Here is a 71,747-nt window from a genome sequence, read left to right on the forward strand (position 1 = left end):
CCCGCCCACCCCGCTTTTGTACTTACCTTGGAAGGCTTCAAAATGCTTCTTTTTTCAGTGCCCAGAAGGCCAAACATGGGGCATGGGGAGTTTGCTGAAAAAGAAAAAAGACCTTTGACCCCCGAATCATATGTCCACATAGCTACGCCCACCTTTGGTTTGGCTCTGCAACCCAACAAGACAGACACGGACTTCAGAGAGTAATTAGGACTGCAGAAAAAATAATGGCTACCAGCCTACCTTCCATGGAGGACCTGTATTCTTCACGAGTCAAAAAGAAGGCTGTGAAAATATCTACAGACCCCACACATCCCAGACATAAACTGTTCCAACTCCCACCCTCAAAACGACGCTATAGAGCACTGCACACCAGAACAACTAGACACAAGGACAATTGTTCCCGAAGGCCATCCCTCTGCTAAACAAATAATTCCCTCAACATTGTCCAACTATTGACAAAGTCTGCACTACTATTACTATTAATCTTCTCATCACTCCTTATCACCCATCCCCTCCCACTTGGGACTGTATGACTGTAACTTTGTGGCTTCTATCCTTACGATTTATATTGACTGTTTCCTAGTATTATTTGATTGCTTATTGTACCCAATGACTATTATTAAGTGTTGTACCTGATGATTCTGGACTCTTGATGAATGTATCTTTTCTTTTATGTACTTTATTTATTTATTTTCTTTGGCTCAGTATTTGTAAACAGCAATGGATCATGCCCAGTATTTCCTAGCCGAACCACAGAAAACTACAATGATCTAATACAGGGTCCAACGCCGGTCCGTGGACATATGAACAAGCCTTACCAGGTCGCTGGTTGCGGCCGCCGCCATCTTTAGTAAAGCGCTTCCGGTGAGCTTTTCCGGTAAGCTCACGAAGCGCTGTCATAAAAGCTGTGCACGGTGAAAGCCATTTCCCAAGCTCACGAGCGCCATCATTTTTGATGAAAACCGTGACGCTAGCGTTCGTATAAAAGATGGCGGCGACCGGGCGCCCAGCTGATGCCGGAACCGGGCGGCGCCGAAAAGGTTGGGGATCCCTGATCTATACGTATCGATCTTACAGAAGACAATGTTGTAAAAGCACTACGCAATCTAAAACCATCTCTATCTATTGACTGGACGGAATATGTGCCTACTTCTTAAAAAGCTATCCACTGCCATAGCCAAACCTCTAAGCATAATCTTTGAAAAATTTTCAGGACCAGCTCCTTGTCTAACCTATGGTCACAAGCCACGGTCATCCCCATCTTCAAAAAGGAGACCCCAGCCTAGTTGAAAATTACAAACCAATCTCCTTATGCTGCGTCACCTGCAAAGTCATGGAATCAATTATTACCCAATCCATCACCCTCCACTTAGAAACAAACAACCTACTCTCCAATAAACAATTTGGTTTCAGAAAAAAACTATCCTGTAATCTGCAACTCTTACACTGCAAAAACATATGGACTACACAACTCGATCAGGGCAAAACAATAGACGCAATCTACATAGACGCAATCTACATTCTGTAAAGCCTTTGATTCAGTGGTACACGACAAACTACTCCTAAAACTAAAATCTTATGGTATCTCTGGACCACTGTATAACTGGATAGAAGTATTCCTGTCAAACAGACAACAAATGGTAAAAATTGGGAGCATCCTATCAAATTCTGTACCTGTCATTAGTGGTGTCCTCCAAGACAGTGTTCTAGGACCAACTCTCTTCATACTCTACATAAATGACCTCTGTGATCATATTAAGAGCAACTGCATTCTCTTCGCTGATGATGTAAAGTTGTTCAATACCACAGACAATACTGCTACCCTTCAAAAAGATCTTGACTATGTACCAGAATGGTCAAACAAATGGCAACTTCAAATCTCAACAAATAAATGGTCTGTCTTACATATTGGCAAAAAAAATCAGAAAATAAAATACAAGCTGAATAGTCAAGATCTTGTTGATGATCCAAGCTCTGTGAAGGACCTTGGAGTACTCATCTCTAATGATCTAAGTGCTAGAGTCCACTGTAACTACCTAGCCAAAAAGGCATTAAGTTTTGTTAACCTAATCCTACGTAGCTTTTTCTCTGGTAATATCACACTACTAACGAGAGCATACAAAACATTTGCTAGACCAATACTCGAATACAGCTCATCAGTCTGGAACCCACATTACGTATCTGATATTAGCACAGTTGAGAAAGTCCAGAAATATTTCACAAGAAGAGTTCTCCACTCCTCTACTCGTTGTAGAATACCTTATGCCACCAGACTTGAAATTCTAGACCTAGAAAACCTTGAATTACGCTGTCTTCAGTCTGATCTAAGCATGGTATATAAAATCATAATTGCAATGACTTACATATCAATGAATACTTCAGCTTCAACCATAACAACACAAGAGCACACAATAGATACAAACTTAAGGTTAACTGCACTAAACTTGACTGCAGGAAATACGACTTCAGCAACAGAGTGGTCAATGTCTGGAATCCTCTACCTGACTCTGTGGTTTCTTCCCCAAACCCCAAAAACTTTAACCTTAGACTGTCTACTATTGACCTCACCCCTTTCCTAAGAGGTCTGTAGGGGGCGTGCATAAGTGCACCAACATGCCTACCGTCCCTGTCCTATTGTTTCTTTTATTTTTGTTATATGTACCCATTTCATTTATTCATAACTGTATATATACTTATACCTATTATCTTGTAAGCGATTGACAAATAAAAATAAATAAATAAAAATAAATAAAAACTGAGAGCATTTGCACCAAGACAAATTCCTTGTGTGTCCAATCACACTTGGCCAATAAAGAATTCTATTCTATTCTATTCTATTCTATTCTATTCTATTCTATTCTATTCTATTCTATTCTATTCTAGCCATGCCCATAGAACCGATAATTAAAAAAATTTCAATCCCACCACTGGTGAAGAGGAGGGTGGGAAGGGACAGGAGACGCCTCCTCCCCTTTCAGAACAAAGATGATACCTGAGCTGACCACCAGAATGGTTGAAAATGGGCATCCTCAGGTGCCAAACCTGGATTCTGCCAGTCGGATATTTTGAGAGTAGTTCGTTTGAGTGTGAACTGGGAAGAAGTCGAGGAGAAATCACTCCCTAGAAATCCGCAGCCCCTTCCCACGGCATTTCCAGGGACTCTCAGTTCCTTTCTGAATGTGTTGAGAAAGAAGGAACTTTGCCCCTACTTAATTGTCTTTTGCTATAGTGTCTTGATTCAATTCCAGCATCCCACATTCAAGTACAACTTAGCATCAAAGGGGAAGAGAATTTTAAAAGAAAGAAAAGAACAGTGACCAAAAGATTACACATTAAACCGATTTGTAAGAAAAACAATCTCTGTCTTTCTTTTCAGACAGAGCTGATAATAATCAAGGCCCTTCTTTCGGCACTGATATTGTTCCCTAGTTGGGTCATGAAATGTCTGCAAGGAAACTACCATGCTCAGAGAGCACCGAGTCCTCCTCCTCCTCCTCAAACCTCCACTTCCTCTAGCACTGATATTGTTCCCTAGTTGGGTAATGAAACATCTGCAAGAAAACAATCAAGCTCCAAGAGCACTAAGGATCCCACAGTCCTCTTCCTCCTCTTCCTCCATTTTCAACCACCCCTCCCATCTAGCACTGATGATGTTCCCTAGTTGGGTCATGAAACATCTGCAAGAAAACAACCCAGCTCAGAGAGCACCAACTATCTTCCTCTTCTTCCTTCCTTCCTTCCTTCCTTCCTTCCTTCCTTCCTTCCTTCCTTCCTTCCTTCCTTCCTTCCTTTTAGCACTGATGATGTTCCCTAGTTGGGTCATGAAACATCTGCAAGAAACCCATCAAGCTCTGACAGCACCAAGGACCTCCACAGCTCAACACTGAGCTACAAACATTATCTTCTATTAAGACAGAGCATCTTTGGTGTCCCATCTTCCTCTTGAAACTATTCCTTCTTCTCTGGCTAGGGAAGGGTTGTCCCAAAGGTGCTTTCTTCTTCTTCTTTTTCTTTTCTTCTCTTCCTTTTTTCTTTCTTTCAAGAGGCAACTGGACTTTCTGGTTTTTCTTTGAAGAGGTTTCGCTTCTCACCCAAGGAGCTTCTTCAGCTCTGACTGGATGGTAGGGAAGGGAAGGATTTATATTTCTTGCTGACAGCTGGTCATTTGCATCCTTTAAGAAGGTCGTTGAGGCCACTGGGAGGTTTATCCGTGTCCTTGGGGTCACCTGAGTGGTGCAAATGGGTGTAGGCTGTAGAGGGGATTGTGAACTGCTGAAAGGATTGTGTTGTAGAAGGCTCCACACCCATTTGCACTACTCAGGTGACCCTGAAGATACGGACAAACCTCCAAGTGGCCTCAACGATCCTCTAAAAAGGATGCAAATGGCCAGTTGTCTGCCAGGAATATAAACCCTTCCATCTTCCACCATTCAGTCAAAGCTGAAGAAGCTTCTGGGATGAGAAGCGAAACATCTGGAAAGAAAAACCAGAACGTCCAGTTGCCTCTTGAGAGAAAAGCGGGGGAAACGGCACCTTTAGGACAACCATGACCTGGATAGCTGAGAATCTCCATAAACATCTAGGGAGCGGTTATTCCTGCCTTGGTGAAGGGATTGGAGTAGACCTCCGAGGTCCCTTCCAATTCTAGGGTTCCTGAATTTTGCAGGTAGCCATTGAAAGACTAATTTGAGCTTTCTGGGTGCAGAGCCAGTTTTTTTTTTAAATGTGTGACTGTTTGCAGGAAGAAGAATAGAATAGAATAGAATAGAATAGAATAGAATAGAATAGAATAGAATAGAATAGAATAGAATAGAATAGAATAGAAAATAATAGAATAGAATATATGGAATAGAATAGAATACAATAGAATATTGGAATAGAAAAATAGACTGAATATATGAAATGTAGAAGTGGAATGGAATGGAATGGAATGGAATGGAAGAACAGAACAGAACAGAACAGAAAGAATAGAATAGAATAGAATAGAATAGAATAGAATAGAATAGAATAGAATATTGGAATAAAAATAGAGTAGAACAGAATACAAAAGAATAGAGTAGAGTAGAGTAGAGTTAGAGTAGAATAGAATAGAACAGAACAGAACAGAACATTGGAATAAAAAGAATAGAATAGAATAGAATAGAATAGAATAGAATAGAATAGAATAGAATAGAATAGAATAGAATATTGGAATAAATAGAATAATAGACTAGAATAGAGAACAGAATAGAATGGAATAGAATAGAATAGAATAGAATAGAATAGAATAGAATAGAATAGAATAGAATAGAATAGAATAGAATAGAATAGAATGGAATAGAATAGAACAGAATAGAATAGAATAGAACAGAATAGAATAGAATAGAATAGAATAGAATAGAATAGAATAGCAGAGTTGGAAGAGACCTTGGAGGTCTTCTAGTCCAAACCCCTGCCTAGGCAGGAAACCCTGCACCACTTCAGACAAATGGCTGTCCAACATCTTTTTAAAAAAACTCCAACTTCTGGGGGCAAGTTGTTCCACTGGTTAATTGTTTTAACTGTCAGGAAATTTCTCCTTAGTTCTAAGTTGCTTCTGTCCTTGATTAGTTTCCATCTGTTTCTTCTTGTCCTGCCCTCAGGGCTTTGGAGAATAGCTTGACTCCCTCTTCTTTGGGGCATCCCCTGAGATACTGGAACACTGCTATCCTGTCTCCCCTAGTCCTTCTTTTCGCTAGTTTAGACATACCCAATTCCCACAAATGTCCTTCATATATTTTAGCCTCCAGGCCCCTAATCATCTTTGTTGTTCTTCTCTGCACTCTTTCTAGAGTCTCAATATATATTTTTATATTGTGGCAAACCAGAACTGGATGCAAATATTCCAAACGTGGCCTTACCAAGGCCTTATAAAATGGTATTAGCACTTCACGTGAGCTTGATTCTATCCCTCTGTTGATGCAGCCTAGAACCGTGTTGGCTTTTTTGGCAGCTGCTGCACACTGCCAAAAAGTAAATGGATGAAATTTCTTCTGGAACTCAGCATGAGAAAAATATAGAGAAGGCAAGGAAGGACGTGCCTGGCTTGGTTTGCCTCATCCGTTTTCCAGTAAATTTGGAGGACGCGAGGCTAATTGCAAAGTCGTTGAACAGTTCTGAGCAATTAGCCGGGTCCTTAAAAGCTGCTCAATTTCTTTCTTGGACTTAATTGTGGGAAATTGAGCAAAAGAAACCATCTTGCTGTTGTTTGTTTATGAAAAAATAAATAAAACCCCAACCCATTCTCCATTGAATTGATTGCCTTTTTGAGACGATGAATTGGAAGCATTTTGCTGGGCCGTTTTCCAAAATGGCGGCCGTGGAGAATCTGAGGGGCTCAAAAAAAAAGACAAAATGGTGGCTGCTATGACAGGATCAAAGCCGTGCCTCTCTTTATCCCTTCCTCCCCTTCCTGGGGAGCTTTTTGGGTCAGAAAGCAGTAGTTCTGTTAAAGATGGCCAGCTCACTTGCACCCATTGCTCAGAAGGCAGAACTGATCAAGTAGCCATCACAATTTTTAAAAGTAAGGAATGGGATATAATAACCTGAAAGAGATTAATCGGAAAGGATTTATACGCAAGAGACCGCCATGTTAGATTCTTTGATGAAATTTTCAGGGCGTTTTTCAAATACAGATAGTCCTTGACTTACAACAGTTGATTTAGTGATTGTTCGAAGTTTCGACGGCACTGAAAAAAGTGACTTAGAATATGGAACATAGAATAACAGAGTTGGAAGGGACCTTGGAGGTCTTCTAGTCCAACCTCCTGGTCAGGCAGGAAACCCTGTTCCATTTCCGACAAATGGCTATCCAATCTCTTCTTAAAAGCCTCCAAAGATGGAGAAGGAAGGAAGGAAGGAAAGAAAGAAAGAAGAAAAGAAGGAAGGATTGATAACAGAATAATAGTTGGAAGGGACCTTAGAGGTCTTCTAGTCCAACCCTGTGCACAAGCAGGAGACCTTATATAATTTCAGACAAATAGTTGTCCAATCTCTTCTTTAAAATATCCAGTGTTCAAGCATTCACAACTTCTGGAGACTTGTGACCATTTATCACATTTACGACCATTGCAGCATCTCAATGCTCCAGATAAAAATTCAGGTGCTTGGCAACTGGCATGTACTTATGACAATTGCAGCATCCCAGGGGTCACATGATCTCTTTTTACGACCACTTGACAAGCCAAGTCAATGGAGGAAGCCGGATTTGCTGAACAACGTGTTACCAACTTCACAGCTACAGCGATTCCCTTAACAACGGTGGCAAAGGAAGGTCGTAAAATGGGGCAAAATTCATTTGAATGATTGTCTTACTTAGCAGCAGAAATTTGGGGCTCCATTGTGGTCATAAATCGAGGACCACCTGTATAAGAAATGAATTTGTAAGGGCTTGTCCGCTTTCTCATTAGCCCTAAACAGAGATTCCAATTTCCAATCAAAATTCAGTGCAGAACAATGCTGCATTTCCACCGCGGGTGTTCTGTTTTCAAAGGAAATCTCTTTGTATTGTTGTGCTCATTGAGTGTGCCTGTGTCTCTGCGTGTGTGTTTAATTCCTTAGTAAGGCCACACCTAGAATACTGCATCCATTTTTGGTCACCACACTATAAAAAATGATGTTGAGATTCTGGAAAATGTGCAGAGAAGAGCAACCAGGGTGATGAGGGGACTGGAGGCTGAAACACACAATGAATGGTTGCAGGAACTGGGCTTGGCTAGTCTAGGGAAGAGAAGGACCAGGGGAAACAGGATAGCAATCTTCCAGTATTTGAGGGGCTGTCACAGAGAGGAGGAGGGGGTCAAGCTATTCTCCAAAGTACCTTTGAAGGCCAGACAAGGAACAATGGATGGAAACTGAACAAAGAGAGATTCAACCTGGAAATAAGGAGAAACTTTCTGACAGTGAGAACCATCAACCAATGGAACAGATGTTGCCTCGGAAGTTGTGGGAGCTTCATCACTGGTAGCTCTCAAGAAGAGATTGGACTCCCATCTGTCAGAAATGGTGTAGGGCAGGGGTCTTCAAACTTGATAGCTTTAAGACTTGTGGACTTCAACTCCCAGAATTCCTCCTCCAGTCATGTCAGCTCAGGAATTCCAGGAGTTGAAGTCCACAAGTCTTAAACTTGCCAAGTTTGAAGACCCTTGGTGTAGGGTCTCCTACTTGGGAAGGAGGTTGGACTAAATGACGTACAAGTTCCCTTCTAGCTCTGATTATCTGTTATCTGTTATTCCTTGGAGAGTTTTCATAGCCATGTTTTTATTTCCCAGCAACGTTTTGCAGTGAAATCTGCAATGAAAGGCTGGTATTTTAGCTTCCTTAATAGCCTGTGTGAAGTGGAAGTGAGATCATATCCAGAGATGGCCTTGTTTTTTCCCCCTATGTTTAAAAAACAAAACACCCAGACCCGAAATCCAGTCAAGCTGAACACAATTTTTTGGACATCTGCAAAGCAGTTGCCAGAAGCCAAATTAGCATTTGTTATTTTTCCTCTTCCTGGAGTTAAAAGTTCCAGACAGCAAAGATTCAAACGTTGAGTTTCTTATTTCACGAGATTGTGCCATGTAACAGAATAACGGAGATGGAAGGGACCTTGGAGGTCTTCTAGTCCAACCCCCTTCAGACAAATGTTTGTCCAGTCTCTCCTTAAAAAACTCCAGTGTTGAGGCAACCACAACCTGGGAAGGGGAAACTGTTCCAGTAATTATTCTAACTATCAGGAAAATTTTCCTTCATTCCAGGTTGCTTCTGTCTTCTATTAGTTTCCATCCATTGCTTCTTGTCCTGCCTTCTGGTGATTTGGAGAATAAGCTGACCCCCTCTTCTTTGGGGTAGCCTCTCTAATAATGGAAGATTGCTGTCATGTCACCCCTAGTCCTTCTTTTCATTAAACCAGACATACCCAATTCCAGTAACCGTTCTTCATATTTCAGCCTCCAGTCCCCTGAGCAAGTTTCTGAGCACTTTGGTGAACTGCTTGTTGGAAGAAATCATTAGGGCAGAGAACTGGTTGTTAAATTATTTGAATCCCATCACTGCCTGTGACTATTATTAAGTGCTGTACCTTATGATTCTTGACTTTTGATGAATGTATCTTTTCTTTTATGTACACTGAGAGCATTTGCACCAAGTCAAATTCCTTGTGTGTCCAATCACATTTGGCCAATAAAAGAATTCTATTCTATTCTATTCTATTCTATTCTATTCTATTCTATTCTATTCTATTCTTCATTCCAGTATCTATTCTATTCTATTCTATTCCATTCTATTCTATTCTATTCTAATTTCTACTCTATTCTATTCTAATTTCTATTCTATTCTACTCTATTCTTCATTCCAGTATCTATTCTATTCTATTCTAATTTCTATTCTATTCTAATTTCTATTCTATTCTAATTTCTATTCTATTCTATTCTATTCTATTCTATTCTATTCTATTCTATTCTATTCTATTCTATTCTAATTTCTATTCTATTCTATTCTATTCTATTCTATTCTAGTTTAGCTTTACTTTACTTTACTTTACTTTACTTTACTTTACTTTACTTTACTTTACTTTACTTTACTTTACTTTACTTTACTTTACTTTACTTTACTTTACTTTACTTTAGTTTAGTTTGAGTCTCCAGTCCCCTGAACAATCAACCAGTGGAAGTACTTGCCCCCAGAAATTGTGGGTACTCCACAGTGGTGGGATTCAAGTAATTTAACAACCGGTTCTCTGCCCTGGGCTGTCTTACCTCACCCGGCCTCTCCTCATCCCTCCCTCACCCGGCCTCTCCTCATCCCTCCCCTCCCAGCCTCTCCTCACCGCGTGGCTCGCCTAGCCCGCCAGCCGCTCACCTGGCCTCCTGGCCTCCTACCCACTTACCTGGCCTCCTGACCACCCACTCACCTGGACTCCCATCCATCCATGGGAGAATGGCTGGGAGGGGAGGGGCAAGGATTCAGTGAATTCACCGACCTGAACAAAAAGTTAGCTACCGGTTCTTTTGAACCAGTGCGAATCGGCTGAATCCCACCACTGGCGCTTCATCAGTGTTGGTTATTCCACTGATTAATTGTCCTCACTGTCAGGAAATCTCTCCTTAATTCCACATTGCTTCTCTCCTTGATAAGTTTCCACCCATTGCTTCTTGTCCTTCTGGTGCCTTGGAGAATAGCTTGACTCCATCTTCTTTGTGGCGGCCCCTCAAATATTGGAAGACTGCTATCATGTCACCCCCTAGTCCTTCTCTTTTTAGACTAGACATACCTAATTCCTGTAACTTCCTTTCTTTATATGTTTAGCCTCCAATCCTTTAATCATCTTTATTGCTCTTCTCTGCACTCTTTCCAGAGTCTCAATATCCTGAACTTTGCAAGAAGTGATTGGACAACCTTTTGCCTGAAACAGTATATAGGGGTTTTCTGCCTGAGAAGGGGGTTGGATCAGAAAACCTCTGAGGTCCCATCCAACTCTGTTATTTCTGTTATTTTGTTAAATGTGTTGGGTTTTTCCCCCCTTTGCAAAAAGCTTTACAAGTCTCCCGGGAACAGCCATAATTTGTGCAGTGTGAATTTGCTTTCTCCATTATCGTATTAGTCAAATCCAGGGTTTTCTTCTGCATTACCGCTTGCCTATCAAATCTTCCTTTGACAGGGGCTACGCCACCAATAAATGATTCCAGAAGAGAAAAAGGCTGGGTTTTTTTCCCCTCCAGCCAACGCCTAAGGTAGGACATCCTTCGCAGAAAATATTAAAGACCATCCAGAATAAGGAGCTGTCAGCAGAAGGCAAACCAAGTTTGTAAGTCCTGGGGATATTTTTTTTTTTAAAAAACAAAACTTTTCTTTGTTGAAAAGGTCAGTCTGGATTTGGCTACGGGATGCTAGTTTTCACCACTCCCTTATTGGAATGATACTGTTGGATTTAATAATTCTGACCTAGGGGCAAAAAAAAATTAATAGATTTTGAAAAAGTCAAAAATGGAAAGGGGAAACGTTTTGTTTGAACCCAACGTGACGGAGGGCTAACATTATTTATTTTTAAAAAATAATTAAATTAGAAGAGGTTTGCAATTTATCATTGCTGGGTAGTAAGTCGGAGAAGAATGGTGGAATTAAGGCTAGCCAAAGTTGTTCAGTTGAAAACGAGGTTTAGTCCAATTTTTAAGAAAAGACTGGACGGCCATTTCTTTGGGATGGAATAAGGACTGCTGCCTTGGGCAGGGGGTTGGGCTAGAAGACCTCCAAGGTCCCTGGGATTCTATCGATTCTATATGTTTGGAGATTGAGATAAAGATGAACCTATCTGGAACATGGTCCAATCGGCTGTAGATGTGTTTATTTAAGCTTTTGTAGGCAAACCTAAGAAAAAAACAAAAAAAATGAGTGCATTGTTTGTTTTTCTATTGAATGCAACAATTTTTTTAAACAAGAGACGTTATTTTCTCTCCTTTCGTGCATGAACATTAAATGAATATTCCGTTTCAGAAGTTCTGATGTTCTGTATTGTACAGAATTCTGCAGAGGGAAGAATTGTCACTGATAAGAAACGGCCAAACGAAAAACAATCTAAAGTAGAAATTGTTTCACTAGTGCCAAAAGCACTGTTCCTTTTTACCTAGTTGGGTCATGAAATGTCTGCAAGAAAACAACCAGTTGGAGAGCACTAAGGACCCAATCCTCCTCTTCCTCCTCCTCCTCCTCCCACCCTTCTTCTCCTCTTTTCTTTCTTCTTCTCCACTCCACAAACCCCACTCTTTCCTAACTCTGATGATGTTACTGTCAGGATTCCGGCAGTTATTCCAATTAAATCATGAGCCTCGAGCCAAACTTCCAAAATGTCAAAAGGATTGATTGGGAGTTAACATGTCCGGCACTGCCTGGGTCTCCTCCTCCTCCTCCTCCTCCTCCTCCTCCTCCTCCAACTCGACTCCCTTCTAGCACTGATGGTGTTATCTAATTTGGTAATGAAATGTCTGCAATAACACAACCAAGCTCAGAGAGCACCAAGGAGTCCACAGTCCTCCTCCTCCTTCCCTCCTTCTCCTCTTCCCTTTCTTCTCCTCCACTCCACAAACCCCACTGTCTACTAACTCCGATTATGTTAGCTAGCTGGGTCATGAAACATCTGCAAGAAAACAACCAGTCAGAGAGCTCTAGGGACCCCATACTCCTCCTCCTCCTCCCTTTGCTCCTTCTCCAGAATCCCCGCTCTTTTCTAGCAATCGATGAGGTTGCCTAGCTGGATCGTGAAACGTCTTCAAGAAAGTAACCGGGGAGCACCAAGGACCCCACATTTGTAAATGAGGATTCCTCCTTTTGCAGCTTCCAGGTGGCATCGATCCTCCCCTGTAGCCAGCCATGACGGGCATCCTGGGAAAGATGAGGAAACTCGGTAGCTCGGATCAGGAAGAATCCGAAACCACGGATGATCACACGGATGGAGAAGACTCTGCAGGAGGTACCCCCAACAGCAGCTGCAGGGGGACCAAGCACGGCATCTTCGCCAGGCGGGCTCGATTCGGGATTGGCGACGGCGACAAGGACACGGCTCCCATGGATTCCTTCTACCACATGGAGCAGCTGGACTCCAACCCCATCATCAAGTTCAGCTTCAGGTTGGAAAGAGGACGCTGTGAGAACCACTGTCCCAAGTAAGCGGCCGGTGTTAAACTTTGCTCAGAGTAGGGCAGTATATGTAACAGACCCGTGCTTTGCTACGAAGCTAGGTGGTGGGGCTTAGTTTTGGGGGGAGGAAAATAAGAGGGGGAAGTTCTGCCTCCGCCTACCAGCATCCGTCGGTATTCATCTGGCTAGCGTCCTGTCAGGGTGTGAGAGAGTGAAGGGCTGTTTGGAAACTGAAGCAGTATTTGCTGTGTGAGCAAGAAGGAGACAGCAAGGAGCCTAGGCGTGGCTTAGCTCAACTGTTCTGTACTAAAGCTGCCTGGTGCTCTGAAATTGAAACTGAAACTGAAACCCCTCTGCTTGTGTTTTATGTTTGGAAGAGATTTCTTTTCAGGTGGGGAGGGGGAGTAGAACTCTTTAGCATCAGAGCCTTTTAATAATAATATAGGAAATACTAATGCTCTGATGGTGATTTCGAAAAATCTTCTCTTTGCGAGCACTTAGAAGCCAAGAGGAACATAACATGCCAAATTTCAAGTTTGTAGGCTTTATGGTTCTGGAGATTTTGTGATGATGCGTGAGTGGTATTTATATATATATATATATATATATATATATATATATATATATATATATATATATATATATATATATGGATCTTTGGTTATTCAGGTTTCTCCACGTAAGATTCAAAGTATCTAGGCAGCGTTTGCGGGTCCCACTCGCCATCTTCAGGCTGGTGCTTTAGTGCCAGTGCAAGCAGAAGGCACTAAGCCGAAGCACCAGCCTGAAGATGGCGAGTGGGACCTCGGCTGAACTTTTCTCCCATGAGCACTCAGAAAACTATATATATATATATATATATATATATATATATATATATATATATATATATATATATATATATATATATATATATATATATATATATAAGGTTTCTGAAGAGTATGTGGAAGTTATCGGGTTTTCTCTAGATTGGAAGTATCTAACGTTTCGATGAAGCACAGAGCTGAAGACACAAGCCTGAAGATGATGAATGAGACTTCATCGAAACGTTGCCTAGATACTTCCAATCTTACGAGGCAATAACCAAAGTATATATATATATATATATATATATATATATGTATGTATATATATATGTATATATATATATATATATATATATATATATAAATAAATAAATAAATTTTTCTTTTTTGATTATTTTTATTTCTTTTATATTGTGATTTTTTGTGTCCTTGTAAGTCGCCATGTGTGAGAAGGCAACAACATAAAATTTCTAAACAAACAAACAAATAAATAAATCAGCAAATCAACAAAAGCCATATGTTCTGTCCCATAATTGGATAGACCAGGTTGCCCTGATAGTCCGATCTCACTGGAAAAAAACCACAATCTCTCTCCCTGGTATAGCCGACAAAGCGAGGAAAGCCCGTAGGTCTTAGAGGTTAATACATCTACTGAATATGCCAGCAGCCTGAGTTCGAATCCCAGAAGGGTATGGCTAGCTGAATGGGGAAACAGGGTCACAGGTAACTGTAAATTACGTATGCCAGAGTTGGCTTCATCCAGCTTAATACTGACATGTTGCTCCTAATAAATCTTTTGGATTCTTTTAAAGCTTGGCTCGAGGCTCATGATTTAATTAGGGCAATCGCCAAAGCCCTGACACAGAGCTTAATAGCTTGAAATAGTATTTTAGTATTTTAATATTTATTTGATTTGTCAATCGCTTACCAGACACAGGTATAAGAATAAATATAGTTTTGAATACATGAGATAGATACTTATAAGAAAAATAAAAAGAAACAATAGGACAGGGACGGTAGGCACGATTGGTGCGCTTATACAGGCCTCTTAGGAAGGGAGTGAGGTTAATAGTAGACAGTCTAAGGTTAAAGTTTTTGGGGTTTGGGGAAGAAACCACAGAGTCAGGTAGAGTATTCCAGACATTGACCACTCTGTTGCTGAAGTCGTATTTTCTGCAGTCAAGTTTGGTGCGGTTAACCTTAAGTTTGTATCTATTGTTTGCTCTTGTGTTGTTATGGTTGAAGTTGAAGTATTCATTTGCAGGTAGGACATTGCAATGTATGATTTTATATACTATATTTAGATCGGAACGGAGGCGGCGTAATTCTAGGTTTTCTAGGTCTATAGTTTCAAGTCTGGTGGCATAAGGTATTCTACAACGAGTAGAGGAGTGGAGAACTCTTCTTGTGAAATATTTCTGGATTTTCTCAACTGTGCTAATATCAGATACGTAATGTGGGTTCCAGACTGATGAGCTGTATTCGAGTATTGGTCTAGCAAATGTTTTGTATGCTCTAGTTAGTAGTGTGATATTTCCAGAGAAGAAGCTACGTAGGATTAGGTTAACAACTCTTAATGCCTTTTTGGCTATGTAGTTACAGTGGGCTCTAGCACTTAGATCATTTGAGATGAGTACTCCAAGGTCCTTGACAGAGTTTGGATCCTCAACAAGGTCTTGACTATTCAGGTTGTATTTTATTTTCTGATTTTTTCTGCCAATAGGTAAGACAGAGTATTTATTTGTTGAGAATAGATCTATACCAGTGGTGGCTAATCCTTTTGGACTCCTGTGCCAAAAATTGTGCACGCGCTTGCACGCTCGCACTCACATGCCAGCACCCAGAAGGCAATGCATGACCCCCCATGCCCCCTATGCATGTGTGCGCAATCCCCACCCACTGACCCCCACTGCCCCCTTACCTGCACCGCGCCTCACATTTGATTTTCGGCCAGTTTGAGGCCTTTTTCGGCTTCCCGAAAAAGCTTGAGGAAGGCTTCTGCAGGCTTTGCAGGCCGAAAAATCGGCCTGTTTTGTCACTTCCAGTATTTTCGGAAAAACAGGAAGTGATGAAACAGGCTTAGTTTTTGGCCTACAAAGCCTGCAGAAGCATGAAGAAGTCTCCCTCAAGCGTCTGGGAGGCCAAAAAAGGCCTCAAACTGGCCGAAAATCAGCTGTAAGGCCCGTGCATGCACAGTGAGGTAAGTTTGCCTGCAGCTCGCGTACTGGCACAAATGGCTCTGCATATGCCACCTGTGGCACATGTGTCATACGTTCACCATCACGGATCTATACTATAGATCTATACCCTTAATTTCTTTGTCGGTAAACATAAATTCAACACAAAAAAGAGTTCGTTGTGGAAGCAGTATGCTGGAAAGCGGAACAAGTATGCTCTCTCCCATAATTGGGTAGACCAGGTTGCCCTGATAGACAGGTCTCACCGGAAAAAAAAAACACTTCAGCAAATCTCACCCCCTTTTCATCCCTTCGGCAGGCTACTGTCTACCGCCTCCATCGGAGTCTGTGCCAGGAAAGCTTTCAAGATATACGATCGGAGGAGTCTCTTTGATGCCGTCGCACAAGGAGATCCCAGCCAGCTGGATGATTTGCTGATCTACCTGCTGGACTCGCTAAAAAACCTGACCGATGTGGAGTTTAAAGGTGAGAGAGAGAACCATATCAGAATAATGAAATAAAAGAGTTGGAAGGGACCTTGGAGGTCATCTAATCCAACCCTCCTGCCCCAGCAGGAGACCCTACACCATTTCTGACAGATGGCAGTCCAGTCTCTTCCTAAAAGCCTCCAGTGTTGAAGCTCTCACAACTTCCGAAGGCAAATTCTGTTCCGTGGGTTGATTGTCCTCCCTGTCAGAAAATTTCTCCTTATTTCCAGGTTGAATCTCTCCTTGTTCAGTGTCCATCTATTATTCCTTGTCTGGCCTTTGGGTGCCTCGGAAAATAGTTTGACCCCCTTCCTCCTCTCTGTGGCAGGTCATCCAGGTCAAAGATGCTTTTATCAGGAGGCAATTGGACTTTCTTGTTTTTTCATCTCAAGACATTTCACTTCTCATCCGAGAAGCTTCCCCAGCTCTGACTGGATGATGGGAAATGGAAGGGTTTATATTCCTTGCAGACAGCTGGTCATTTGCATCCTTTTTTAGAGAGTCCTTGAGGCCACTTGGAGGTTTATCTGTGTCCTCAGGGTCACCTGAGCGGTGCAAATGCTTCCTGTAGTCTGCAATTTTTCCTCTGGAAATCCATTCTCCAGGTGCTTCAACAACCTGGATCCCTGAGAATCTCTCAGACTTTTAGCTATGCAATTTGGGATAAACCCCCTTGGAATGGTGTGGGAGCAGGAATGGATTTCCAGAGGAAAATTGCAGATTACAGGAACCATTTGCACCACTCAGGTGACCCTGAGGATACAAAGAAACCTCCAGGTGGCCTCAACGGCCCTCTAAAAGGATGCAAGTGACCAGCAGCCTGAAAGGAGTGTAAAGAAGTTTCTTGGATGAGAAGCGAAACGTCCTCAAAAAAAAACAAACCAAGAAAGTCCAGTTTAAAAAAAAACATCTTTGGGCCTGGTGGAACTTGTGTTGTCTCGTCGGGTGCCAGCATCTTGACTCAGATAACATAACAGATAATCAGAGTTGGAAGGGACCTTATCGATCATCTAGTCCAACCCCCCCACCCAAGTGGGAGACCCTACACCATTTCTGACAAATGGCAGTCCAGCCTCTTCTTGAAAGTTTCAAGTGATGGCGCTCCCACAACTTCCGAGGGCAACTTCTGTTCCATGGGTTGATTGTTCTCACTGTCAGAAAGTTTCTCCTTATTTCCAGGTTAAATCTCTCCTTGTTCAGTTTCCATCCATTATTCCTTGTCTGGCCTTCAGGTGCCTTGGAAAATAGCTTGACCCCTTCCTCTCTGTGGCAGCCCTTCAAATATTGGAAGACCGCTATCCTGTCTCCCCTGGTCCTTCTCTTCATTAAACTGGACATGCCCATAAGTTCATGCAACCTTTCTTCATATGCCTTAGTCTCCAGTCCCCTAATCATCCTGATTGCTCTTCTCTGCACTTTTTCTAGAGTCTCAACATCTTTTTTATAACGTGGTGACCAAAACTGGATGCAGTACTCTAAGTGGGGCCTTACTAAGGCTTTATAGCACAGATGGGATTCAATTTTTTTTAACAACCGGTTCTGTGGGCGTGGCTTAGGTGGTGGGAGGGGATTGGTGGTCATGTGACTGGCTGGGCATGACCAACTCAATATCACTCACATGAAGGCATGCATCTCCTCGCCTGGCTTCTCGTGACTGTGGGGATGCTGGAAGAGTTGTAAGTGTGAAAAACGGTCATAAGTCACTTTTTTCAATGATCACTCCACACAAGCAAAGTACCAGCAAAGGAGGGGGAAAAAAACTCCAGAGAAGTTCCAGAGACAGGAAGTCTAGTCCTGCCAAGAATGTAATAAGGGTTAATGGAGAGGCAGTTTCTATAAGCAACAACACCAGAATGTTTCCTTCCTGCCTTCCTTACAGGATTAGCCCTGTAAAGTTGAAAAAAACAAAAGGAGATTTCTTCTAACATCCGGTTCTCCGAACTGCTTAGAATGTTAACAACTGGTTCTAGCGAATAGGTGCAAACTGGTAGAATCCCACTCCTGCTTTATAGAGTGGTATTAGTACTTCCCTTGATCTTGATTCTATCCCTCTGTTAATACAATTTAGGATTGCATTGGCTTTTTTGGCTGCTGCTGCACACGGCTGGCTCATATTTAGCTGATTGTCCACTAAGACTCCAAGATCCCTCTCCCAGTTCCTGCTATTGAGCCTGGTTTCACCCAGTCTATATGTGTACTTTCGTCCCTGTCACTCCAATTCTGTGTCCATGTGCAGAGCCCGACACCGGCAAGACCTGCCTGCTGAAGGCCATGCTCAACCTTCACAACGGCCGCAACGACACCATCCCTTTCCTGCTGGAGATTGCGGCGAAGACGGGGAACCTGCCGGAGTTTGTGAACGCCGGATACACAGACAGCTATTACAAGGGTAAAGGCGGAACCGAGGAGAGCCATCCCTCCTTAGGGTCTTGGGGAGATGTGGAAGGGTAGACAGGGACCTCAGAGGTCATCAAGTCCAACCCCTAGATCAGTGCAGCAGAGACAGCCTTCCAATCGTCTTCATTTAATAACCCCATAATCCCTTGTGGGGTGGAGTCTAGGCAGCTTAAAAGAGCTAGCAGAGTGTTTTAATGGCCGGATGCCCTTCCCTGTCACCAGTGTGGAGTTTTGTGCAACAGATAGATTTTCAATGTGCCCAGAGGGAGAAATATCTGCCTCTACCTAGGATCGATCTCACAGCCTCCTGATTGTGAGGTGAGAGCTCCACCTCTAGGCCATCGCACTACTCAGAGATAGCCTTCAAACGATACCCGTAATTATGGTCATAACTCATCGTAGTTGTCATAACTCGGGTCATCACCTGGCTGATTTTTGTTGCTGTTGTTAAGCCAAACCGTTGGTTTGGGTCCGATTTAAACCAGAAGTAAGTGCTCATTTTGGACAAAACTAATCAACTGTAGTCACATGACCATGGGCTGCTGCAAATCAAGGGCCGGCCATTGAAACTTTGAATCCGGGTCATAAATACCCCCAGCTAGACCTGTCACAAACTCTGTTAAGTGATTGGTCGTAAGTTAAGGACTACCTGGAATCTAGCCCTGCAGCAGCCTTGACCAACTGACCCAGCCTCTCTACCTGACACATTTCAGCCATGTTTTGAAACCAGGAAGCACGTTTTCCGAGGCCACAGATCAAACCCGAATCACCATATGGTCTCCTTTCCATGATGTCTCTTCATGTTGAAACCCTCTTTCCTTCCGGGCCCCCAAAATGCGTGTTAACAATGTGCCTTTCTGGACACCTTTCCCTTCAAACCTCAGGTAGGGTGGAAACCTAGGCTTGGAGGTGACAGACTGAATGAGTTAGTAGGGACCTCAGAGGCCATCTAGACCAGGAGTCTCCAACCTTGGCCACTTTAAGACTTGTGGACTTCAACTCCCAGAATTCCTCAGCCAGCTTTCTCTCTCTGGGCACACTGAGAATATATCTGCTGAACAAAACTCCACACTGGTGACAGGGAAGGGCATCCGGCCATTAAAACATTCTGCTAGCCCCGTTCAGTCCACAAGTCTTAAAGTGGCCAAGCTTGGAGACCCCTGACCTAGACCACTGGTTTTCAATCTTGGCGGTTTTAAGACGTGTGGACTTCAATTCCCAGAATTCCCCAGGCAGCCATTCTGGCTGGGGAATTCTGGGAGTTGAAGTCTACACAATCTTAAAGCCACCAAGATTAAAAACTACTGAACTAGATCTCCAAATGTTGAGAGAGGAGAGCCCCAGCCAGCAGAATTATGGGACTTGAAGTCCAGCCATACTGGCTGAGGAATTCTGGGAGTTGAAGTCCACCCATTTTGGCTGAGGAACTCTGGGAGTTGAAGTCCACCCATTTTGGCTGAGGAACTCCGGGACTTGAAGTCCACCCATTTTGGCTGAGGAACTCTGGGACTTGAAGTCCACCCATTTTCAAGCTAGCAATGTTTTTATTTTTATTTTTATTTTATTCTTTTTCTTAGGGGTTTTTTTTTGAAAACTTTTTTTCAAAAAGCTAGCAATGTTGACAAATCCTGATCTAACGGGATGTGTCTTTGCAGGTCAGACTGCTCTCCACATCGCCATCGAGAGGCGCAACATGTACCTGGTCAACCTCTTGGTCAAGAACGGCGCGGACATCCACGCGAGAGCCCATGGGGAATTTTTCCAGAAGATCAAGGGGAAGCCGGGATTTTATTTCGGTAAAATCGGAAGCCAACTTTCGGATGCTTGTCCAAAAAAATAATAATCTTAATTTGCCTTTTAAGAGGCTAGGATTGATGCCACTATTCTCAATCAGCCTGAACCAGTAGTGGGATTCAATTTTTTTTACTACTGGTTCTGTGGGCGTGGCTTGGTGGGCGTGGCATGGCTTGGTGGGCGTGGCTTGGTGGGCGTGGCTTGGTGGGCGTGGCAGGGGAAGGTTACTACAAAATCTCAATTCCTTCCTCGCCTCACTAACCTGATTTCCAGCTCCATTCTCCTGGGCAGGGTAACCAAAGAAGACCCAGCCGATCAGCTGGGACTTGATGGGAGGCAGAGAAGAGATGGGGTTGGCGGGGCCAGTCAGAGGTGGGATTTGCCGGTTCTACGAACTACTCAAAATTTCCGCTACCAGTTCTCCAGAACTGGTCAGAACCTGCTGAATACCACCTCTGGCCTGAACTGATGCAGTTGGGAGCAGTTGGGCTGGACTAGAAGACCTCTGAGGTCCCTTTCGGCCCTATATTCTATGGTTACCCCCTCCCAATTATCATTTTAACCCATCCAAATGGTTGTAACTAGCAGCTGTTGCCTGTTTAACCTCCTTGTACAGGTAGTCCTGAACTTGCAACCACAACTGAGCCAAAAGTTTTCCGTTGTTCAGCGAGAAACCTTTGTGAAGTTAATTTTGCCCCATTTTACAACCTGTCTTTCCACTGTCATTAAGTGAACCACTGCTGTTGTGAAGTCAGTCACATGGTTGTTAAGCAAATCTGGCTTCCCCCACGGACTTTTCTGGTCAGGAGGTCTCAAAAAGGGATCACGTGACCCTGTCATAAGTGGTTGAATTTTGGTCATGTGAGATGCTTCAGCAGTCATAAGCATGAAAAACAGTCATAAGCGTGAAAAACGATCATAAGTCACTTTTTTCAGCGCCGTTTTAACTTTGAATGAATGAATGAATGCACAAACAAAGAAACAGAAAACAAACAAACAAATAAATAAAATCCAAGCTCTAGCATGGATTTTAAACTTTGAACCTGTGGATTTTTTCAGCCCTGTTATAACCTAGAATGAATGAATGAATGAATGAATGAATGAATGAATGAATGAATGAATGAATGAAATCCAGATTCCAGCATGGATTTCAAACTTTGAACCTGTGGATTTTTTCAGCCCTGTTATAACCTAGAATGAATGAATGAATGAATGAATGAATGAATGAATGAATGAATGAAATCCAGGTTTCCAGCATGGATTTCAAACTTTGAACTTTGAAACTGTGGATTTTTTTCAGTGCTGTTGTAACTTCAAATGGTCTGAAAAAAGTGACTTATGGCCACTTTTCACATTTACGACCATTTCAGCATTTCCCATGACCCCATGATCAAAATGCAGAGGCTTGGCAACTGGTATGTACTTATGCCAGTTGCAGTGTCCTGGGGTCACACAATCCCCTTTTGCAACCTTCCAACAAGCCAAGTCCGTGAGGGAAGCTGGATTCACTTAACGTCCGGGTTACTAAGTTATCCACTGCACCGATTCACTTAACAACCGAGGTGAGAAAGGTCATAAAATCGGGGGGGGAAACCTCGCTTAACCAGCGTCTGACTTAACAACGTCAAATTTGGGGCTCCGTCGTGGTCGTACATCGAGGAACTGCCTGTAGACGTTCATTCTGTTTAAATCGAGCCGGAGGGCATCCATAGCTTCACATGCCTCCCTCCCGGTTGGATTTCGGCCTGCAGGAGAACTGCCCCTCTCTCTCGCCGCCTGCACCAACCAGCTAAACATCGTCAAGTTCCTGCTGGAGAATCGTTACCAGCCGGCCAACATCGCCACGCAGGACTCGATCGGCAACACCGTCCTCCACGCCCTGGTGGAAATCGCCGACGACACCGACGACAACACCAAGTTTGTCACCAAGATGTACAACGATGTGCTCATCCTGGGGGCGAGCATCAACCCCACCCTCCGGCTGGAGGAAATCGCCAACCGCAGAGGGCTGACCCCACTTACCCTGGCCGCCAAGACGGGGAAAATACAGGTAGTCCTCGACTTATGACCTATTCTGTAGGTCAGAGGTTCTCAGACTGGTCTTGTGGTGCAAGAGTCATAACCACACCCTGAACATCAAAAAGACCAAAGAATTGATTATAGACTTCAGAAGATGCAAAGCAGAGCCTCTCCCACTATATATCAATGGAGACTGTGTGGAAAGAGTTCATAGTTTTACATTTCTAGGAACTCATATTTCCGACAACCTTACTTGGTTGATCCACACTATGGCCACTGCAAAGAAGGCCCAACAGCGCCTGCACTTTCTGAGGCTGATGAAAAAGAGTGGCCCTGGGTGAGAAGTGGCTGGTTACTTTTTACCATTCTACCATTGAGAGCATTTTGGCATACTGTGTAACGGTGTGGTATGCTGGATGCTCTGTAGTGGATAAGAAGATGCTCCAGAGAGTTATAAACACAGCACAAAAAAATCATTGGTTGCTCTCTTACTTCTTTGGAAGAAATTGCGAAGACCAGACTCCTCTCTAGAGCACTAAAAACCTCCACAGACCGCTCTCATCCTGGTCGTTTATATTTTGAACTGTTACCATCAGGGAGACGTTACAGGTGTCTTAAAATGAGGATTAATAGACTGAGAAACAGTTTCTTTTCCAAGGCAATAATTGTCTTGAATCAAACAGTGCATTTGTGATCTAGTCCGATGTATATAGTGGCATTTTTAAACGATTTAACTTACTAAATGTTTTAGGTAGGTTTTAGACTAGGTTTTTATTATTATTGTTGTTGCTGTTGTCATCATCATCATCATCATTATTATTATTATTGTAATTGTAATTTTTAAATACTCTGTAGTGTGATTGTGATGTGGTGTTTGGGGCACTGTGCTGGAGTAGCTTCCAGATTTCATTGTATTTGTAGAATGCAATGACAATAAACGTATTCTATTCAATTCGATTCGATTTTCCATTCCATATATTCTATTCTATTCTATTCTATTCTATTCTATTCTATTCTATTCTATTCTATTCTATTCGATTTGATTTTCCATTCCATATATTCTATTCTATTCTATTCTATTCTATTCTGTTCTGTTCTGTTCTGTTCTGTTCTGTTCTATTCTATTCTATTCTATTCTATTCTATTCTATTCTATTCTATTCTATTCTATTCCATTCCATTCCACTCCACTCCGTTCCATTCCGTTCCATTCTACATTCTATTCTATTCTATTCTATTCTATTCGATTCGATTCGATTCGATTTGATTTTCCATTCCATATATTCTATTCTATTCTATTCTATTCTATTCTGTTCTGTTCTGTTCTGTTCTGTTTTGTTCTATTCTATTCTATTCTATTCTATTCTATTCTATTCTATTCTATTCTATTCTATTCTATTCTATTCCATTCCATTCCATTCCACTCCACTCCGTTCCATTCTACATTCTATTCTATTCTATTCTATTCTATTCTATTCTATTCGATTCGATTCGATTCGATTCGATTTTCCATTCCATATATTCTATTCTATTCTATTCTATTCTATTCTATTCTATTCTATTCTATTCTATTCTATTCTATTCTATTCTATTCTATTCGATTCTATTCTATTCGATTCTATTCGATTCGATTCGATTTTCCATTCCATATATTCTATTCTATTCTATTCTATTCTATTCTATTCGATTCGATTCGATTCGATTCGATTTTCCATTCCATATATTCTATTCTATTCTATTCTATTCTATTCTATTCTATTCCATTTGATTTTCCATTCCATATATTCTATTCTATTCTATTCTATTCTATTCTATTCTATTCTATTCCATTCCACTCCGTTCTGTTCCATTCCATTCCATTCTACATTCTACATTCTACATTCTATTCTATTCTATTCTATTCTATTCTATTCTATTCTATTCTATTCTATTCTATTCTATTCTATTTTGCATTCCATATATTCTATTCTATTCTATTCTATTCTATTCTATTCTATTCTATTCTATTCTATTCTATTCTATTCTATTCTACTCTACTCTACTCTACTCTACTCTATTCACTTAGCGACCATATTGAAATTGCCACGGCACTAAAAAAAAGGGAACGATGGTTGTTTTTCACACTTAAGACCCTTGGGCGTTCCCCGTGGTCACGGGATCAAAATTCAGTCGCTTCAAACTCATGTTTACCACGGTCTCAGCATCGCTGGGGGTCACGTGATCCCCTTTTGTGACTGAAGTCAGCGGGGAGGTATGATTGGCCATTTGAACCTGCAGATTTAATAAAAAAATAAAATCCGGCATCCCGCCTCTCTTCCTCTCGGCCTCAGGTCTTCGCCTACATCCTTCGGCGGGAGATGAAGGAGCCGGAATGCCGTCACCTCTCTCGCAAATTCACCGAGTGGGCCTACGGACCCGTCCACTCCTCGCTTTACGACCTCTCCAGCATCGACACCTGCGAGAAGAACTCTGTCTTGGAGATCATCGCTTACAGCAGTGAGACCCCGGTGGGTTGGAGCGGAGGCAGCTTTCTCCACTGGGCATGCTCCAAAGGCGTTAGGACTGTGACTCCCAGAATTCTCCAGGCATGGAATTCTGGGAATTTGGAGGTCCAGCATCTGGGGGAATGTCCAGTTTGAAAAGCTTGGTTGCGGGTTTCATGGTTAACAGATAGATAACAAACAGATAATAGATAACAGATAATCAGAGTTGGAAGGGACCTTATAGGTCATCTAGTCCAATCCCCCGCCCAAGCGGGAGACCCTACACCATTTCTGACAAATGGCAGTCCAATCTCTTCTTGAAAGTCTCAAGTGATGGCGCTCCCACAACTTCCGAGGGCAACTTCTGTTCCATCAGTTGATTGTCCTCACTGTCAGAAAGTTTCTCCTTATTTCCAGGTTGAATCTCTCCTTGTTCAGTTTCCGTCCATTATTCTTTGTCTGGCCTACAGGCGCTTTAGAAAATAGCTTGACCCCTTCCTCCTGGGCAGATTCAGGATGTTCACCTAGTTTCCTTTTCCTTTTATGCTGTCATAATTTGATTAGATTGAGATTGAGATAGAGACTGATTAAGATTTAGATTTATTTAGATTTAGATTGATTTACATTGAGTGAGATTTAAATTGAGATTGAGATTGCTTGAGATTGATTTACGAGGGCTATCCACAAAATAGATTACGTTTTCGTCTGTAGCAAGAAGGGGCGGAGCTAGCATGTCCATCTTTGGTCTGTGCGTCCGCCGCTCAGTCTGCATCTAGTCATGCTAGTGGGAGGTTCGTATCGTTGCCCGTTATTTCACAGCAAACGTTTGAAACCTGTGCTGCAATTGAAAATCCCGCGAGTTGTGAGGTGCGATCAGTGATAAGGTTTCTGTCGGCAAAAAACCATAAACCGATTGAAATTTTTCGGCAACTGTGTGAAGTGTACGGGGACAACATCATCACTGAAGGTGGAGTGCGCCAATGGTGCATTAAGTTTAAAAATGGCCTAACTACGGCAATCGAGAAGTCCTGAATGCTTTCAAGTGGGGGATTTTTCCTCATCCACCCTACAGCCCTGATCTTGCACCAAGCGAAAGCACGACTAGATGCAGACTGAGCGGCGGACGCACAGACCAAAGATGGCCGCGCTAGCTCCGCCCCTTCTTGCTACAGACGAAAACGTAATCTATTTTGTGGATAGCCCTCGTAGATTGAGATTGAGATTGATTTAGGTTTAGATTAGATTTAGATGGATTTACATTGAGATTTAGATAGAGATCCCAGCAAGCCACGCTCACCGGACTGATGGCAACAATATTTGAATCCCACCATTGTCCCAGATGGTCCTGGCCCCATCTCTGTATCGGACACAGGACCCTCGTCCGAGTCCTCCCCAGGCTCCCGGACTGGTCCCTGTTCCTCCTCACTGTCTGGCTCTGCTGCCGTCTCTGCAGGCTGCCGACAGACCACAACAGCTGTTTATTTTTAAAAGGAATAAAAGTGGGATACAAACAAACAGGCAAATAAATATAAAATAAATCCTCAGGGGGTTGGGGTGTCTTCTCTTCCTAGAATCGCCACGAAATGCTCCTGGTTGAACCCCTCAACCAGCTCCTGCAGGATAAGTGGGACCGGTTTGTGAAGCACCTCTTCTACTTCAACTTCTTCATCTACACCGCGCATATCCTCATCCTCACCGTCGCGGCCTATTACCGACCTACCAAGAGGGAAGGAACGGTGAGTCCACGCCTCCTTAAACCTCGGGGTTGTTGTTTTTTCCCCCTTCCCCCTCCCGTACAGGTAGTCCTCGACCTACGACCACAATGGCGCGCCCAACATTTCCATCGCTAAGCGAGACGGCTGTTAACTGAGTCTCACCCCATTTTACCGCCTTTCTTGCTGCTGTTTGTTAAGAGAATCCCTGCTGTTGTGAAGTGAGTCACCCGGTTGTTAAGTGAAGCAGGCTTCCCCGTTGACTATGCTTGTCAGAAGGTTGCAATTTGGATCAACGTGACCCAGGGATGCTGCAACGGTCATAAGTCTGAAGTGGTACAGGGTCTCCTGCCTGAGCAGGGGCTGGACTAGAAGACCTCCAAGGTCCCTTCCAGCTCTATTATTCTATGTTCTATGTTCAAGCTCAGTGATCAGGTATTGTTGTGGTTAGCTGGCAGCAGGTGCGAACGGTTAAGGAGAGTGAGGACTCAGATGAGGGGCCAGGACCATTAGGGAGTGGATTGCTGCCTTCAGAGATTGTGGGGGCTGGCAGCAGCAATGAGGAGGTTCCCGAGGAGCCTGTGCCAAGTGTGCGTGTGCGCAGGATTGCTCGGAGGAAAGAGCAGCTGCAGCAGCACGGGCGACTCGGGAGTAAGGCTGCAAGGTAATGGCCCCTCCTTCAAGAAGATAAAAGCCAGCTGTGAATCGGACGTTCTTTGCAGGAAGCAAAGACGTTTTGAAACTCCAGCCTCATGGACATTCCAGTATCCTGAGTTTGTATTTGAAGATTCTTGTATTGCAAATTATTTCTTGTCTGTTATCTTTTGGCAAGTCTCACACAGTTTGGCAAGCCTTGTGCTTATCACAGCTAATTATTTTGTAAAAGCATTACAAGGTTTCTGTTCCTTTTGGATTGTATTTGATTTGTTGGAAAAGGGTGTGGGTCAGAACAGGTATTTCCTTCCGCTGGTCCTGATGTGCCTGAATTTTCATGCTGCGTCTCTGCTTGCTCTCTGTTCGCAGCCTCCGTTTATCTTTCGTCACACGAGAGGCGAGTACTTCCGGGTCACCGGGGAAATCCTGAGCGTGTTGGGAGGCGCCTATTTCTTCTTCCGGGGGGTAAGAGTTTGGATCAGGCCCCCCCAGGTGACCCCTCCCCACCCTCGTCCATCCCAAAACATGGGAGCAAAAAAAAGAGAGAATGGTGTTTGAATTAATGGGAATCGTCCATTCATGCTTAGGGGATCAAAAAGCTTGCAAATATATGTAGTCCTCGACTTACAACTACAATTGAGCTAAACATTTCTGTTGCTGAGCGAGACAGTTGTTAAGTAAGTTTGGCTCCACTTTGCAGCCTTTCTTGCCACCGTTGTTAAGCGAACCACTGCAGTTCTTAAGTTAGTCACACGGTTGTTAAGGGAATCTAGGTTCCCCATGGACGGCATGTCAGACGGTCACGAAAGGGGATCACATGATCCCAGGACACGGCAACCGTCATAAATATGACTACCGGCTACCAAGCTCCTGAACTGTCAACTTGTAAAGCATTCTGTGATGACCCAAAGGGGCGTGGCACAAAGGCAACACAGTCCAATAAGCAAGAAGAGTCCCTATATTATCTCCAACTTGGCCCCCAATGTCCAGGTTACCTTCTGGCTGGATAAAAACTCTCCCGGGAACAGCCTTTGACTGCAGAAAATTAAGTCCAAAACAAGGTACACACAAACTGTAACTCAAAGTCCAAACAAGCCAAACTGAAATAATTAGCTTGACAGGGCAGGAGAAGGAATTTTAGACTTGAAAGTCCAGCAAAACACACACAGTTGGGAAGACGCCAGGAACACAGATAAGCCAGATAAAGCCAGATAAAGCCACATTTGCTCCCAACAGCTTGCTGTGTGCAGCTTCCCTTATTTTATACACTGTGTTCCCAGCTGCAGCTAATGAAGGGAATCAGGGCCCTTTCCTCCCCCCGTAAGCCACATAACACACCTTGCTCCCTTCTCCGTTCCTCCCTGCGTGCCCTAGAATGAAGAGGGAGTGGGCCTGGGTCTTCCTCCGAACTCCCTCTCCCTTGTTCTACCTCTCCCCTGCTCTGCCCAGCCGGAGTTTGCCCTTCACCTGTTTCTTCCACAGCCAATGGAGCCACACTCCCTGTCAGCTGTTCGGTTTCCTCCTCCGAGTCAAATTCTGACACATTCCTATGCCTGTTTTAGAGTTGCCATAAACAAGGGGGATGGGGGTGGAGAGAAGATAATCTGAAGGAGCAGGGCAGCAGTTTAAAACCAGAAGTACATTCCACGATTATCTTTTAAAAGATTGTAACTAAGCTACCAGATCTTCTGCCTGGGAAAATCCCTTAATTGGAGAATGTGATTGATGACACCCAGCCTGTGAATGTGCTTAATTGGAGAATCTGATTTATGACACACCCAGGGGGTGGGGGAAACAGGGTCACGGGGGACTGTAAATTACGTATGCCAGAGTTGGCTTCATACAGGTTAATGCCAGTCATGTTGCTCCTAATAAATCTGGATTCTTTTGAGGCTCATGATTTAATTAGGGCAATTGCCGGAATCCTGGCATGAATTTTGGACACATGACCACAGAGATGCTGCAACAGTGAAAAATGATCCTAAGTCACTTTTTTCAGTGTCACTGTAACTTTGAACCGTCACTAAACGGATGGTTATAAGTCGAGGACTTACTTATATTCCTGCCAGGATCCAGAGGTGCTTTGGGAGAAAGGTCTAGATGTTAACCCCAGAAACCACAGAGGATCCTTCTCTGATTGCCTCCTTAAAAGCCATCATGGGGTCGAGAACCAAGCATGCTACCCCCTCCCCAATTTAGCAAGAGGGACCCCGCCCCCCTCGCACACAACTTTTGAAAAGTTTTGAAAAGTCCTCCCACTTTCTTTCCTTCCCTCTCGACTCTCTTTTTTTCCTTGCAGATCAAGTATTTCCAGAAAAGGCGGCCATCTTTGAAAGCCATATTTACCGAATCTTACAGCGAGTTGCTCTTGTAAGTAACTCACAGACGTGCTTTGCTTTTGGGGAAGTGGGAGAAGGAGGGGGAGAACTCTTAATTTAGCTAGCTTTTTTCTTTGGGCTCTGTGGAGACCTTGGTGCTCTTTGAACTTTGGGGTTTTGGTTGCAGATGTTTTCGTGAGCCAGCTGGATAAGTTCATCCAAGAAGGAGGGGGGTTGTGGGGAGGAGGAGGAGGAGGAGGAGGAGGAGGAGGAGGAGGAGGAGGAGGAGGAGGAGGAGGAAGAAAAAGAAAAGAAAAGAAAAAGAAAAGAAAAGAAAAGAAAAGAAAAAGAAAAAGAAGAAGAAGAAGAAGAAGAAGAAGAAGAAGAAGAAGAAGAAGAAGAAGAAGAAGAAGAAGAAGAAGAAGATAACAGTAAGGTCTCTCCGAGCTTGGAGGTTTCCTTGCAGGTGTTTCATTAACCAGCTAGATAACATGATCAGTGACAGAAAGGAGGAGGGAGGAGGAGGAGGAAGAGGAAGAGAATTGTGGGATCCTTGGTGTTATGTGAATTTGGTTGTTTTCTTGCAAACGTTTCATTACCCAGCTAGGTAACATCATCAGTGCTAGAAGAGAGAGGGGTTTGAGGTGAGGAGGAGGAGGAGAACTGTGAGGTGTTTGGTGCTGAGCTGAGTTCTTGCAGACATTTCATAACCCAACTAGATATCATCAGTAGTAGAAGGAGTTTGCAGCACTGTTTGTAAAGGAGGAGGAGGAGGAGGAGGAAGGAGGAGGAAGAGGAGGAGGAAGAAGAGGGAGGAGGGGGAGGAGAACTGAGGGGTCCTTGGTGCTCTCTGAGCTGGATTGTTTCCTTGCAGACGTTTCACGACCCAACTAGGTCACACCATCAGTGCTAGTGAATATGGGAATTGCAGTCAACAATCAAACATTTCATGACCCAACCTAGATAACGTCATCAGTGCTAGGAGGGAGTGGGGTTTGTGAAATAAAGAAGCAGAAAGGGAGGAGGAAAAAGAAGAGGAAGAGGAAGAAGAGAAAGGAGAGGGAGGAGGAGGAGCGTAACTGTGAGGTCCTGTCTGAGCTGGGTGGTTTCCTCGCGGACGTTTCACGACCCAACTAGGTCACATCATCAGTGCTAGTGAATATGGGAATTGCAATCAATGGCCACTGAGATCATAAACTCGGATCAATAGAGATGGGAGCAGAGTTTCCAGCTGTTGCCCCCTCCCCCTCCCCCCCCCCATTAGCCTGAAGCTGAAGGAGATGCCCGTCTGTCCCTCTCCTCCTCCTCCTCCTCCTCTTCTCCCTCCCTCCAGCTTCTTCCACTCGGTCCTCCTGCTGGGCTCGGCCATCCTCTACTTCAGCAAGCAGGAAGTCTACGTGGTGCTGATGGTCTTTGCCCTGGCGCTAGGCTGGTCCAACCTGATCTATTACACGCGGGGCTTTCAGCAGATGGGCATCTATTCCGTTATGCTGGAGAAGGTTGGTCTGGAATGGGGGAAAGAGCTGGGCGGGGGTGGCTGCTCCGGATTAGGAGGGCAGAAAGGGGCATGGGATTAAGGGGGCTTTAGAGTAGGAGGGCATCTTCAGATTAGGAGGGCATCTTCAGATTAGGTGGGCAGAAAGGGGACATGGGATTAAGAGGGTTTCAGATTAGGAGGGCATCTTCAGATTAGGAGGGCATCTTCAGATTAGGTGGGCAGAAAGGGGACATGGGATTAAGAGGGTTTCAGATTAGGAGGCATCTTCAGATTAGGTGGGCATCTTCAGATTAGGTGGGCAGAAAGGGGGCATGGGATTAAGAGGGTTTCAGATTAGGAGGGCATCTTCAGATTAGGAGGGCATCTTCAGATTAGGAGGGCATCTTCAGATTAGGTGGGCAGAAAGGGACATGGGATTAAGAGGGTTTCAGATTAGGAGGGCATCTTCAGATTAGGAGGGCATCTTCAGATTAGGTGGGCAGAAAGGGGACATGGGATTAAGAGGGTTTCAGATTAGGAGGGCATCTTCAGATTAGGAGGGCATCTTCAGATTAGGTGGGCAGAAAGGGGACATGGGATTAAGAGGGTTTCAGATTAGGAGGGCATCTTCAGATTAGGTGGGCATCTTCAGATTAGGTGGGCAGAAAGGGGGCATGGGATTAAGAGGGTTTCAGATTAGGAGGGCATCTTCAGATTAGGAGGGCATCTTCAGATTAGGAGGGCATCTTCAGATTAGGTGGGCAGAAAGGGGACATGGGATTAAGAGGGTTTCAGATTAGGAGGGCATCTTCAGATTAGGTGGGCATCTTCAGATTAGGTGGGCAGAAAGGGGCATGGGATTAAGAGGGTTTCAGATTAGGAGGGCATCTTCAGATTAGGAGGGCATCTTCAGATTAGGAGGGCATCTTCAGATTAGGTGGGCAGAAAGGGGACATGGGATTAAGAGGGTTTCAGATTAGGAGGGCATCTTCAGATTAGGAGGGCATCTTCAGATTAGGAGGGCAGAAAGGGGGCATGGGATTAAGAGGGCTTTAGATTAGGAGGGCATCTTCAGATTAGGAGGGCATCTTCAGATTAGGAGGGCAGAAAGGGGCATGGGATTAAGAGGGCTTTAGATTAGGAGGGCATCTTCAGATTAGGAGGGCATCTTCAGATTAGGTGGGCAGAAAGGGGCATGGGATTAAGAGGGCTTTAGATTAGGAGGGCATCTTCAGATTAGGAGGGCATCTTCAGATTAGGAGGGCAGAAAGGGGGCATGGGATTAAGAGGGCTTTAGATTAGGAGGGCATCTTCAGATTAGGAGGGCATCTTCAGATTAGGAGGGCAGAAAGGGGGCATGGGATTAAGAGGGCTTTAGATTAGGAGGGCATCTTCAGATTAGGAGGGCATCTTCAGATTAGGAGGGCAGAAAGGGGGCATGGGATTAAGAGGGCTTTAGAGTAGGAGGGCATCTTCAGATTAGGAGGGCATCTTCAGATTAGGAGGGCAGAAAGGGGCATGGGATTAAGAGGGCTTTAGATTAGGAGGGCATCTTCAGATTAGGAGGGCATCTTCAGATTAGGAGGGCAGAAAGGGGCATGGGATTAAGAGGGCTTTAGATTAGGAGGGCATCTTCAGATTAGGAGGGCATCTTCAGATTAGGAGGGCAGAAAGGGGCATGGGATTAAGAGGCTTTCAGATTAGGAGGGCATCTTCAGATTAGGAGGGCATCTTCAGATTAGGTGGGCAGAAAGGGGACATGGGATTAAGAGGGTTTCAGATTAGGAGGGCATCTTCAGATTAGGTGGGCATCTTCAGATTAGGTGGGCAGAAAGGGGACATGGGATTAAGAGGGTTTCAGATTAGGAGGGCATCTTCAGATTAGGAGGGCATCTTCAGATTAGGTGGGCAGAAAGGGACATGGGATTAAGAGGGTTTAGATTAGGAGGGCATCTTCAGATTAGGTGGGCATCTTCAGATTAGGTGGGCAGAAAGGGGCATGGGATTAAGAGGGCTTTCAGATTAGGAGGGCATCTTCAGATTAGGTGGGCAGAAAAGCGTATGGGATTAGGAGGGTTTCAGAAAGGGCTTTGGGATTAGAGGCATCTTCAGATTAGGAGGGCATCTTCAGATTAGGTGGGCAGAAAGGGGGCATGGGATTAAGAGGGCTTTAGATTAGGAAGGCATCTTCAGATTAGGTGGGCAGAGGGCATGGGATTAAGGGCTTCAGATTAGGAGGGCATCTTCAGATTAAGAGGGCAGAAAGGGGGCATGGGATTAAGAGGGCTTTAGAGTAGGAGGGCATCTTCAGATTAGGAGGGCATCTTCAGATTAGGAGGGCAGAAAGGGGGCATGGGATTAAGAGGGCTTTAGATTAGGAGGGCATCTTCAGATTAGGAGGGCATCTTCAGATTAGGAGGGCAGAAAGGGGGCATGGGATTAAGAGGGCTTTAGATTAGGAGGGCATCTTCAGATTAGGAGGGCATCTTCAGATTAGGTGGGCAGAAAGGGGGCATGAGATTAAGAGGGCTTTAGAGTAGGAGGGCATCTTCAGATTAGGAGGGCATCTTCAGATTAGGTGGGCAGAAAGGGGCATGGGATTAAGAGGGCTTTAGATTAGGAGGGCATCTTCAGATTAGGAGGGCATCTTCAGATTAGGTGGGCAGAAAGGGGGCATGGGATTAAGAGGGCTTTAGATTAGGAGGGCATCTTCAGATTAGGAGGGCATCTTCAGATTAGGAGGGCAGAAAGGGGCATGGGATTAAGAGGGCTTTAGATTAGGAGGGCATCTTCAGATTAGGAGGGCATCTTCAGATTAGGAGGGCAGAAAGGGGCATGGGATTAAGAGGGCTTTAGATTAGGAGGGCATCTTCAGATTAGGAGGGCATCTTCAGATTAGGTGGGCAGAAAGGGGACATGGGATTAAGAGGGTTTCAGATTAGGAGGGCATCTTCAGATTAGGTGGGCATCTTCAGATTAGGTGGGCAGAAAGGGGACATGGGATTAAGAGGGTTTCAGATTAGGAGGGCATCTTCAGATTAGGTGGGCAGAAAGAGCGTATGGGATTAGGAGGGTTTCAGAAAGGGACATGGGATTAAGAGGGTTTCAGATTAGGAGGGCATCTTCAGATTAGGTGGGCAGAAAGGGGGCATGGGATTAAGAGGGCTTTAGATTAGGAAGGCATCTTCAGATTAGGTGGGCAGAAAAGGGGCATGGGATTAAGAGGGCTTTAGATTAGGAGGGCATCTTCAGATTAGGTGGGCAGAAAAGGGGCATGGGATTAAGAGGGCTTTAGATTAGGAGGGCATCTTCAGATTAGGAGGGCATCTTCAGATTAAGAGGGCAGAAAGGGGGCATGGGATTAAGAGGGCTTTAGAGTAGGAGGGCATCTTCAGATTAGGAGGGCATCTTCAGATTAGGAGGGCAGAAAGGGGGCATGGGATTAAGAGGGCTTTAGATTAGGAGGGCATCTTCAGATTAGGAGGGCATCTTCAGATTAGGAGGGCATCTTCAGATTAGGAGGGCAGAAAGGGGGCATGGGATTAAGAGGGCTTTAGATTAGGAGGGCATCTTCAGATTAGGAGGGCATCTTCAGATTAGGTGGGCAGAAAGGGGGCATGGGATTAAGAGGGCTTTAGAGTAGGAGGGCATCCAGATTAGGAGGGCATCTTCAGATTAGGTGGGAAGAAAGGGGGCATGGGATTAAGAGGGGCTTTCAGATGAGGGCATCTCAGATTAGGTGGGCAGAAAGGATTAGGGCTTTAGATTAGGGCATCTTCAGATTAGGAGGGCATCTTCAGATTAGGAGGGCAGAAAGGGGGCATGGGATTAAGAGGGCTTTAGAGTAGGAGGGCATCTTCAGATTAGGAGGGCATCTTCAGATTAGGAGGGCAGAAAGGGGGCATGGGATTAAGAGGGCTTTAGAGTAGGAGGGCATCTTCAGATTAGGAGGGCATCTTCAGATTAGGAGGGCAGAAAGGGGGCATGGGATTAAGAGGGCTTTAGATTAGGAGGGCATCTTCAGATTAGGAGGGCATCTTCAGATTAGGTGGGCAGAAAGGGGACATGGGATTAAGAGGGTTTCAGATTAGTAGGGCATCTTCAGATTAGGTGGCAGAAAAGGGGCATGGGATTAAGAGGGCTTTAGATTAGGAAGGCATCTTCAGATTAGGTGGGCAGAAAAGGGGCATGGGATTAAGAGGGTTTCAGATTAGGAGGGTATCTTCAGATTAGGTGGGCAGAAAGGGGGCGTGGGATTAAGAGGGCTTTAGATTAGGATGGCATCTTCAGATTAGGTGGGCAGAAAGGGGGCGTGGGATTAAGAGGGCTTTAGATTAGGAAGGCATCTTCAGATTAGGTGGGCAGAAAGGGGGCATGGAATTAAGAGGGCTTTAGATTAGGAGGGCATCTTCAGATTAGGTGGGCAGAAAGAGCGTACGGGATTAGGAGGGTTTCAGAAAGGGGCATGGGATTAAGAGGGCTTTAGATTAGGAGGGCATCTTCAGATTAGGTGGCAGAAAGGGGGCGTGGGATTAAGAGGGCTTTAGATTAGGAGGGCATCTTCAGATTAGGTGGGCAGAAAGAGCGTACGGGATTAGGAGGGTTTCAGAAAGGGGCATGGGATTAAGAGGGCTTTAGATTAGGAGGGTATCTTCAGATTAGGTGGGCAGAAAGGGGGCGTGGGATTAAGAGGGCTTTAGATTAGGAGGGCATCTTCAGATTAGGTGGCAGAAAGGGGGCATGGAATTAAGAGGGCTTTAGATTAGGAGGGCATCTTCAGATTAGGTGGCAGAAAGGGGGCATGGGAATAGGAAGGCTTCAGATTAGGAGAACATCTTCATATTAAGAGGACTTCAGATTAGGAGGGCAGCAAGGCACGCGATTAGAGCTTCAGATTAGGAGGGCAGAAAAGGCCTTCAGATTAGCATGAATTTATATTACCTTCCAATTAGGAGGGTAGAAAGCGGGGCAGGATAAGGTGCTTCAGATTAGGAGGGCAGTTTTGGATTAGGCAGGTGGACAGGTGAAAGATGGGATTAGGAGGGTTTTAGATTAGGAGGGCAGCTTCCGATTAAGAGGGCAGAAAGAGGGCACGGGGCTGGGTGCTACAGTTTAGAAAGGGCATCTTCAGATTAGGAAGGCAGAAAGGAGGACGATATGAGATGCTTCAGATTAGGAGGGCTTCAGATTATGAGCCCTTCAGATTAGGACGTCTTCAGATTAGCTTCTGATTTGGAGGGCAGAGAGAGGCGTGGAATTAGGTGCTTCAGATTAAGAGGTTTTCGGATTAGGAGCTTTTTAGATTAGGAGATCTTCAGATTAAATTCAGATTAGGAGGTCAGAGAGGGTCATGGGATCAGGTGCTTCAGATTAGGAGGGCACCTTCAGATTGGGAGGGCAAAACGGGCCCAGACGGGCCCTCCTGCCCTTTTCTGCTCTTCCATTTTCTCTTCTCCTTGCAGATGATGCTACGAGATCTGGGCCGTTTTATCATGGTTTACCTGCTCTTCCACCTGGGATTTTCGACAGGTGAGGAAGGGTCAGCCTGAAGCTGGGAGGAGTGGGGAGCAAGGAAGAAGAGGCGAGAGCCACACAAAGGGCTGTGCAGTGTATTGGTTATGGCAGTGTTCCTTAATTTTGGCAATTTTGAAGGTGGGTGGACTTCAACTCCCAGAATTCCATGCTGGCTGGAATATTCTGGGAGTGGAAGTTCACCCATCTTAAAACCAGTTGGCTGGGGAATTCTGGGAGTGGAAGTCAGCCATCTTAAAGAGGGTGAGCTGAGCAATTCTGGGAGTGGAAGTCAGCCAACTTAAAACCATCTGGCTAGGGAATTCTGGGAGTGTAAGTCAGCCATCTTAAAGAGGGTGAGCTGAGGAATTCTGGGAGGAGAAGTCAGCCATCTTAAAGAGGGTGAGCTGAGGAATTCTGGGAGTGGAAGTCAGCCATCTTAAAACCATCTGGCGAGGGAATTCTGGGAGGGGAAGTCAGCCATCTTAAAAACACCTGGCGAGGGAATTCTGGGAGGGGAAGTCAGCCATCTTAAAAACACCTGGCTGGGGAATTCTGGGAGTAGAAGCCAGCCATCTTAAAGAGAGTGAGCTGAGGAATTCTGGGAGTGGAAGTCAGCCATCTTAAAACCAGCTGGCTGGGGAATTCTGGGAGTTGAAGTTGAGCCATCTTCAAGTTGCTAAGATTGAGAAACAGAGGTAGCCCTCAACTTACAATCACAACTGAGCCCATTCTTTATGTTGCTAAGTGAGAAATTTGTTAAGTGGGTTTTGCCCCATTTTAGGACTTGTCTCGTCTCTTTGTTAAGTGAATTACGGCATTGTTAAGTTGGTCACACGGTTGTTAAGTGAATCTGGTTTCCCCATGGACTTTGCTTGTCAGAAGGTCACAAAAGGGGATCATGCTACCCTGGGACACAGCAACCGTCATAAATATGAGTCAGTTGCCAAGCATCTGAATTTTGATCACGTGACCAGGGGGATGCTGCAAAGGTCGTAAGCGTGAAAAATGGTCAGAAATCTCTTTTTTCAGGGCCGTTGTAACTTCGGACGCTCAATAATGAACTGTTGTAAGTCGAGGTCTACCTACCTGTACTGGGTTATGGCATCAGTTTGTTTCTCCAATTCGGGGAGGAATTTCCCTACCCACAATTTTCCCAGGGAAGGAACGATGGAAAAAGGATAACATGGAGTGGATTTTAATATCATTTATTAACTTTATTCCCCGCCTGTTTTGTTGTCAGACGACTGAAGGACTTTGTTAGGAATATAAGTCACCTAACAGGTATTTGGGTTAGAAATATATAAGCCAGGATAGACATTTTAATACTGTCTCTTTAAGAGTATGCTAAAAACTGCAATTGGGTGTGGTTACTCAAACGGCCATAAGATGGAGCCAGAAACCTGGGTTGTTTAGTCTGAGTCTCAGAAGAGAGTGTATCTCTGTTTCCTTCTGTTGGAAAGTATTGCCGTTCCTCCATTTTTCCTAATTGACTGATATTTCTGGATTTAATGTAAGTCTGTTACTGAACTGTTTTTTGACACCGGACTTTGATATTTGGATTATGCCTGGATTGAAAAACTGACTGATTTACCTGTGAATGATTTTGGATTGCTTGTTTGGACTTTGCTTAACGTTTCTGGAAGTAAAAACCTACATTTACTGTACAGTGTATCTGTGTGCTGTGTATGTGTATTATTCAAACACTACTCTCAAATACGTCTCCCTGTATGTGCTCATTCTCCTAACGGGGAATTACCTCAACTGGAAAAAAACTCTCCCAAGAACAGTTTTTAAAGGGAAGAAATTCAGTCTGAACCCAAAGTACATCTAAATTATAAATAAAAACCAACACAAACCACGCTGCAGCAATTAACGAGACAGGGCAGGATAAGGAATTGTAGACTTCCAAAAGATAATGAAACACACACAGTTGGGAGGACACCAGAACTCAGATAAGACTTGATAAACCATAATAATTCACACTCACATTCTTCCAGCAACTTTGCCATGCGTAGTTTGCCCTTTTAAACAGTCTTCCCAGCTTCAGCCCATGAAGGGGATCAGGGCCCTTTCCTCCCCCGTAAACCCCTGCAACTCACGTTGCTCCCTTCTCCGTTCCTCCCTGTGTGGGTGGGTCTGGGTCTTCCTCTGAATGCACAGCCGGACTGTGCCCTTCCCCAGTTTCCTCCCCAGCCACCGGAGCCACATTCCCACTCCCTGTCAGCTGTTCGACCTCCCCCTCAGAATCAGATTCCAACAGGGGCATGACAGGTGGAATATAGATCTGGTTTTAAAATGCCGCCCTGCTCCTTCACATTTCCTCCCCACCTCCCCTTGTTTATGGCAACTATAACAGGCACAGGAATGCTTTACGAGTTGACAGTTATGACCTTTGCAGCATCCCCACAGATGCTTGGCAACTGACTCGTATTTATGACCGTTGCTTTGTCCCGGGGTCATGAAATCTCCTTTTGTGACCTTTGCAAAGTTAACGGGGAAGCCAGATTCACTTAACAGCCAATTACTAACTGCAGGGTGATTCACTTAACAACGGTGGCAAGAAAAGGTCATACAATGGAACCGAGTTCCCTTAACAGCTCTCTTACTTACCAGCAGGGGTTTTGTGCTCCGTGGCGGTCGTACGTCGAGGATTACTTTCAGCCATTAAGCGAAGGCAGGGGGTTGGTCTAGATCCGGGGTCCCCCACCTTTCAGATCTCAGGGACCCCATAATTCATAATTTTAAATCCCGTGGACCACTAATATGAATTTTTTAAAAAAAGCTAAATAGTATTTAGTGCAATATAAAAAATGCAAGGGACGTGGCGGCTCAGGGGCTAAAATGCCGAGTTTGTCGATCAGAAAGGTTGGCAGTTCAGGCGGTTCGAATCCCTAACGCCGCATAATGGAGCGAGCTCCCATTGTCCCAGCTTCTGCCAACCTAGCAGTTCGAAAGCACGTAAAAAATGCAAGTAGAAAAATAGGGACCCCTTTGGTGGGAAGGGAACAGCGTTTCATGCGCCTTCGAAGGGATTTAGTCATGCCAGCCACATGACCACGGAGGTGTCTTCGGACTGCGCTGGCTCTTTGGCTTTGTAACGGAGATGAGCACCGCCCCCTAGAGCCAAAAAACGACTAGCACGTATTTGTGAGGGGAATCTTTACCTTTTAAAAATGCAAATAATTTTTCTGTGGACCCCCACGATTTTCTCATGGACCTCCAGTGGTCCACGGACCACCAGTTGGTGACCGCTGCTCTAGATGATCTCCGAGGCTCCTTCTAATGCTCACCCGCACGTCTTTTCGCCCTCTTTCCCGCCTCCGCGATACGTTCCCCTTCGTGACAGCGGTGGTGACCCTTATCGAGGAAGACAACGAGGGTCGTGTGGAGACCACTCAGCAGCAGCAGGCCTGCCCGTGTCCCATGAAGCCCCGCCCGTCCTACAACAACCTCTACACCACCTGCCTGGAGCTCTTCAAGTTCACTATTGGGATGGGCGACCTGGAGTTCACTGAGAACTACCGCTTCAAGTCCGTCTTCATCATCCTCTTGCTCGTCTACGTGGTCCTTACGTACATCCTTCTCCTGAACATGCTGATCGCCCTCATGGGGGAAACCGTCAACAAGATTGCGCAGGAAAGCAAAAGCATCTGGAAGCTGCAGGTGTGTTGTCTCCGCCAACCTCGATTCCCCCCACCAGGGTTCGGTTCCAGGATTTGGGGGAGGAGGCATGGTTGTGGGTCACACAAAGGTTTTTGAGGCAGGAGGAGGAAGGCTTAAGGGTGTTGTTGTGTCTTGGTTTGGACATAAGCGCGCACATATTTCCCGACTCTGGGGATTTCCGGAAAGGATGAGGAAATTATTTATTTGTGTATTTATATATCTATCTCTATATCTTTCTATCCATCTGTCAGATTTGGAGACCTTATTCATCGCTGCCACATAGAGAAAGTGGGAGGGGGGTTGATTTTAATTGAGTAGCTCTTAGTGGACAAAACAGAATTATTTTGTTAGTCAAAGAGTATCACTTAAAGAGTGTGGCGCAGGAAAAAAAAGGAACGTACTTTTGGCTTGGTTCATGGGATGTGACAAAGAGGGAAAAGGGGATGGTTTGTAGTTTGGGACATTGTGGGAAGTCCGGGGAAACTTTTAGTTTTAGAAATTCCACAGACGTGCCAGGTGCTGTTCTAATAAAGGTACTTTTGAGATTATGCTTGTCTCGGAGTTACTGATTGGAATGGAGGTTCCCTGGAACGCTGACATTATTTCGAAACTAAGTTTCCCGGACTTCCCACAATGTCCCAAACTAAAACCGTCTCCTTTTCTCTCGTCATCACATCACATGAACCAATCCCAAAGTAAGTTCCTGCGCCACACTCTTTGACCTTGAACTAACAAAAGAATTCTATTTTGTCTACTAAACGCTACTCAGTTAAAATCACCCCCCTCCCACTTTCTCAAGCTGTGTGGCAGTGATGAATAAGGATTCCAATTTGGCTCTATCTATCTACCTACCTACCTACCTATCTACCTATCTACCTACCTACCTACCTATCTATTATATCATCTATCTATATCTATCGTATCATCTATCTATCTATCTATCTATCTATCTATCTATCTATCTATCTATCTACCTACCTATCTTCTATCTCATTCTATCATCTATCTATCTATCTATCTATCTATCTATCTATCTATCTATCTATCTATCTATCTATCTATATCATCTATCTATCTATCTATCTATCTACCTACCTACCTACCTACCTACCTACCTATTATATCATCTATCTATCTATATCTATTGTATCATCTATCTATCTATCTATCATCTATCTATCTATCTATCATCTATCTATCTATCTATCTATCTATCTATCTATCTATCTATCTATCTATCATCTATCTATCGTATCATCTATCTATCTATCTATTATCTATCTATCTATCTATCTATCTACCTACCTACCTATCTATCTATCTATCTATCTATCATCTATCTATCTATCTATCTATCTATCTATCTACCTACCTACCTACCTATCTACCTACCTATCTATTATATCATCTATCTATCTATATCTATAGTATCATCTATCTATCTATCTATCTATCTATCTATCTATCTATCTATCTATATCTATCTATCTATCTATCTACCTATCTATCTATCTATCTATCTATCTATCTATCTATCTATCATCTATCTATCTATCTATCTATCTATATCTATCATCTATCTATCTATCTATCTATCTACCTACCTACCTACCTACCTACCTACCTACCTATCTATTATATCATCTATCTATCTATATCTATCGTATCATCTATCTATCTATCTATCTATCTATCTATCTATCTATCTACCTACCTATCTACCTAGCTATCTATTATATCATCTATCTAGAGTCACCTTGGACAGCTTTCGTGTGTAAGGTGGGACTAGAACTCACCGATTTCTGGTGATTTGCCCAAAGTCACCCAGCTGCTTTTATGCTTAAGGCATGACTAGAACTCACAGCCGCCTGGTGATTGGCCCAAAGTTCTAGTCCTGCCTTAGGCATGAAGCTGACTAGGTAACTTTGGACCAATCACCAGGACACAGTGAGTTCTAGTCCCACCTTAAGCACAAAAGCAATTGGGTGACTTTGGGCCAATCATCAGGGGATAGTGAGCTCTAGTCCCGCCTTAGGCATGAAAGCCATCTGGGTTGCCAACCACCCAAATTTTGATCCCTGTGATTGCGGGGATGCTGCCACGGTCATAAGTGGAAGGACCAGTCATAAGTCCATTTTTCTGTGCCATACTAGCTTTGAACGGCCACTAAATGAATGCTTATATGTCAAGGCCTGCCTGTATAATTTTATAATTATAACAGTAAACCTGTTATAATTTGGTTTCCAAATCGGGTCTACCTTGTAGGGTTGGTTCCCCGCCCCCTCTTCTTTCTGCATACAGCGAACCATCACCATTTTAAACATCGAGAACAGCTACTGGAACTGCATCGTCAACTCTTTCCGGTCCGGGAAGCGTGTTTTGGTGGGGACCACCCCGGATGGCAAGGAGGATTATCGCTGGTGCTTTCGGTAATTGCAGCAGTGGTGGGATTCAATTTTTTTTTTTTACTACCGGTTCTCTGGGCATGGCTTGGTGGGCGTGGCAGGGGAAGGATAACCTGCTTTCCAGCTCCGTTCTCCTGTGCAGGGCAACCAAAGAAGACCCAGCCAATCATCTGGGACTCAGGAGGCGGAGAAGAGATGGGGGCGGGGCCAGTCAGAGGTGATATTTGCTGGTTCTCCGAACTACCCAAAATTTCCTCTACTGGTTCTCTAGAACCGGTCAGAACTGGCTGAATACCACCACTGAATTGTAGGTCTAATTTTGGGGAGGTGGGCATCCTTCAAACTGGTGCCACAACTGCACTATTAAAACCCTGGACATCTTGCATGCCTATCGAAGGTTCTCAGCCTTACGAGGTAGACTGGACTGGAAATATGACCGATAAGCTAATTCTCCAATGAAACACATCCATAGCCAAGAGTCATCAATCATGTTCTTCAGTTAGATATTTGCGCGGCAGAAACTTCAGTCACCTGGTTACGATCTTTGAAAACTATTTATGGAATGCACTTTCAATTTTGCAAGCTGCTGCACTGCTCCCCCCTCCCTTTCTGTTGGCCACTCTAAAAAGACTATGGAAATATTTTATGAGTTGACACTCACATTTGCATGCTTGGGAACTGCCAAAATGGCAGGAGCTGGAGCAAGGAACGGGAGCTCACCCCATCGTGCAGCACTCGGGTCTCGAACCTCAACTATCATCTTTTCAGGTGACAAGCTCAGTGTCTTTAAACGATGAGCCATCATGCCCCCAAAGCTAATTCTACTTTATTGCAAAGTAGGGAGGGTTTCTTTCTCCGCCCATTGGGCAGCTGAGGGCTGTACTGTCTGTTATCTAATCAGTCTCATGGCGGTATCTGTTTGCCCAGTCTCGTAAGGTCTTTCCCCTACGATATGTAGAGGCAGTCCTTGACTTATGACCACAACTGATCCCCAAATTCCATGGATTAAGAAAGTGAATTTTGCCCCATGTTATAATCTTTCTGGCCATGGTTGTTATGTGAATCAGTGCAGTTGTTACGTGAATAAGATGGTTGTTAAGTGAATCTGACTTCCCCGTTGACTTTGTGTGATGACCCGGGGCGTGGCACAAAAATAACAAAGTCACCAAAGTAGAATAAATTCCCCTTAATGCCTCCAACTTGGCCCCCAATGTCCAGTTATCCTCGGCTGGAGATCAAACTCTTCCAAAAATCAGTCTACGAAGGGAAGAAAAGCAGTTCGAACCCAAAGTAAAGATAATTAGAAATAAAAAAAACCAACACAAACCACACTGAAGTAATTAATACGGCAGGCCAGGATGATAAATTGCAGACTTCCAAAAGATAACGTAGCACCCACAGTTGGAGCACGCCAAAACCCAGATAAGCCTCGACAAAGATAATGCACGCTTTGCTTCCAGAAATTCTGCCATGCGCAGTTTGCCCTTTTAAACAGTCTTCCCAGCTGCAGCCTATGAAGGGGATCAGGGCCTTTTCCTCTCTAGTAAGCCATGTTGCTCCCTTCTCTGTTCTTCCCTGCCTCCATCCCTAGGATGAAGAGGGGATGGCCCTGGGTCTTCCTCTGAATGCCCAGCCGGACTGTGCCCTTCCCCAGTTTCTTCCACAGCCACCAGATCCACATTCCCACTCGCTGTCAGCTGCTCAATCTCCCCCTCAGAATCAGACTCCAACAAGGGCATGACACTTTGCTTGTCAGAAGGTCGCAAAAGGGGATCGCTTGACCCCCCCAAGACTTTGCAATTGTCATAAATACATGCCAACTGCCAAGTGTCCGAATTTTGATCTTGTGACCATGGGGATGCTACAAAAGTTGTAAGTGAGAAAACTGGTCACAAGTCACTTTTTTTCAGTGCCATTGTATCTTCAAACAGTCACTAAATGAATGGTTGTAAGTCAAGGACTATCTATAATTTAATGGTGTGTGAGAATGATCTTGGGGTACTAAGAAAAAAACTATCCGATAAGAGAATTGGAAACTTTTAAGAAGAGATTTGAAAACCATTTGTCTGAAATGGTGTAGGGCAGTGGTAGCTAATCTTTTTGAACTCCTGTGCCAAAAATTGTGTGTGCACTTGCACGCTCATGTTGGTGTGCTGGCACCCAGGAGGCAATGCGGGTCCCCCCCATGCCCCCTGTGCATGCACGCGCATACCCACCCACCCACCCACCCCCGCCATCCCCTTACCTGCACTGCACCTCACAGCTGATTTTTGTCCCAGTTTGAGGCCTTTTCGACCTCCCAGAGGCTTGAGGAAGGCTTCTGCAGGCTTTGCAGGCCGAAAGCTAGGCCCGTTTCATCACTTCCGGTATTTTCGGAAAAAACAGGAAGTGAGGAAAGCGGGAGGTTTTGGCCTACAAATCCTGCAGAAGCCTTCCTCAAGCCTTTGGGAGGCTGAAAAAGGCCTCAAACTGGCCCAAAATCAGCTGTGAGGCACGCACATGTTCAGTGAGGTAAGTTTGCCTGCAGCTCGCGTGCCGGCACAAATGGATCTGCGTGCCACCTATGGCACACGTGCCATAGGTTCGCCATCATGGGTGTAGGGTTTTCTGTCTAAGCAGGGGGTTGGACTAAAAGACCTCCAAGGTCCTTCCAACTCTGGATTAATTGCTTTGGGGGGCGACGTTCTTCTGCGGACCACCAAAATGTTCTCGCGGACCACCAGTGGTCCCTGGCCCACTCGTTGAAGACCACTGCTCTACTCTACTCTACTCTACTCTACTCTACTCTACTCTACTCTACTCTATTGCAGTCCATTCTATTCTATTCCCAGAGAATGACCAGATAAGAGACAGCAGAACCTACAAATGCATAAGAGACAGAAAAAGAAATTCAGAAAGGATCCTTCATAAGTGTTCAGACTATAAAAGAGATAGCGGCTGTTTCGTACTTTCAGACTTGCAAGATTCTGTTCACGCGGCCTTAGAATTGAGAGATATTTTCTGGCTTGTGAAATTAAATTAAAATTGTAATGTTTCCCTTGCTGTTTTGAACGCACCTGAGCAGGGTGGATGAGGTGAATTGGTCCACATGGAATACCAACCTCAGCATCATCAACGAAGACCCCGGAGGTAACACAGAAGAGCTGAAACGCAACCTCAGTTTTTCTTTCAAATCCGGCCGAGGTGAGGAGGCTGCTAAAGGGACTAGTCCTCATTGTTATTCTGTCAGCCAAAAGGGACAATTGTGGTGTGAGTGGTGGCGGAGGGCTGAAGTACATAAGTACAGGTAGGGACTGAAATATATAGGTAGTCCTCAGGGTTGACCAACGTCTACAAAAATTGGGATCTCTCCATGTAGGGTTGACCAATGTCTACAAAAATTGGGATCTCTCCTTGTTGAGTTGACCAACTTCTACAAAAATTGGGATCTTTCCTTGTAGGGTTGACCAACATCTACAAAAATTGGGATCTCTCCTTTAGGGTTGATCAACGTCTATAAAAATTGGATTTTTCCTTGTAGAGTTGACCAACATCTACAAAAATTGGGGTCTTTCCTTGGGGTTAATTTCCTGGAGAACCCCACAGAAACAATGGTTGATGAATCTTGCTGACTCTTGCTAGGAAAACAGGCTTGGGATCAAAGGATCAAGCAAGTGACCTAACATTAAATCTTAACTATTGTGTCAGTTTCGGGGAAAAACTGGAAGACCTTGGTGCCGATTCGAAGAGACGGGAAACGAGAGGGATCCCTCAAACCGATTTCGGAGGATGATGCTGATACCGAGGAGCAAGACATCCGGAAAAAGTCCCTGCCCAAGTTGGTCTAATTTTGATATTTGGTTCCCTGCCTGTCTCCCTTTTGTGGATTGAGGTATTACAGAGAGCCCTCGACTTATGACCTCAGTGGAGCCCAAAATTTCTGTTGCTAAGCAAGACAGTAGTTATCAGAGTCTTGCTCCATTTTACGATCTTTCTTACTGCGGTTGCTAAGTGAATCATTGCATTTGTTAAGTTAGTCACATGGTTGTTAAGTGAATCTGGATTCCCCATTGACTTTGCTTGTCAGAAGGTCACAAAAGAGGATCACATGACCCCCCCAGGGACACCGCAACCGTCATAAGTATGAACCAGTTGCCAAGCGTCTGAATTTTGATCACATGATCATGGGGATGTTGGAAAGGTTGTGAAAAACGGTCGTAAGTCACTTTTTTTTAGTGCTGTTACACCTTCGAACGGTCACTAAACAAACTGTTGTAAGTCGAGGACTGCTTGTATTTATATCCCCTTGAAGGGTGAGGAGAGGAAGGTCCCCTAAACTAGAACAAAATTCTCACAAACAATCTGAGGGAGTGATCAAAAAAGTCAAGACAGCCCTGATAATCTGTTTGAAACCCTGTGTTTATTTTGTTTTGTCGATCATTTATTTAATTATTTATTTATTTAAATAAATAAAATGAAATTTATTTTCCACCCATCTCGTACCCAATGATTCTGGGCAGCTTATGATTTAATGTAATGATTTAATATTGGATGGAGAGAAGAGAGGAAAAAGATATTTTAGATTTGTTTAACTAGAACACAGAATACTAGGGTTAGAAGGGACCTTGGAGGTCTTCTAGTCTAACCCCCTGATCAGTTCAGTAGACCTCGCAGAAGGGATGTCCAACTTGGGCAACTTTAAGATTTGTGGACTTCAACTCCCCTGGGAATTGAACTCCACAGGTCTTTAAAGGTGCCCAGGTTGGACACGCCTGCCCTATTCCATTCCAGACAAATTTTGGAACAGACATTATTGAAAGATGGAGGGCTATCCTTGGCGGGAGATGTTTTGTCAGGGTATTGTGCAGCCAGTGTCCAAATGGAGTCAGAGACACTGTCATGAACTTGTAGTTTTATATAAATAAATATATTTTACATCAATATATACAGCAAATTAAATAGTCAGGCAAGCAGGGGCATCCTGAGGTAAATCGACACCACAGGAGCATCCTGAGGTAAATGAACAGAGCAGGAGTACCCTGAGGTAAATGAACAGAGCAGGAGCATCCTGAGGTAAATCAACAGAGCAGGAGTACCCTGAGGTAAATGAACAGAGCAAGAGCATCCTGAGGTAAATCGACACCGGAGGAGCATCCTGAGGTAAATCACAGAGCAAACAGGGCGCAGAGAAGACAAAGGTGGGGAAAAAGGGAAACTCCCCCTCCACAGCCACAGCAACCAATCACAGCACAGATTGCCTCACGCAGGAGCCAGCACTCTCCAACAATCAACCACAACTGTATGTTCAGGCTCACTGCACAACTTCACTGTTTTAGCTGCTAAATTTAAATATCTTAAGAAGTTTAAACACAGATTGGCTAGCCATCAGTTAGGGAGGCAGTAATACTGGGTTCCTAACTGGGCAGGGGTTGGACTAGTTGATCTCCAAGATCCCTTCTCAACTTTCTGTTCTATGACTCTACGACACAAATCTGATTATGGTGCTCCTCCACTTACATCTGCAATTGGGCCTTGGATTTCGGTTGCTAAGAGATACGGTTTTTAAGTGACTCATCCCATGACAGGACCTGATTTTACGACCATTTCTACCATGGTTGTTAAGTGAATCATGCAGACATTAAGTGAATCACAGAGTCGTTAAGCAAATCCACCTTCCCCAATTGACTTTGTTGGTTGGAAACTGGCTGGGAAGGTTGCCAGTTACAATCAGGTGACTTCAAGACGCCACAACCGTCATTATTCAGAGCCAGTTGCTAAGACCCCAAATGGTGATCATGTGATCAGAGGGGTGGTGTGTAATGGTCATAACTCCAAGGATGGGCCATAAGTCAATTTTCCTGAGTCTGTCATAAGTTTGAACTGTCTTTAAACGACTTTATTTCTCCTTGTTTACTTGCAGCCCTGTCTTGTAATCTTTGGGATGGAAGACGCGACTTGTGCTTCTTCGGTGCATCGTGATGCAATGTGTGCGCGCCAGAGGTCGTTCTCTTCTTCCGGGAGCATCAGATCATCAGATCTCATCCATATCGAATGCCTCGATTATTTATCTCCCACCATCTTAGCCTCGTCACACCTCTCTGTTTGTGTTATTCGTTTCAGTATTTTTAAAAGTCACGGAAGGACATTTGCAAGTTGCATTAAGTTCCCAACCTGAGAAACTTTAAGATGTGTGAACTTCAACTCCCAGAATTCCCTGGCTGGCTGGGGAATTCTGGGAATTGAAACCCACACACATTGCCAAGGTTGGGAACCCCTGCATGAAGCCATCAACAAGCAGTCTGAAAAACATCATTTCAGTTGTGAATCGTTGTAATGTTCAATGTAATAATGATTGAAACGCTTACTAAAAAATATCATCGTATGCTTACACTGTAGTCCTCAGCCCCTTTGTCCCGAACGGACTTTGCTAGGGCTTTACTCAGCGGTAAATCCTACAGTGTAAGACAGAGAAAAGAGACAATATCTTCACTATAGCAACTGGGAGAGGGATTTAGGCGTCCTGGTGGATTACCACTTAAATATGAGCCAGCCGTGTCCTGCAGCTGCCAAAAGAGCCAACACAATCCTAGGCTGCATTAACAGAGGGATAGAATCAAGATCACGGGAAGTGTTAATACCACTTTATAAAGGCTTGGTAAGGCTACACTTAGAATACTGTACTCAGTTTTGATCGCCACGATGTAAAATTGATGTTGAGGCTCTAGAAAGAGTGCAGAGAAGAGCAACAAAGATGATTAGGGGACTGGAGAATAAACATATGAAGAAAGATTGCATGTATTTATGGGCATGGCTAGTCTAGGGAAGAGAAGGACCAGAGGAGACATGATAGCAGTCTTCCAGTATTTGAGGGGCTTCCACAGAGAGGAGGAGGGGGTCAAGCTATTTTCCAAGGCACCTGAAGGCCAAACAGGGAACAGTAGATGGAAACTGATCAAGGAGAGATTCAACCTGGAAATAAGGAGAAATTTCCTGACAGTAAGAACAATCAACCAATGCAATAGGAGTTTATTTATTTGATTTGATTTGTCAATCGCTTACAAGGTAATAAGAATAAGTATAAACATGAGTAACAATACAGGAAATAGGTACAAATAAATGGGGACAATATGACAGGGATGGTAGGCACGATGGTAAACTTGTTTAAATTGTTGCCTTCGGAAGTTGTGGGAGCTTCATCACTGGAGGCTTTCAAGAAGAGACTGGACTGCCCTCTGTCAGAAATGGTGTAGGGTCTCCCGTTTGGGCAGGGAGGGTTGGACTAGATGACCTACAAGGTCCCTTCCAAATCTGTTATTCTGTATTCTAATCGAGGAGTGAACCAACCTAGAACTAAGGAGGAATTTCCTGACAGTTAATCAGTGGAACAACGTGCTTCCAGAAATTGTAGTTGCTCCATCACTGGAGGGTTTTTAAAAAGAGATTGGGTAACTGTTTTTTCTGAAATGGTATAGAATCTCCAGCTTGAGCAGGGGGTTTGGATAGATGACCTCCAAGGTCCCTTCCAGCGCTAGGCTTCTATGTTCTATGGAAATTCAGAGACATATTCATTTGATAGATGTCTCAGCTGCTTTCAGCCAAATCTTTACCGCCACTAGATGGATGTAAAAGCTAAGGATTCGAAAAGATAAGCATGGAATGTGCTTCTGGCCTTCACCTGCCACACTGAAATTGAGGTATTTTCTAAGACAGGCTTAATTGGTGTTTTCCTCCTGCACAATGTGTCTTCTGCTCTGGTTATATCGTGGAAAGGAAGCCCATGCGCTACCCACATCTAAGACAGGCTTAATATTAGTAGTAAAGGGCAGGTTGGTGTATAGGCACATGGGTGTGCAAAAGCATTCTGGGGAAAACACACAGCCAAAGATACAGAAGGATCTGGACAGACTTGAATGCTGGACGCTATCCAATGGTGGTATTCTACCGGTTCGGCCCGGTTCAATTGAACCGGTAGTAAAAAAATGCTACCGTTCAGCCAAACCAGTAGTAACAAACCAGCTACCGGTTCAACTGAATTGATATTTCTTTTTCTTCCCGATGATCAGCTGTTCTGATGATCAGCTGTGCTGGGATTCCCCTCGCTGTCTTACTGCTTTGGTCAAGAGGCTTCCCTGAGGCCCAGGAGGCCCCCCCAAAAACCCCCGTGGTGGTGGTGGGGTGCTGCAGAAGAAGAAGAAGCCACGCCCACCCGGTCACATGACCATGCCCACGTAGCCACGCCCACCTAGCCACACCCACAGAGCCAACCGTAAAAATATTTGCATCCACCCCTGGCGCTATCTAACAAAATGAAATTTAGTGGTGAAAAAAAGGAAGGTTCTACATTTTTTGGAGGTTTTCAAGAAGAGACTGGACAACCATTTGTCTGAAACACACACACACACCCCAAAAAAAAAGAAATCAGAAGGATGAATGGTTGTTGGGTTTTTTTTGCAAGCGTGCAATTCAGGGGATCCTGAAATCATTGCTCCCGTGAGTCAGCCTCATTTCCATGGCTAATTGTCAGCGGAAACATCTTCCTGGGTGCCTCAGAAATTTGTGGTCCAACAAGTTTCTTTCTCCGCCTTTTGTGGCTCAAGTGAAGTAGAAAGAAAGCATCACAAAGGTGTACTTATCCAGGGAAACTGCACCCAACTCGGCCAAGGAACGCCAGATTCCCACATTTTTAAGGATTATTTCGAAGGGGCGACCTGTAATCTTGCCTCAGAGAAATCCGGATTTTTATTTTTTTTATTTTTTTGATGGAATCAATCCAGGTGTAGCAGAGGGAGGGAATTTATTCTGATTTTTTCCGGATTCCCTCCTCAGCTGATGAAGACTCAGTAAGAAGGTAAGGATGGGCCTTCATCCTTTTCCTTTCTGGAATTTGTAATGAGGGTTTATTTTAATTCTTTTTTTTTTTTAACTTTCCTTTTTCCTCCCCTTTTCTTTCCTGGACTTTATTTGGGAGAGATTCAAAGAGGTTAGAGATCTGCTTATTCCTTAGTCTTGTTTTTTGTTTTAATTTTCGCTCTATAGTTGGAATACGGCTCGAATAGTTCTCAACTTGTTGTACCTGATTCAAGGCGAACAACTCAGCATTTTGCTTTTGTGGTGAGAGGTTGTCAGGTTGCCACGCTTAGAAAACAGAAATAGGACTAGAGATATATTGAAATAAGAGAAATAGAAATAAAAAGAAAAGAGAGAAATAAATGGAAATAATAGTAGATATACATATAGAAATATACAGAAATAATAGAGATAAAAAGAAGTAATAGAAATATGTAGAAGTTAAAATAAATAGAAATAATAAAAATTATGAAAATAATAGAAATAGAAATGAAATATAGAAATAATGCAAGTATATTGAAATAATAGAAAAAGTAGAAATAAAGAAATACGTTGAAATAATAAATTAGAAATAGAAATGAATAGAAATAGAAATATATAGAAATAATAGTAGAAATTTGCAGAAGTAATAAAAATATGTAGAAATAATAAAATGAGTGATATATAGAAATAATAAACATAGAAATAATAGAGATGTGTAGAAATAATAGAAGTTGGAATAAATAGAAATAATAAAAATATATAAAAATGCAATAGTAATCATAGAAATACATTGAAATAATAGAAATAGAAATAAATAGACATAATAGAAGTAGAAATATACAGAAATAATAGAAATATATAGGTAGTCTTTGACTTACGATTTCAATTGAGCCCCAAATTTTTGTTGTTAAGCAAGACAGTTGTTAAGTGAGTTTTGCCTCATTTTATGACTTTTCTTGCTATCGTTGTTAAAGAAATGAGTGCAGTTGTTCATTTACTAACACCGTCGTTAAGTGAATCTGGCTTCCCCATCATTTTGGCTTGTCAGAAAGTCACAAAGGGGGAATCGCAAAAGGGACAATGCAACCGTCCTAAGTACGTGCCAGTTGCCAAGAGTCCCAATTTTGATCACGTGACCTGCTGCCCAAGTTGTAAGCGTGAAAAAAAATGTTCCTACATCCCTTTTCCCACCTGGGCCATCGTACCTTTGAACGGTCACCAAATGAACTGTTGTAAGTTGAGGACTACCTGTAGATGTGTGTGTGTATTTATGGGTGTTTGGAAAGAAAGGAAACAGACATTCGATTTCGGAAAGATACGACCTCAATTTCCTCAACCTGGAACTTTCCAGGGAGTGAGACTCCAATTCCCATTCTCCCCCACCCTTTGGTGCTCATGGTCGGGGAATTGGTGACTGGAAGGCTAAAAGGATCACCGTGTAAGCTGTGTCAGATCCCAAAACGTGGAGGCGGCAAACAATTTAAAAACGCGTGAGGGAATCTTTTGCGATCTGTGTGGGTGCCCGTGGATTGTGAGGTGAACTCAGCCGAGGGCATTACAGGTTGTGTCTTTTCATTTTTAATGGCGTTCTTTCCCCCCAAAAAAGTGCATTCGTCGCAAGGGGTGGGCTTCAAAAAATTTAGCAACCAGTTGTCTACTGGGGGGGGGGCATGGCCATGGTGGGCGTGGTCTAGTCGGCCTCCTGCATCGCAATGGGGGGGGCATTTTCCCCCTCCCTGGGCCTTGGAGGGCCATTTCCTTCCTTCTTTCCTCGAGCCTCCAGGAGGCCGGAAAATGGCCTCCCCAGACTCTGGAGGCTTTCCGGAGGCCGGAAAAAGGCCCGTGTCAAGTCATAAAATATTTCTATGGTCTTTTTAGAGTTGCCAACAGAAAGAGAGGGGGGAGCAGTGCGGTAGCTTGGAAACTGAAAGTGCATTCCATAAATGTTTTCAAAGATAGTTTCTAGGTGACCGAAATTTCTGCCGTGCAAAATTCTAACTGGAGAGCATGATTGATGATTCTTGGCTATGGATGTGTCCCATTGGAGAATATGAATTACGATACGCCCAGGGGGTGGGGGAAAACCAGGGTCAAGGGTGACAATGCATGATTTGTCTCAGAGTCTAGCTTTCTCGTTGACTTTGTCAGAAGGTTGCAAAAGGGGATCACACGACCCGGGGACCCTGCAACTGTCATAAATGTGAGTCAGTTGCCCAGCGTCCAAATTTTGAGCGCGTGACTGCAGGGAGGCTGCAACGGTTGTAAGTGTGAAAAACTTGGTCCTAAGTTACTTTTTTCTCAGTGCCGTTGTAACTTTGAATGGTCATTAAATGAATTGTTGTAAGTGGAGGACTACCTATCTTACGCAATAAATACCTGGTTTGATAAACCAAGGGGAGGGCAGGGGAGGAGAGGTGGCTCTCAAAAGTCTATGAAATCCACATTTAGCTCACCTGCAAACTGACCTCATTGTGGCAGAAACGACATACGTTTGAATCATTTCGCTGTGGCACAAACACTACAGACAGATGTCGTTCCCGTCATTTATGTGATTCATCCAGACACTTTGAGATACCATGGACTTTATTCTTTAGGGGGCTATTCAGAGGATGGACAATCCTCCTCCTCCTCCTCCTCCTCCTCCTCCTCCTCCTCCTCCTCCTCCTCCTCCTCCTTCCTCTTCTTCTTCCTTCTTCCTCCTCCTCCTCCTCCTTCCTCTTCTTCTTCCTCCTCCTCCTCTTCTTCTTCTCTTCCTCCTCCTCCTCCTCTTCCTCTTCTTCTTCTTCTTCCTCCTCCTCTTCTTCTTCCTCTTCCTCTTCTTCCTCTTCTTCTTCCTCTTCCTCCTCCTCTTTTTCCTCTTCTTCTTCCTTCTCCTCCTCCTCTTATTCTTCTCCTCCTCCTCCTCTTCCTCCTCCTAGCATATTCCCACAGGTGCAAGGTCTGCTTTTCAGATCATTGAACACCACTTTGCATAGTCAGCTGCGTCCAGTAGTAGGTTTACACATTTTTTTCCTACTGGTTCAGAGAGCGCGCTTCACTATCTGCTGCCGGTCCTCCGAACTACTCAAAAGTTCCACTACTGGTACCAGAACTGGTCTGAACCAGATGAATATCACCTCTGGCTGAATCTCCGGGGCGCAGGCCTGCGGCTTGTATATCTTTGTTGATGGTGTCTCGCCATTTCTGTTTTGGACACCCATGAGGTTGCCGGCCATTGACTTCTAGTTGGTAGGCAGCAGGGGTGGGCTTCAAAAATTTTAGCAACCGGTTCTCTGCCTGATTGCTGGGTGGGCGTGGCCATCATGGACGTGGCCATGGTGGGTGGGCCATGGTGGGTGTGGCCTAGTCGGCCTCCTGCACCACAGCGGGGGGTGGGGGAGTTTTCACCCTCCCCGGGCTCCCGAGGCTTTTCTTGAGCCTCCGGGAGGGCGAAAACGGCCTCCCTGAGCTCCGGAGGCCCTCTGGAGGCTGAAAATAGGCCTGTTTCCGGCCTTCTGGAGCCTCCAGGAGGCCCATTTTTCACCCTCTCTGAGCCTCCTCGTGGGGCCTGTACTTACCTGGGATCCAAAACGGGCCGTGTGGGGACTCCTGGGAGGGGAGTGGTGGGGATTTTCCAGTTCATCGAACCGGCCATAAAATTAGCTACCAGTTTGCCCAAACCGGGGAAAACCGATAGCAGCCCATCCCTGGTAGGCAGTCTTGGCAACGGTGGAAGGTGCTGCTCTCTGGACACGTTGGCCTTACCAGCGGAGTCGGCCTTCTCTCGTCTTCTCCGTAATGGGTGCCACACCGAAATGCTGCTGGATGGTGTCATTTGTGACGGGGTCAAGAAGGGAGATGCCCATTTCCAAGGGAGCCTTCGCATTTCCAATGTCAACTTGTAAATCATTCCTATGCCTGTTCCCGAGGTGACGTTAGAAGGACGGGGGGGAGGCAGGTGAAGGCCAGAAGCACATTCAATGCTTATCTTTTCGAGATTGTAGCCTAGGTCAGCGGTCGCCAACCTTTTGGACCTCAGGGACCACCAAACTCATAATTTTAAATCCCACGGACCACTAATATGAATTTTGACTGACGGTGGCTTGCTGACGTTCTCCCAGGGTCTCTGCAGAAAGCAGCAGAGACCGTGGGAAAATCCCCCAAAAAAGTCTGCAGGAGAATTCCCCACCCCATTTTCCTACCGATCGATCGTTCTTTATTTGGGATCGCCGGATACTGTCTCCAGGGGAAGAGAGAGCGAGAGACAGAGACAGAGACTTTTGGCTTCATGCAAGGAGAACAGCAGAAGCCACAGAAGTCTTTCTTTCTCTCCCCCAAACTCTGCCAGAAATGAGTCTTTGTGAGACTTGTCACACCGGCGAAGGCTCTTGGGGCAGGAGGCCTTGCAGGGTCCCAAAGACTCATTTCTGGCAGAGTTTGGGGGAGAGAAAGAAAGACTTCGGCTGTTTTCCTTGCGTTCAGCCAAAAGCAGAAGAAGAAAGGAGCGGAAAGAAGCAGCCCGGTGGCCAGGCCAGGTGCGTGAGGCGAGTGGGGCAAGTTCCCCCCCACCTCCGCCCTTTCCCCCCTCCCCTCACTATCTCATGTTGTTCGCAATGCAAACAACGGAAGCCTTGTGTTCCCGCGGGCCATGTGGGCGGTGCAGCCTTGTGTTTCTGGATTAATTGCTTTGGGGGTGACATTTCTCTGCAAACCACCAAATTTTTCTCGCGGATCACCAGTGGTCCCCAGTCCACTGGTTGGCGACCACTGGACTAGGCTACTGGATCTTCTGCCCTTGAAAATCCTTCATTGGAGAGTGTGATTGATGACACCCAGGCCATGAACGTGTTTCATTGGAGGTGTGATTTATGTCACACCCGGGGGGGTAGGGCGGAAACAGGGACATAGATGATAGTAAATTACCTGTCTCAGAGTTGTCTTCATACAGGCTAGTGCCAGACATGTTGCTTCTAATAAATCTTTTGAATTCTTTTTGAACTTCGGCTCGAGGCTCATGGTTTAATTAGGGCGATCGTTGGAACCCTGACACCCATGGCATGGAGATAGCTTTCGGTCTCTCTTGTGGCTGCATTCAGCATTCAGTGCCATACAGTGCAACAGGGCGGATGGTTGTCTTGGAAATCTTGGGAAGATGGGAACTAAAACCCATGGCCCAGTTTACTTGCAAAGCCATCCATGGGTGGCTTATTAAGGAAACCATCCCACCCAAAATCACCACGAAGCTGAACCTGGCTTGAACTTACTCACAGTGACACAACTCTGGGAAATTTGCATCGAGAGAGAGAGGGAGAGAGAGAGAGCTAGAAAGAGTATTAAAGTGATCTCGGGATCAAACTATGCATGTGGGAGGTAGGAGTGATCCTGGCAGGCATGTCCTTCTGGAAGGTGATTATTGTGAAGGTGTGGAAACAGAACCAAACAGAAAAAGAAAGTGGGAAGGGACCTTGGAGGTCATCTAGTCCAACCCCCTGCTCAAGCAGGAGACTCTATATCATTCCAGACAAATGGCTGTCCAGTCTCTTCTTAAAAAAACCTCCAGTGTTGGAGCACCCACAACTTCTGGTGGCAAGTTGTTCCACTAGTTAATTGTCCTCACTGTTAGGAAATGTCTCTTTAATTCCAGGTTGTTTCTCTCCTTCATTAGTTTCCATCCACTCTTTCTTGTCCTGCCTTCAGGTGCTTTGGAAAATGAAATCTGGAATGGTGACAACCTTTCTCTCTTCTTTCCGTGCTCCGGAATAGAAGCAAAGACTTGTTTGAAGAAAGAATCAGAAGGGAAAAGTCACTCAGTCAATCAGAATAGAAGCAAAGATTTGTTTGAAGAAAGAATTAGAAGGAAAAAGTCAGTCAATCAATCAGAATAGAGTCCATGCCCTTGCTCTGAAGAAGAACCTCTGTCATTTCATCCAAGTGATTGTCCAGTCTCTTCTAAAAACTTCCAGAGTTGGAGCATTCACAATTTCTGGTGGCAAGCAGTTCCACTGATTGATAGTTCTAAATATCAGGAAATTTCTCCTTAGTTCCAGGTTGCTTCTCTCCTGGATTAGTTTCCATCTGTTTCTTCTTGTCCTGCCTTCAGGGGCTTTGGCGAATAGCTTGACCGCCTCTTCTTTGTGGCAGCCCCTCAAATATTGGAAGACTGCTATCATGTCACCCCTAGTCCTTCTCTTCATTAATTTAGACATACCCAATTCCTGCAACCACCCTTTGTATGTTTTAGTCTTCGATCCCTTAACTAGTAACATCATCAATGCAAGTTGCAGATATTTCATGACCCAACGAGGTAACATCCAGGGGTTGGGATTCAGCCTGTTCGGGCTGGTTCCGGAGAACTGGATGTTAACTTTACATTTGGTTCTCCAAACCGGTAGTTGAACAGCAGCTGGCCCTGCCCACCCTCCCGTCCCAGGGGTCTCCACGCAGCCCATTTTGGATGCAGGTAAGTGCAGGGTCCATGCCGAGGCTCTGGGAGGGGGAAAAATGGGCCTTATGGAAGTATCGGAAGTCCAGAAATGGGCCTGTTTCCAGCTTCCAGAGGGGCTCTGGAGCCTGGGGGAGTCCATTTTTGCCTTCCCAGAGGCCTGAGGGAAGCCTCTGGACTCTGGGGAAGGCGAAAAACTGCCCTCCCGGAAGTTCCAGAAGTCCAGAAACGGGCCTGTTTCCGGCTTCCAGAGGGCCTCCGGAGCCTGGGGAAAACAGTTTTTGCTCTTCCAGAGGCCTGAGGGAAGCCTCCGGACTCTGGGGAAGGCGAAAAACAGCCATTCTGGAAGTTCCAGAAGTCCAGAAACAGCCTGTTTCCAGTTTCCAGAGGGCCTCCAGAGCCTGGGGGAGTCCATTTTTCCCTTCCAGAGGCCTGAGGGAAGCCTCCGGACTCTGGGGAAGGTGAAAAACGGCCCTCCCGTAACTTCCAGTAGGCCACGCCCACCATGGCCAGGCCCACCCAGCAACAGGGCAGAGAACCGGCTGTTGGGATGTTTGAATCCCACCCCTGGTAACATCATCAGGACTAGTAAGCCATTACTAACCCTGATGATATTCCCTAGTTTGGGTCACGAAACGTCTGCAAGCTCAGGGGGCACCAAGGAGTATCTCAGATATTCAGAGGCTGGGATGTGTCTCTGCTGGCAAAGATCCTGTGTCCCTCTAGGTAGGGAAAGTTGGACTCAGAAAAAGAATACATCTGCACCTTCTTGTGTGTATTGGTAGTCCTTGATTTCCGACCACAGTTGGGGCCAGAATTTTCATTGCTAAGCAGAGCGGTTGCTAAGTGAAGAGGAAGAGCATTGGCGCTTTTGAGCTTTGGTGTTGGAGGAGATGTCTGGGAAGACCCTGGGCAACCAAGAAAAGAAACCAATGGGTCATGAAATAAATCAACCCCCTTCCCCTCGTTTCCTCTCCTCTTCTCTTCCTTCCCTGCCCTTCCTTGTCCTATCCTTTCCCTTCCCTCCCTATTTCCTTTCCTTTCCTCTCTCCCCCTTTCTTTTCCTTCCCTTCCCTTCCTCTTTCCTTTCTCCCTTCCCTCCTTTCCCTCCCTCTTTCCTTTCCTTCCCTTCCCTTCCTCTTTCCTTTCCTCTCTCCCTCTTTCCTTTCCTTCCTTTCCTCCTTCCTTCCCTTTCCTTCTTTTCCTCCCCTCTTCCCTTCCTTCCCTTTCCCTGCCTCTTTCCTTCCCTTTCTTTTCCCTTCCTCGCTCTTTCCTTTCCTTTCCTCTCTCCTCTCCTTTCTTTCTCCTTTCCTTCCACCCATCTGAATTACCCTGCTGGCTTTGTAATTCTGGGATTCGAAGCCCTTTCTTAAAGCAGTCGAGGTAGCAAAAACCATCTTATTTTATTTGGCATCCCTACCTGTTCTTATTAAACAGTCTTGTTTATTTGGGATAATCTTCTTAATTCGTTTGTTTTTAAAACAGGATTAATTGTGTTCTTAGACATAATTGTTGCTAACCTGGGTGGTACGTATACATTAGACAGGATGAGATATAAATGTTTATAAAGCAAAGTTAAAACCATCCAGTCATGCCTCGCTCTTATTAACTACACATTCTTTCTGCCTTGCTGGTGAGGTGGTGCGAATTGAGGTCAGGTTGCTGTGAAAATACACAAATGGCATGAAATTTCATTTAATTTCTCTGGAACTGAATTTAATTTAATTTCTCTGAGACTGAACAACCATTTGTCTGAATTAGGATCTCCTGCCTGGGCAGGATGTTAGACTACAAGACCTCCAAGGACCCTTCCAACTCTATTATTCTATGTTCTGGATTAGCCAAATTCCTGTTTCCAGCTGGGGATGCAATTTGTGTTAAATGAGTAATTTTCGTAGTGGATCTATATACATCCACGCCTAAGAACCCTGGAAGGGGAAACTGAGGATGTTTTTTTGGGAAAAGGAGGTGATTGAAATGACTTGGGAGGTAATTGAATTTTTATAGGAAGTACAACCTGAAATTTGCATATATATTTTTGTAAAAATACTTTATTAAATAAATTGATATAAATACAGTAAAATCAAAACATTCCATTTGTCGCAACGTAAGCAAATGCAATGTTCGCTCTAATTGACAGCTCTCTCATTGTATCAAATGGTCGTTCACTTATTTAGATATAATGCAGAATTTCATTCTAATTATTTATCACAAATAAATTTACATATAATATTACCAATTTCTATCGTATCCTTTTATTTGACTTTTTATTCCTTTCTTGTCTATCTTCCAGCCAACTATACCATAAGTTCCAAATCTCATAGTATTCAGACTCCTCTTGTTTTCTGAGTTCCATTGATAGCCTGCCCATTTCTGTACATTCCAAGGTTTTCTTTATGATCATGAATTCGGGGGTTTTCGCATTTCCAATTTTGAGCAAAAGCGAGCCTTGCTGCTGTTAATATATGAAGTATTATGTATAATAATTTTTACTAATTTTCTGTTTTAGGATTCGTAATAAAAATATCTCTGGTTTCAACTCAGTTTTAACTTTTGTGATTTCTTCCAAGCGATTTTTAATTTTCCTCCAATATTTTTTTGCTTTTGGGCAAGTCCACCACATATGATAGTAGCTTCCCTGCTCGTAGCTTTGCAAATTTTAATTCACCCATAAAGGAGAATATTTGTGGCTCAAGGTTGAAATTAGGGGCTATGAAATTTTTGTTTCATAGTTAATAAAATAAATAGGTAAATAAATAAAGGTGATTCTTGTCCCTTTGAATTGCATGTGTCTTCTGGCTTTTATTTATTCCTCTGCTTTAGTGCTCCGAAAAGGTTAATGCAATTTTAATGCAATTAAATTCATTCAATTTTAATACAAAGTACTCCGAGCCATTTAAGGAAGGGCAGAAGATGGACATAAAATGAAATAAGTGATGACTGGCACAAAAAAACCCCACCAGCGTTTCCATAACCTGTTGAGTTTTATTTATTTTGATTTATATCACATTATCGAGGTGTCTGGCTACAGAGAGAGATCAAAAGAATCAAGATGGCGTCCGGGTTGGTGCAACCAAAGCTTTGATGACATCACTGTGGAGGCCATCTTGAACTTTTCGACCATGCACTGCAGACACCTCTGGATCTTGCAATTACATGAGTGAAATTAAGCATGATGTTTTAAATAGAGCCAGTTTGGTGCAATAGTTAAAGTGTCGGCCTAGAAACAAGGAGAGGGTGAGTTCTAGTCCTGCTTTAGGCAGGGAAGCTGGCTGGTGACTTTGGGCCAATCAGCAGGAGACAGTTAGTTCTAGTCCCACCTTAGCCATGAAAGCCAGCTGGATGACTTTGGGCCAATCACCAGGAAATGGTGAATTATAGTCCCACCTTAGGCACAAAGCCAACTGGGTGACTTTGGGCCAATCATCAGGAGACTGGGAGTTGTAGTCTAGTTCAGTGATTCTGAGCCAATCAGCAGGAGACAGTGAGTTCTAGTCCCGCTTTAGGCAGGAAACATGCCTGGGTGGCTTTGGGCCGATCACCAGGAGACGGTGAGTTCTAGTCCAGCTGGGTGACTTAGAGCCAATCAGAAGGAGACAGTGAGTTCTAGTCCTACCTAGTCCTCCTGCCTTAGGCATGAAAGCCAGCTGGATGACTTTGGGCCCATCGCCGGGAGACTGGGAGTTCTAGTCCCACCTTAGGCATGAAAACCAGGTGAGTGATTTATTTGGGACCTGTCAATCTCGCCCAGCCCAGCCCACTTCAGAGGGTTGTTATTCTGGGGAAAATAGATGGACTTCTATTAGGGACGTTCGCCCCCTAGAATGACCTGTAAAGGAATAAAGGTCAGATTAAAGAAAGATCTAATCAATTCAATGCAACCCAATCCGATTCAATTGAATTTATGAGTGGAAGACCTGCAGACAATGGTAACTAACTGAGTTTGTTTTCACAGAGAACCATGATCAAAGACATCAAGGAGATGGTCCCTCTTATGGGGACCAAGAAGCCAAATCCTCAGGAGACTCCGCCGGCGGCCGGCCACGACAAGAGGGCAGCAGAAGATACCCCCACAAAAAAGAGGTAAGTGGCCCATTTCTTGGTACAGGTTGGCAGATGTCAATACCTCAGAGCAGGGATCCCCAAACCTGCCAACTTTAAGACTTGTGGACTTCAACTCCCAGAATTCTCCAACCAGCTATGAAGTACGCAAGAATTAAAGTTGCCAAATTTGGAGACCTCTGCCTCAGACGGAGACCGAGGACTCCGCAAACCATCTTGATGAAAGGATACGGCTGGATTACCACCACTGACCCATTTATATAGCTTGCATAATGGCCTGAGTTTGGGATCATGGGAGCATCAAAATTATTTAATTGGCTCGGATAGCTTAGACGAAGGGTCTTCAAACTTGGCAAGTTTAAGACTTGTGGACTTCAACTCCCAGAATTCCTGAGCTAACATGACTGGAGGAGGAATTCTGGGAGTTGAAGTCCACAAGTCTTAAAGCTGTCAAGTTTGAAGACCCCTGGATAGAGTATCAAGACAAAAAAATTCAGGATTCTGCTAGACCTTTTTTAATAAATCAGTTTTATTCCAATTCCCAGAATCCTGAGTTTTCAATCTCTTCAGTTCCATATATTTTATTATTATTTTATTTTGTCAAGTGATTATAAGATAACACATTTAAGTATAAGCATGGTTATGAATATATGAAATGGATACATATAAGAAAAAAAAAACACAATAGGGCAGGGACGATAAGCACGTTGGTGCGCTTATGCACGCCCCCTACAGACCTCTTAGAAAAGGGGTGAGGTCAATAGTAGACAGTCTAAGGTTAAAGTTTTGGGGGTTTGGGGAAGAAACCACAGAGTCAGGTAGAGGATTCCAGACATTGACCACTCTGTTGCTGAAGTCGTATCTCTTGCAATCAAGTTTGCTACACCAAATACAAACTATTGTGTGCTCTTGTATTGTTATAGTTGAAGCTGAAGTATTCATTGACAGGGAGGACATTGCAATGTATGATTTTATATACTATACTTAGATCGGGCTGAAGGCAGCGTAATTCTGGGTTTTCTAGGTCTAGAATTTCAAGTCTGGTGGCATAAGGTATTCTGCTATGAATAGAGAAGTGGAGAACTCTTCTTGTGAAATATTTCTGGACTTTCTCAACTATATTAATATCAGATATGTAATGCGGGTTCCAGACTGATGAACTGTATTCAAGTATTGGTCTAGCAAATGTTTTGTATGCTCTAGTTAGTAGTGTGATATTACCAGAGAAAAAGCTATGTAAGATTAAGTTTACAACTCTTAATGCCTTTTTGGCTATGGAGTTACAGTGGGCTCTAGCACTTAGATCATTAGAGATGAGTACTCCAAGGTCCTTGACAGAATTTGGATCATCAACAAGATCTTGACTATTCAGCTTGTATTTTATTTTTTGATATTTTTTTTGCCAATATGTAAGACAGAGCATTTATTTGTTGAAATTTGAAGTTGCCATTTGTTTGACCATTCTGATACATAGTCAAGATCTTTTTGAAGGGTAGCAGTGTTATCTGTGATATTGAATAGCTTTACATCATCAGCGAAAAGAACGCAGTTGCTCTTAATATGATCACAGAGGTCATTTATGTAGAGTATGAAAAGGTTGGTCCTACAACACTGCCTTGGGGGACACCACTATTGACAGGTACGGAATTTGATAGGATGCTCCCAATTTTGACCATTTGTTGTCTGTTTGACAGGAATGCTTCTATCCAGTTATGCAGGTGTCCAGAGATACCATAAGATTTTAGTTTTAGGAGTAGTTTGTCGTGTACCACTGAATCAAAGGCCTTACAGAAGTCTATGTAGATTGCGTCTATTGTTTTACCCTGATCGAGTTGTGTAGTCCATATGTTTTTGCAGTTTAACAGTTGCAGATTACAGGATAGTTTTTTTCTGAAACCAAATTGTTTATTAGAGAGTAGGTTGTTTGTCTCTAAGTGGAGGATAATGGATTGGTTAATAATTGATTCCATGACTTTACAGGTGACGCAGCATAAGGAGATTGGTCTGTAATTTTCAACTAGGCTTGGGTCTCCCTTTTTGAAGATGGGGATGACTGTGGCTTGTGACCATAGGTTAGGCAAGGAGCTGGTCCTGAAAGATTTTTCAAAGATTATGCTTAGAGGTTCGGCTATGGCAGTGGATAGCTTTCTTAAGAAGTAGGCACATATTCCGTCCAGTCCAATAGATAGAGATGGTTTTAGATTGCGTAGTGCTTTTTCAACAATGTCTTCTGTAAAATCGATATGTATTATATCATTGTAGTTGTCTGCGTTTCGACTAGGAAATATTGGGCATGATCCATTGCTGTTTACAAATACTGAGTCAAAGAATGTGTTAAAGAGGTTGGCTTTCATGGTGTCATCGTTGCAGTCTTTACCATTAGGTCCTTTCAGGGGTGGGGTGGACCTTGAGTATTTTTTTTATTTAGTTTGTTGTTTACAAAATTGTAGAAAGCGTGGGTGGAATTGGTGCGTAGAAGGTTTTCCTCTTGTTTAATGTGATAATTGGTGCATTCAGTTTTTATCTGGTGGCATAAATTTTTGTATCGACTTTTGAAGTTGGCAAAATGACCATATTTGTTTTTCCGCCAAAGTGATTTATTATTAACTTATTGTTATGGGTAATTTGTTTTTTCTGGTTTTGGGAGTAAATAGTGACTTATGACTATTTTCCATACTTATGATCGTTGTAGCCTTCCCCGGGGTCACGTGATCAAAATTCAGCCACTTGGCCACTGACTCATATTTATGACGGTTGCAGTGGGGTCACATGATCCCCTTTTGCGACCTTCTGACCAGCAAAATCCACGGGGAAGGGAGATTCACTTACTAATGGCTTGACTAACTGATCAACTGCAGTGATTTGCTTAATGACAGTGGCCAGAAAGATGGTAAAATGGGGCAAAACTCGCCTAACCAATGTCTCACTTCACAACAGACATTTTGGGCTCCATTGTGGTCGTAAGGACCACCTGTACAGTTATGTAGAATCGATTGGTACTTTCTTCCCAAAACCCTTATTTCTCTTTCTGATATTTTTTTTTTAAATCGGTTTTTAATGTCTTTTAATTAACCTCCTGCCCGATGAAGCCAGATGTATTTGCCAGGGAGATAGATTCCAGCATTGGCACAAGACTCCAGTCGCCAGGGGCAGCTTCCCAACCTGGGTGTGTCGTCCAACATTCCTTCACTAAGCAGCACCCATTTGCTTAAATTGCAAAAAACACTGCAAAGGTTTAATTGCTGTGGCTGCTTCGAGGTCTCTTCTGGAATTCCGAGATGGGATGTGGTTTTATTTTTATTTTTCAGAGTAGGGATCTCCGACCTTGGCTTGGGAGACTCCCAAAATTCCCTACAGGCTTTTAAGATGTGGACTCCACTCCCAGAATTCCCCAGCCGCTATGCTTTAAGAGGGGTGGACTTCAACTCCCAGAATTTCCCAGTCAGCATGCATTAAGAGGGGTGGACTTCAACTCCCAGAATTTCCCAGCCGCTATGCTTTAAGAGGGGTGGACTTCACTTCCCAGAATTTCCCAGTCAGCATGCATTAAGAGGGGTGGACTTCAACTCCCAGAATTCCCCAGTCAGCATGCATTAAGAGGGGTGGACTTCCACTCCCAGAATTCCCCAGTCAGCATGCTTTAAGAGGGGTGGACTTCAACGCCCAGAATCCCCCAGCCAGCATCCTTTAAGATGGGAGGACTTCCACTCCCAGAATTCCCAGCCAGCAGGCTTTCAAGTGGGTGGACTTCAACTCCCATGATTCCCCAGCCAGCATCCTTTAAGATGGGAGGACTTCCACTTCCAGAATCCCCCAGCCAGCCTGCTTTAAGAGGGGAGGACTTCCGCTCCCAGAATCCCCCAGCCAGCATGCTTTAAGAGGGGTGGACTTCCACTCCCAGAATCCCCCAGTCAGCCTGCTTTAAGAGGGAGGACTTCCACTCCCAGAATCCCCCAGTCAGCATGCTTTAAGAGGGTGGACTTCCACTCCCAGAATTCCCCAGCCAGCCTGCTTTAAGAGGGGTGGACTTCCACTCCCAGAATCCCCCAGCCAGCCATGCTTTAAGAGGGGTGGACTTTGACACCCAGCATTCCCCAGCCAGCATGCTTTAAGATTGGTGGACTTTAACATGGCTGGCTGGAGAATTCTGGGAGTTGAAGTCTACAAGTCTTAAAGTGGCTAAGACTGTTTTAGAGAAATATTTCTGGTAGATCACTCACCTTAATCCATCATAATTACAAGCAGGTAAGTCCATTTTTCATCAGGGGGAGGAACCTGAGTGTGTGTTGTCAGAAGGTGATGAGGCAGTGAATCGTCATGCCAGAGAGTGTCTTCTTGCCTGTCATTCCTCATGTGCCTAGTCCACATTGAGTCTGTTCAGAAGCCAGTCTGAGTAAACAGTGCGGAAGGTTGCTTTCTCTGGCTGTAGAGAAAAGGAATGTTTTTCTAGCAAGACGAGAATTCTAGGAGTGGAAATCCACCCAGCCTAAAATTCCTGACCTATAGAGAAAGATTCATATCCTCTCAAGGTGATTGAAAAATTCTGGAATTTGAGATCCACCCCTCTTAAAGCATGCCTGGCTGGGGGATTCTGGGAGTTGAAGTCCACCCCTCTTAAAGCAAGCTGGCTGGGGGATTGTGGGAGTTGAAGTCCACCCCTCTTAAAGCAGGCTGGCTGGGGGATTCTGGGAGTTGAAGTCCACCTATCTTAAAGCAAGCTGGCTGGGGATTCTGGGAGAGTCCTCCTCTTAAAGCAGGCTGGCTGGGGATTCTGGGAGTTGAAGTCCACCTCTAAACAGCTGGCCTGAAGTCCTCCTCTTAAAGCAGGCTGGCTGGATTCTGGGGGGACCTCTTAAGCTGGCTGGCTGGTTCTGGGAGTGGAAGTCCTCCTCTTAAAGCAAGCTGGCTGGGGGATTGTGGGAGTTGAAGTCCACCCTCTTAAAGCAGGCTGGCTGGGAGATTCTGGGAGTGGAAGTCCACACCTCTTAAAGCAAGCTGGCTGGGAGATTCTGGGAGTGGAAGTCCACCTCTCCTAAAGTATGCTGGCCGGGAATTCTGGGAGTGGAAGTCTACTCATCTTAAAGCATACCGGCTGGGGAATTCTTGGAGTAGAAGTCCATCCCTCTTAAAATTCCCGAGACACCAGAAATACTTGAGTAGAAAGTTAAAGAGATGATCATGCATAAGGAATGCAATAGTCAGCAAAACATGTTTTAAGTTTGGGAAAGGAAGAAGGCATTAGCAAGAAACTTTTTTTCATTTACCATCCTGGATTTCCTGGTGGTGCACTATCCATCAAGCAGTAAGTAGCCCAACCCTGATGAGCTTTTGAAGGTCAGCCAAGTTCAACCAGCTACTGCCAGCAAATGCAACAAATTGGATAGCAACCTCTAATTTTCTGTTCCTCCTACTAGACTCCACCCCCTCTTCAACTTCTGAAATTCTTCTACGCCACGAACTGGATATACATGAATATTACTAGCTTATATAATTTATCTAGTTACTCATTACACCAGAGGTCTCCAAACTTGGCAACTTTAAGACTTGTGGACTTTGACACCCAGAATTCCCCAGCCGGCCTGCTTTAAAATGGGTGGACTTCCATTCCCAGAATCCCCCAGTCAGCCATGCTTTAAGAGGGTGGACTTCGACTCCCAGAATCCCCCAGTCAGCCATGCTTTAAGAGGGTGGACTTCGACTCCCAGAATTCCCCAGCCAGCCTGCTTTAAGAGGGAAGACTTCCACTCCCAGAATTCCCCAGCCAGCCTGCTTTAAGAGGGGAAGACTTCCACTCCCAGAATTCCCCAGCCAGCCATGCTTTAAGAGGAGGACTTCGACTCCCAGAATTCCCCAGCCAGCCTGCTTTAAGAGGGGAAGACTTCCACTCCCAGAATTCCCCAGCCAGCCTGCTTTAAGAGGGGAAGACTTCCACTCCCAGAATTCCCCAGCCAGCCTGCTTTAAGAGGGGAGGACTTCCACTCCCAGAATTCCCCAGCCAGCCATGCTTTAAGAGGGGTGGACTTCCACTCCCAGTATCCTCCAGCCAGGATGCTTTAAGAGGGGTGGACTTCCACTCCCAGAATTTCCCAGCTATGCCAGCTGGAGAATTCTTGAGTGGAAAGTCAACAAGTCTTAAAGTTGCCAAGTTTGGAGGCCCCTGCATTACACTGTTCGAGAGTGTCTAGTCAAAGTATGAGACATTTTGCAGCACAACACCGTACAACAATGGACTATGGAACAGCATCCCTTGACTTATGACCACCATTGGGTCCTGTTGCTAAGTGATGAGGTCATTAAGAGAGTCCTGCCCAAGTTTATGAGCAATTTTTTTTTTGCTGCAGTCTTTAAACAAATCACATTCATTAAGGGAATCCGGTTTGCTCCATGAACTTTGCTTATTCGAAGCCGGCTGGGAAAGTTGCAAGCAGTGTTCAGATGACGCAGGTCAGCGTGGTTGTTAAATTAAGTAACATGGTCGTTAAGCAAATCTGGCTTCCCCTGTTGATTTGTCAGAAGGTCGCAAAAGGGGGATCACTTGACCCCTGGGACACTGCAACCATCATAAATGTGAGATAGTTGTCAGGCGTTGTCCAAATGTCAGTCACATGACCCTGCCAAGGTCATAAGTGTGAAAAATGGTCATAAATCCCTTTTTTCCGTGCCAAGTGTAACTTCAGTCACTAAGCAAACTGTTGTAAGTTGAGGACTGCCTGTATATACTGTATGTACATGATGTTAGTTAGCAATCAGGGGCTCGAATCAATATGTTTACCATTTTCCTCCTGTCCTCTTTACTACAAAGAACCACCTACTGAGGTAGGATTAGATTGAGAAAGGGTGATTGCTCCAAGGTGACCCAACAGGATTGATCTTGGTTTGTGTAATTACCACGATCGCCTGACTCCCATTTGTTTATAGTAACTAGTTCATCAGGAACCTTGCATCAGGAACTGTCAAATAATCTCTCTCTGCCTCATCATTTGGGCTCAGATTAACAGATTAGTTGGAAGGGACCTTGTAGGTCATCTAGTCCAACCCACACACCCCTGCCCAAGCAGGGGACTCTCCTCTCGGAGGAGTTCAGACGTGGAACAGAAGTTTCCTTTGGAAGTTGTGGGAGCTTCATCACTGGAGGCTTTCAAGAATAGACTGGACTGCCATCGGTCAGAAATGGTGTAGTAGGGTCTGCTGATTGATTGGGGGTTGGACTAGATGACCTACAAAGGTCCCTTCCAACTCTAATCTAAAGTATACAAGCTGTGTTTGCGCCCCTCGCTCAAGGAAAGAACAAATGGCTGCTAACCTTGGCTTGATTTAACCTTGGTCAGTTTTTGTGGCTTCGTTGGAAATGTGAACCTCAGCCTCTTTGGGGAATGTATGGATTCAATGCATTGGATACAACCATAACATGGATTAATTCAAAACCAGCATGATGTGAGAATAAGGCCCCTGTGTGTGCATTCACATGTAACACAGAGACTAAACCAAACATTGGTAGATCTGACAGCACAGAATTGCCTAACCAGGTTAAAAAAAATCAACAGAAGTCAAGGGATTCCAACCTTGGCAACTTTAGGACTTGTGGACTTCAACTCCCAGAATTCCCCAGCCAGCATGACTGTCTGGAGAATTCTGGGAGTTGAAGTCCACAGGTCTTAAAGTTGTTAAGGTTGGAGGCCCCTCCCACTTTCTTGCACCAAGAGGGCATTAGCAAGACTTCAACACATCATAGGCCGTTCCTCATTGGCCAGAGAATTGGCAGAGGGTGTGGCTTGCTCACTACAGCCAATGGGGGCTGGGGAAGGGCACTCAGCATTGCCAGCTGCTCCCAGACAGTTCTCTATAATAGGGTCACAACTGGGCTGGTCTGTCTCTTCAACTCTTTTGCACAGAGGACCCGGTAGGCAAAATAAAATTAAAAATTAAAAATGGTGATTAATTAGGTTTCCATGTTCAGACAATACGAAACATGGTGGAACTGAGTTTAATCCTTTATGTGATTGCATCCATTTTGATGCTAAATTTAACACTTTGTGCACGTGAAAGAGAGTTGAGTGGTAATTCTGCTTTTGTTTTTTGTAACTTGCAAATTCATTAACCCTTTTTGGGGGCCCAATTAATTTTTTGGAGGGGATGAGGTTACTTATTTGATTTATTAAATTTATATGCTGCTCATCGAGCTATCCAAAGCAACTCTGGGTGGACATGGGGGGTTCTTTGTAGCTTCCTGCTTAATCCAGGTCTGCAAACTGGACTAGAAACTTGAAAAAGCAAATTGAAGAATGCAATTGTGTCTATGATATTTCCAGAAATAAATCTCTGCTCGGAGAATGTGGTTTAATTTTGAGTGAAATAAGAGAAGGAAGTCAGAAAAATCAAGATGGTGATTGGGATTAAAAGGCCTCTCCTTTTATGGCTGCCATTTTGACTTTTTTGACCTTTTTGACTCCCTGCCGAGCTGGAAAACCACCCGCTTGCTACTGTTGTGTCTAATCCACTTGTTGTGCCTTCTGGGTTACAAACATTTGATATTTAAATGTGTTTATGCAACCAGGTTCAATCCAGGTCTGTAAACTGGACTAGAAACTTGAAAAGGCAAATTGAAGGATGCAGTGTGTCTGTGATATTACCAGGAATTGAGCTCAGCTTGGAGAGTTTGATTTCAACTGAAATATGGGGTGGAAGCTCAGGTGGCAATTGGGATGAAACAAAATGGCAGCCCTTTGTGGCTGCCATTTTGATTTTTTTGACTCCCTGCCCATTGCTGCCACGTCGAAGCCCCTTGTTGCTTCTTCTGGTTGACGAATGTCCGATATTTAGACGTGTTTTTCCTTTGCAACCAGGCTCAATCCTGCCTCTCTTCTTTTTCCTTCCACCCTCTCTTGGCGCATCAAACCCAGGCAGATCCCAAACACCACACCTCACCTGGGCAGGTAGGTGTGACCCACCACAGAATGACTGGACTTCCTTTCTCTTTACTCAGTTGCTGTAGTTCTTAATATATTTTTTTTCTCTCCTGGTTTTTGGGGGGCTTTCCTTTAATATGGGTTTATTTCCTAAGATCACAAGATTCTAGGTTCCTAGAGGTCTTTCTTCACAGGGTGGACTTCAACTCCCAGAATTCCCCAGCCAGCAAGGCCACACCCCCTGCTGAGAATTCTGGGAACTGGAAGCCACAAAGTTGGATTGGAAAATGTTATAGATTCTCAATCTCGGACTCTTTAAATTGTGTGGACTTCAACTCCCAGAATTCCCCAGCAAGCTGGCTGGCGAATTCTGGGAATTGAAGTCCACAAACCATGAAGTGGCCAAGGTTCAGAAATACAGTAATTTAATCCAATTCAGTGGTCTCTGTAAAGACAGGGTCACAAAAAAATTGAGATGGTGGCCACAATCACACGATTGTTTGTTTTTTAACATGTGACCTATGGTTATGGCCTCCATTTTGACTCTTTTGACCCTTTCGGCCTGAACTCCATTCCACTTCCTGCTGTCTTTCAAGACGAATGGATTTTTTCTTTTTAGTCAGGATTATACCACTTTCCATTCTGCCTTCCCCGAGGTGCAATTAGACTACATTTCCCATCATTCTCCACCGGTAACCTGGTGTAACCTGGTGTAAAGTTAAGCAAAATTGGAGGGAAGGTCACTGTGAGTCATAGATGGAGAATGAAAAGTCCTTGAAGAGAACATCCTTAGCCAATGATGAGATAGTCCTGGGATAATAGAGAGGATAAAAGAGGGAAAAGTCATTCCGGGTTGATGCCCTCAGGAAGTTATAGTGACAGATAGACTTTTCTTGTCCATGGAGCTTCAATAGATACATGGATGGATGTTTCTATGGATAGATTGGTAGATGGATAAGTGGAAAGATAAGTGAATGGATGGATAAATGGATAGATGGATGATATATG

The 71,747-nt window shown here is 44.4% G+C and overlaps 2 protein-coding genes across 2 annotated transcripts in view; both read left to right on the top strand.

Moving 5' to 3' along the window:
• Window positions 1-12,336: 12,336 nt before the first annotated feature.
• Window positions 12,337-48,665, top strand: LOC113429038 (transient receptor potential cation channel subfamily V member 1-like). Its single transcript, XM_087970966.1, has 16 exons — window positions 12,337-12,659; window positions 15,939-16,105; window positions 18,344-18,496; window positions 20,160-20,300; window positions 22,050-22,348; window positions 24,647-24,823; window positions 26,371-26,535; window positions 27,535-27,630; window positions 29,465-29,535; window positions 30,817-30,982; window positions 36,423-36,489; window positions 39,821-40,137; window positions 42,439-42,566; window positions 45,607-45,725; window positions 46,230-46,359; window positions 48,442-48,665. The coding sequence occupies exons 1-16, from the start codon at window positions 12,367-12,369 to the stop codon at window positions 48,452-48,454; spliced, it is 2,502 nt and encodes an 833-aa protein (XP_087827092.1). The 5' UTR covers window positions 12,337-12,366; the 3' UTR covers window positions 48,455-48,665.
• Window positions 48,666-61,732: 13,067 nt separating this feature from the next.
• The window catches only part of TRPV3 (transient receptor potential cation channel subfamily V member 3), a 55,843-nt gene continuing 45,828 nt past the window's right edge, over window positions 61,733-71,747 (top strand). Inside the window, exons 1-2 of the mRNA XM_087971051.1 lie at window positions 61,733-61,854; window positions 70,677-70,766. Of these exons, the coding sequence (XP_087827177.1) occupies window positions 61,733-61,854; window positions 70,677-70,766 (212 nt within the window). The remainder of the gene's footprint in view (window positions 61,855-70,676; window positions 70,767-71,747) is intronic.

This window comes from Notechis scutatus, chromosome 1 (genome assembly GCF_049901735.1).
Source record: "Notechis scutatus isolate UNSWTSFEM ecotype Mainland chromosome 1, rNotScu1.2, whole genome shotgun sequence".
NCBI lineage: Eukaryota > Metazoa > Chordata > Lepidosauria > Squamata > Elapidae > Notechis > Notechis scutatus.

Bases quoted from the DNA above. Each gene is read 5' to 3' on its own strand.
- LOC113429038 (XM_087970966.1), top strand. From the start codon at position 12,367: ATGACGGGCATCCTGGGAAAGATGAGGAAACTCGGTAGCTCGGATCAG. The intron at 40,138-42,438 runs GTGTGTTGTCTC...TTCTGCATACAG, and splicing joins AAAGCATCTGGAAGCTGCAG to CGAACCATCACCATTTTAAA. The intron at 45,726-46,229 runs GTGAGGAGGCTG...CTATTGTGTCAG, and splicing joins TTCTTTCAAATCCGGCCGAG to TTTCGGGGAAAAACTGGAAG.